At 35.2% G+C, this 72,089-nt stretch overlaps 2 protein-coding genes and 2 long non-coding RNA genes across 9 annotated transcripts; 3 read left to right on the top strand and 1 right to left on the bottom strand.

Annotated features, from left to right (window-relative positions):
• The first annotated feature begins 36,514 nt into the window (after window positions 1-36,514).
• LOC115986873 lies at window positions 36,515-38,386 on the top strand. The gene is made up of 2 exons (XR_004090921.1): window positions 36,515-36,828; window positions 38,286-38,386. It is a non-coding gene; the product is annotated as an uncharacterized LOC115986873 (long non-coding RNA).
• A 127-nt stretch (window positions 38,387-38,513) lies between these two features.
• On the top strand, window positions 38,514-44,165 carry LOC115986872. Of its 2 annotated transcripts, XR_004090920.1 has the most exons (7): window positions 38,514-40,283; window positions 40,422-40,567; window positions 40,755-40,871; window positions 41,994-42,151; window positions 42,426-42,489; window positions 43,388-43,459; window positions 43,614-44,165. It is a non-coding gene; the product is annotated as an uncharacterized LOC115986872 (long non-coding RNA). The 2 variants fall into 2 exon arrangements; XR_004090919.1 differs by having other exon boundaries at window positions 42,426-43,459.
• Window positions 44,166-51,881: 7,716 nt separating this feature from the next.
• On the bottom strand, window positions 51,882-59,753 carry LOC115986871. Of its 2 annotated transcripts, none has more exons than XM_031110229.1 (4): window positions 58,955-59,753; window positions 58,341-58,433; window positions 56,807-57,029; window positions 51,882-52,259 (listed from the first exon to the last, which is right to left on the bottom strand). In XM_031110229.1, the coding sequence occupies exons 2-4, from the start codon at window positions 58,422-58,424 to the stop codon at window positions 52,111-52,113; spliced, it is 456 nt and encodes a 151-aa protein (XP_030966089.1). In that variant the 5' UTR covers window positions 58,425-58,433; window positions 58,955-59,753; the 3' UTR covers window positions 51,882-52,110. The 2 variants fall into 2 exon arrangements, with proteins under 2 accessions (XP_030966089.1, XP_030966088.1); XM_031110228.1 differs by lacking the exon at window positions 58,955-59,753 and adding an exon at window positions 58,591-58,772.
• A 3,350-nt stretch (window positions 59,754-63,103) lies between these two features.
• LOC115986703 (splicing factor YJU2-like) lies at window positions 63,104-69,325 on the top strand. 4 transcript variants are annotated; one of them, XM_031109956.1, is made up of 6 exons: window positions 63,104-63,334; window positions 63,709-64,145; window positions 66,593-66,721; window positions 66,805-66,960; window positions 67,200-67,240; window positions 68,677-69,325. In XM_031109956.1, the coding sequence occupies exons 2-6, from the start codon at window positions 63,963-63,965 to the stop codon at window positions 68,696-68,698; spliced, it is 531 nt and encodes a 176-aa protein (XP_030965816.1). In that variant the 5' UTR covers window positions 63,104-63,334; window positions 63,709-63,962; the 3' UTR covers window positions 68,699-69,325. The 4 variants fall into 4 exon arrangements, with proteins under 4 accessions (XP_030965816.1, XP_030965815.1, XP_030965818.1 ...); XM_031109955.1 differs by having other exon boundaries at window positions 63,104-64,145; XM_031109958.1 differs by having other exon boundaries at window positions 63,104-64,145; window positions 67,175-67,240.
• Window positions 69,326-72,089: the final 2,764 nt, after the last annotated feature.

The following is a 72,089-nucleotide window of genomic DNA, read 5'->3' as shown; positions in this document are numbered from 1 at the left end:
GGGACCAAGGACAAACAAAAAATGTAAAGTTATGAAAAGTTTTTGTTAGTAGTGCTGTGCAGAATAAATTTAGAGTGTCAGTAGTGCTGTAGTAGGATTGGGTTAGATGATTGTATTAAGAAACAATAGTGGAGATGATTTTGAAGATTTGAAAGAGTATCGAGTTCCCTTTTCATAGATGATTGTATTAAGAAACAATGATTTTTGGGTATTTGTCTTGGTTGATAGTTTATTAATACTATATGGTTGCGTATTTAATTTTTTTTTTTTTTTTTTTTGCTTGTCTCTGGGCCCCCCAGCCTGAAATCTTGGGTCCGTCCCTGACTAGGATGATCCGCAGATGTAGACCGCCGCTTGTATCTTTTTGATGCAAGAGACCGTTACCGAGACCCACTAAGCTGCCAAGACCAGTGGTGGAAAATGCCCCCTTCGTGCTCCCTATCAACATTTGCTGCAACGCCTGCTCCCAAATATTTTACCAGGGCACCCATCTCGTTGTCTACAAGGAGGAGGTTCTTGATAAGGTACCGTATTTCTTTCTCTCTCTCTTGATCTTTTTGTTTCCTAGATCTATCTGCCTTCCTTTGTTATATCTTATTTTGGTGAGATTCATAATTTATTTTGATAGGTGTGAGATTCATAAAATTAAAAAGCTAAATTTCTCACTCTACCGCTAGACTTTATAATTATTTTTTGATAAGTAACGAAAATTTATTGATCCAAAATTTTCCTTAACTGAAAACTCAGAAGTTTTGGATTCAATGAAGAAAAACACAAATTCTCCCATTGAGGTTAGAAAAAAAAAAAAAAAAAAAAAAAAAAAAAAAAAAAAACCTCAATATCTATGGTGATTTGAGGGAATCACCCTTCTCTGATCAATGGTTTTACTCCTACTTGAACTAGACCAATGTGGAGGAATTTATGATCTTTTTCCCTGTGGGCTTTCACTGCTGCAGGGGATAACAAGTAGTATGTTTCATACTCCTTGTTGATGCTATAAACTTGTTCTATAGTCCTAACATGGTAGTCTGTTTTGAAAGTCTTTTTCAAGGACCACGATGATGACTTATAGACCTGGTTTGTGGGTACCTTTGGTATGTTCCAATCTCCTAACTTCTGATCTAAATCTAAAAGCTGGTACGACTCTGAGTTGATTGTTCCATCATCTTGAGGGATCTCAGGGAAGGTTGTACTGCTGGATCTAATGCTGGTGGATGAATCACTCCTTATGGCCCTTAAAGACACACGTCATCTTAGATTTTATGACAGCCTTTTAGGAACCATGGAATCCAGTTTGAGCGGCAGACCAATCCATTTTGATTGTTTCCCCAACCTTACTGTAGCACTTGACGACCCTCACATCTTGAAGGTCCTCACCCTCAATATTAAAACCCATGGAACTTTCTTGTTACATGGAACCAAACAGTTTTCCCTTATATACAGAGTGTATTATAAGTGCATGAGAACAAACATGTCTATTCAATCCATAGACAAGAGAAAGGCTGGTGAAACCACCCTTATCCAAACCTCAGATGTTAGATCCACAGTTCAGGTACCCAGAACCCTGAAATGGTCTGAAGTCACTTTTCCTGCACATTGGACTATAGATAATGAGAACCATCATCTATAGATCCAAAACCCAGTTAGGAACCTAGATTTTGTCCAACAGCTAGCCAATGGAACGGTTAGACTTAGCTTTGACCAATCTACGTATAGGTCACCCTTAGAGTATGATGAACCCAGGCCTAGATCTTCAGTAGATCTGTACCAGGAACCAATATCTAGATCCATAGATCTACGCGAACCCTTTAGGCAGCCAACTATCCACCTTAGAAATAGACCTACATCCCAGTGTAGTTCGTCTAGAACACGAGCACCCTTTCCCACATCTAGAAGAGACTTAGGTCCACAGTTTCAAGGTGTAAAAGACCACTCCCAAGTTAGTACCCCTTGTTACACAGCCAAGCAAGACTCAGTTGCTGATCAAGAAGAAGACAGCACTAGTTAAGACAGTCAAAAACCTCCTTCACCATCAAGAATTGATATGAGAAATCCTATTCAGCAAGAAACTGAATATGACTATCAGCTCTTAGTGTTAAGGAAGGAGTTCACCCCTGATATGGATGCTCTTGAAAAGGATTTCAACTTTGAAAGAAATAGAGCCAAAAGAGAAGCCTATAGAGCCAATCATACCAGAGAACAAAAAGAAGAGGTTTTGGAGAAATGGAAACTATTCATGAAAGAGGTATCAAGTGATTATCCTTTCTTTGAATACTTTGAAAAACATTTCAAATGGCATAAAAAGTCTTGTGTCATTTCCAAAACCAACTGGAAGTTACTCCCCAAAAAAGATACACCAAGTTCTAGCAAACCAGAAATTGTTAGATCCAGTCATCCTCCTCAAGAAGCCATATTCTTTAACCATCGCAGCAGCGATGTAGTTGCCTCTCCCTTTAAGTGTGCCACCCCAGAAAAAAAGGTTGTCAAAAAGGTGATAGAGCAAAACAACTATACCAACCAATGTCTAGGAGTCATAGGAAAATAGCTTGATAGGATAGAAGACAAGATTGACAATTTCAGCCAAGAGACCCTAACAAACCTATCCAAGTCCTAGAAAAGCCTCTAGTAAAGCTCCCCACAACTAGACAAGCTAGCCTCAAGCCTAAGGACCAAACAGCCTTACAAATAGTGGCCCAAAAGCTTGACGAACTTGTGAAGAAGGAACCAGTTAGCCCTTCACCAAATCCCACCACAACCAGTAAAGACCCTAGGTTAGAAACCTTACATGCCCATACAGCCTCTAGCAATTCTAGCAGAACCTCCTCAGAAACTGAAAAGGAGATAGAACACCTAGAAGACCAATTCCGAGGATTACAGGTAAACAGGCTTTACCAACCCAAGGTAAACCCAACCAGCCTTACCAAGAATTGGTATCCCAGACCAACACCCCCTGACCTCTAGTATTAGGAAAGGTCTACCCAGTTCACAGTATCCAGTGGTAAACTCTATGAATGGAACATAGATGGTTTATGCGAACAAGAAATCCTAAACAAGATCCAGCATATAACCATGGTAGCCAATAACTACCTCAATGATGGACTTCAGAACACAGAGGTTGTAGAGCTCATAGTTCTAGGATTTACAGGAAAACTATTAGTTTGGTGGAATAACTGTCTAACAGAGCGATCTAAAGAAGACATCAAGCATGCTATCCAAAAAGATGAGGAAGAGAACCCCATCTTTGACGAACGCATAGGAAGAGGTGTTCCTGATGGAGTCAATACCCTGATCTATACGATCATGAAACACTTTGTAGGAAAACCTTGCAATATCACATCTAGGATTTACGACCAGTTGAGTAACCTTAGATGCAAGAACCTTGGAGAATACCGGTGGTATGAAAATGTATTCACCACCCATGTCATGCATAAAAGCGATTGTAATTCTCCATTTTGGAATGAGAAGTTCATTAATGGCTTATCCACATTGTTTGGACAGAAGGTCAAAGAAACTCTTGCTAGCCCTTTAGGTGTCATAGATTATGATAACCTAACCTATGGAGACATCTCAAGGACAATCTGAAATGAAGGAATGAAGATGGGTAGAGATCTCAAAATCTAGAGTCAAGCCAACAAGAGCAAAGCCAAGTACGAAATAGGAAATTTTTGTACCCAATATGGCTTACCTTCAATCATCCCCAAAAGAAAATCCAAACACAGAGGAGAAGAACCATCTGAGAGATCCCATAGGAAGAAAATAGCCTCCAAGCATTATAGAAAATAGAAGTTCAAGACTGATGATTTCTATAAGAAAGGCAAATCCAAGTCCACAGAAAAATTCATACCTAAAACATCAAGAAAGTGTTTTACGTGTGGAAAGAAAGGTCATTTCCAGAAAGAGTGTAAAGCTAAGGTCAAAACCCTTATCAATACCCTCATTAATGACCAAACCAGTAAGGAAGAAATCTTCAAACTCTTAGAACTCGACCGCTCAGATAGTGAGTCCAGTGAAGAAGAGAAGCATCAGTTGTATAGGTCATCCTCTGAAACCTCTAGAGTATCTTCTAGTTCCTCTAGCGGTACAGATGAAATCATAGCTTGCCAAGATAGTTGTTGCAGAAACAAAACTATCAGTGTTCTTTCCAAGCAAGAAGAGTTGCTCTTAGATCTCATAGAACAGATCGAAGACCCGGTCACCAAAGCTCAGAGACTTAGTGAGTTCCACAAAACCCTAGTTAAGAAAGCTAGTACATCCAAACCTAGGATCCAGGAACCCAAAGTTGATTTGGAGAAAATCTACAATAGGTTTACCAAATCCAAGAAAGAAATAACCGTCCAAGATCTCCAGAAAGAGATTAAGGATACCAAATCAGAAGTGAGAAACCTTAAGCAACACCCAACCATCCTTAGGGTTGATCACAATCTCATGGACCAAAGAGTCAAGCAGTTAGAAAATATTTCTCATCAAGGCAATGAAGAAAGCACCTCACTACAGAACCCTTCTGATGAAGAAATAGATGAAACAGTTAACCCTACTACATATATGGGATAAGAACCAACCAATGGATCGTTCTTGCAAACCATCAGTAGAATTAACTTCCAGAAATGGCACTCCAAAGTCAGGATTGTCATCAGCAGAGATTTTCAATTTGAGGTAGTAGCCTTAATAGATTCAGGCGCTGATCTCAACTGCATTCAAGAAGGAATCATTCCCTCTAAATACTTCCGGAAAACCAAAGAAAGGTTAACTTCTGCAAGTGGAGGAAAAATGCAGATTGAATTCAAAATCCCAAAAGCACATGTTTGCCAAGACAATACGTGTTTTAAAACCACATTTGTTCTTGTCAAAAATATGATAAATAGGGTCATCTTAGGAAACCCATTCATGTGTATGTTGTATCCTTTCATCACAGATAGTGAAGGAATCACTACCCATCCTTTTGGCCAACAGTCAAGTTTAAGTTTCTTAGGAGCCCAGAGCCTAAAGATATCAACAGTCTCCAAGAAGTCTCTATCTCCAAGACCCTTAACCTTGTCAATACCAGAATTTCTCCAGAAAATCTAACTCAAGAAAAGAACCTTGATCACTCTGCCTTCAGAAATGATGATTCTTTGAACCTTAAACAGCTTCATAAATCCTCATCATATCTCATTTCATGCATCCAGCATAAAAGCATTTGCTCCATGACATCTCATGATTTTAACAAGAATGTTTTCAAAAATAACCATTTTGTTAATACATGGCAGGAAGAAAAGCAAATAACTCATTATACTTGCCCCACTAGTAAGTGGAAAATGGCTTCTTCAAGCAGGAACAAAGGAAAAGCTCCTATCCAGGGTTTTCCTTATCAAAGGCATGAAGGCGCTTCTTCTGGATCAGAACCCAGGGAAACAACATCCCTTCAAGAACTTGTTCCACTTAGAATAATATTTTCCAGTGGTAATGTGGCCATCACCTTACATGAAGTTTTATCCAGGAATTTCCAATTTGAAAATGGAGTGTACACTGACCTTCCACCCTCCATCAAAATTACCCTTGATAACCTTCAGAGAGCCTTTACCGCAACAATCGCCTTTTTCAAAAAACCCTCAGAGCACTAGAAATACACCTAGTAAATCTTGAGGCAGAAATTGAAATAAGTCGAATTTCTTTTAGTCAACTCTTTGGCAAAGAGGATATCCATTCAATGGATAAAACGACTATTATGGGTACTGATTATGCTAGGTTAAGTCTTAAGACTCAAAACCAGCTAAGAAGTGTTGTTGCCAACTTGCCAACCGACATACAAGTTCGTATTTTGGGAAGCAAGGCCATGTCTGAATCATGTGACCTATGGTTCAAGCATTTCAGAATATTGGTCACCACTCATTTCCCAGTTTATGGTGAAGATTCAGATGATATTGATAATGCCTTCATCCAGTCAACCTGGGAAGAATACTTTCGAAGCAGCCACAGGGTCTATGAAAAGAAACATCCCTTCCCCGGCCTAATAATCAATTATGAAGATTGGTCCGTTGAAGAAGATCCAAGCTAGCTTTCACAGATGTTTGAATATGGTTTCATCAGGCTCATCAAGCTAACAAGCCATGACCAGATCAACTAGTTTCCTTAGATCGTCCGACAGGTTGTCTCAAAAATCAATAGTCCTTTTGTCTCCATCAGATGCTGGAGTACTCTCCCACAATGGGACAGAAACAATTGGATGATTGTCCAACCTGCGCACCATCTTGTACTCATCAACGGGTACACCCATAATGGCCCCTAGTATGAAGGAGACTCTTATCTCTATTATGAAGACCCCGATGCCCTTGCAGATTGTTGGAGAGGTTACTTCAATAATGAGATTATAGATGTCACCAGCGAGCTATGGCAGAATTACCATTTTGTTGGAAATACTGGCAGAATTTCAGTGTTCACCACCAGGCCATACTCCACAGCCCTCCATACCAAAAGAATTGATTACATTGAGCCTAGGCAACTAGTAACACAGCAGGCAGATTATGAACCTATCCTGTACTGTGGATTTTGTAATCAGTATTCTAAGTATCATGAGCATAATTGTGATTATGATCCTCCATGGGATCCCTATGATGGATACCCATCTGGCCATGATACTGATTAAAGATCAAGAAGCTAAGAGTCAGAAGAAAAAAACTCTCCTGCCTCTTCAAAAATTCCAGAACAGCTCCCGGATGCTCCAGAACAGCTCCAGAAGCCCCAGAATAGCTCAAGAACCACCTTTGCAACCCAGTTACTATTCCAGGAACAGTACCCGCACCAGCAAAGTTGCCGATAAAGTACTATTCACTACACAGTACCAGAACACTGTGCAGAGTTACTATTTAGAAAAGCAAGGGGATAGAACACTGTTCATGAATAGTGACCGTTACTGTTCACTCAACAGTACCCTGACAGAATCATTGAAGTTACTATTTACTTTCAGTTGAAAAGATATTCACCTGATAGTAAAAGCATTTTCACCTTCCGTGATTCCTGCAATCTCCTGAACGGATCCAAGGCTTCCTCCAGCTATAAAAGGAACCCTTTGCTTCAGTCTTCAGCAGGTTCAGTTATAGGCTAAGTTCCATACTACCTCAAAGCTCCAGTTTTACTTTGTAATAGAAATACTTTGTAAACCAAATGGCTCTCTCCTCCTCTCCCCTAGTTTACACTTGTAATAGAAATACATCTGTAACCTATTTAAGCTTCTGCACCGAGACTACCCAGAACGACACTCTTCCCCTTTGTCTGTAACTTACCCCCCCCCCCTCTTTGGTATATATATATATATATATATATGACTGCCAGACTTTATAAATAAGCTGTCTTATTCTATAAAATGAATAGGTGGTACCTTATATTAAGAATTTTTTTTTGGTTATTGTTTCCTAGTTTTCCCCATGTTCTATCCCACTACTCTTTTCTTCATGCAAGATTTGAATATCCTATGTTTAGTGAACTGAATTTTTAATGGTTGGTTTCTCATTACAGAGGTATCTAGACTTTGAATGCTGCCTGATATGCCTCAAATGTACAAATTGCTCTGCTAAGATTTGGATTAGGTCAGACCCAGAAAACAGAGACTATTTTGTTGAGTCTGGCGCTACCAAAAAGCGTCCAGGAAAAATTTAGATTCCCTCCCTAATCTTGACATCACAATGGATTTGATTTCACTAGTAAATTAAAATTATTCCTTTTACCAGGCTACAGTGTCGAAAAAACCGAATTACCAGGTTGCAATGTCCAAAAAACAGAAAAGGGAAGCTGAAGAGGGTGGAGATGCACTGAAATCTTTAGAGAACACAACCTTGGGTTCTAAAATAGAGATTGCTGCACTGGATGAGATGAAATCCATGGAGGTACTTGCTTTAGTAATATAATTTAATTTTGATCATTTGGGTACAGATGGCATCTTAAGGGCTCAAATAGCCTTTGTAATTTGTCTTTTACACATGTTGCCTGAGATCATCATCACTGTATGCGCGTCACATTTTTCCTTAATGGGTAATTATGTATAAAGTAACACTTTAATGTGAACTAAAGTCATATAATTTTGATTCTAATGCCCCCCCCCCACCTTTTTTTTCCTTATGTTTTGCAATCCCAACATGCAGCTGTGAGTGCAGATGCTATGCTTGAGGACTTGCCAGCCAAAGCTGCCAAGAAGGTATGATTGATATGCTATGTGTATCTAGATTAGAATTTCATTTTTTCTTTACCGCACACACTTTTGTTTTGTGTTGTGAATTCATGTGGTGAGTGTTTGTCCTTTGCAATCAACTGGCCATGAGATCTAATTTCCACTTTGTTTCTTCAGTTGTGGTTAACTTGTCATTTGCTGCTTGGACTGAATCACTATTCCCTCCCTGATCTTCTTATCACCATAGATTCTGATTTCATTAGTGAATTAAAATTATTCCTTTCTCCAGATTTTAGCGTTGTGGGGTGCAGCGAAATATGTAGAGAACAGAACCTTGGATTCTAAAAGGGAGATTGCTGCGCTGGACGAGATGAAATCCCTGGAGGTACTTGCTTTAGTAATTTTATTTTATTTTGATTATTTGGGTACAGATGGCATCCTTAAGGGCTCAAACAGCCTCTGTAATTTGTCTTCTACACATGTTGCCTGAGATCATCATCACTGTATGAGCATCACATTTTCCTTTATGGGTAATTATCTATAAAGTAACACTTTAATGTGAACAAAAATCGTACAATATTGATACTAATGCCCCCCCTGCCCTTTTTTTCTTCTGTTTTGCAGTCCCAACATGCAACTGTGAGTGCAGATGCTACACTCGAGGACTGGCCGGCCAAAGTTGCCAAGAGGGTATGACTGATGTCCTATGTGTATCTAGATTAGAATTTCATTTTTTTTTTACCGCACACACTTTTATTGACCTCTTTTTATTGAACTTCATGCAAGCTTCGAGAGATTCATCAATGGAGGAATGTAAACACACTGAGAGAGAAATAGAACAATACGAAACTTGTGTGAAATGAATTAATTGAATCAGCTCACCATACTCTGCTCTTTATATAGTGAGAACAGAGTATCCAACTAACCAGTACAAAATGAACACGTGTACTGAACCTATAACTAACTTATTAAAACTATACACTATAAACGACAACCGTTTCATATGCTATGCTACTGCTATGCTATTGTAGTTTACTTCTATATACAAAACTACAAGTAACAGGTACGAGCACTGTACAATATAGTAACAGCTATATACAATCTATACAACCACTCAATACTCCCCCTCAAGATGAACCATAAATGTTGATTATGTTCATCTTGGATAAAAGGAAGTAAAATTGTTTGTATCCAAGTGCCTTCGTGAAGCAGTCAGCAATCTGGTGTCTAGTAGTCCATCTTGAAGCTTACTTCGAATAAAATGGCAGTCAACCTCTATGTGCTTTGTGCGCTCATGGAATACTGGATTTGCAACAATGTACAAGGCTGCCTTGCTATCACAGTACAGAGAGGCTGGCTGATTGTGATCTAAACCAAAGGTTTTAAGCAAGGCCAACAACCAAACAACTTCACTTGTGACAGTAGCCATTGCTCGATACTCTGATTCTGCAGATGATCTGGACACCACTTGCTGCTTTTTGCATTTCCAGGATATAAGGGAATCACCTAGGAAGACACAAAAGCCTAAAACTGACCTTCTAGTATCTGGACAAGCTGCCCAGTCAGCATCACAATAGGCTTTTAGTCTCAATTCAGAACTGGCTGAGAGAAATAAGCCTTGTCCTGGTGTCTTCTTAAGATACTTAAGTACCTTATATGCTGCTTGTAGATGTGGAATTTTAGGAGAACTCATAAACTGACTCAGTTTATGCACTGAGTAGTAGATATCCGGCCTAGTCAGAGTCAAATAAAGCAGTTTGCCTATAATTCTTCTATATAAAGATGGATCTGGAACATCTTCTCCCATTAAGCTTCTAAACTTAGCTGATTGATCCATGGGCACATTAGCAGGCTTACTTGCTAGTAGACCTGTATCAAAAAGTAGTTCTAAAACGAATTTCCTTTGACACAAGCTAATGCCCTTTTCAGTCCTTGCAATCTCAAGGCCCAAGAAATACTTCAAGGTACCAAGATCTTTGAGCTTGAACTTGTCATCTAGAAAAACCTTGAAAGTATTGACTGCTTCCACATTGTTGCTAGCTATTAGAATGTCATCCACATAGACTAGCAAGATGAGAATTGAACCCTTACTGACCTTAGTGAAGACAGAATAGTCTGACTTAGATTGGAGAAAACCATGATCAAGGAGAGTGGATGAGAGCTTGGCAAACCACTGCCTACTTGCTTGCTTCAAGCCATAAAGTGACTTGGTGAGTTTGCACACCTCCCCCTTGCTGCCAAATCCAGGAGGAGGAACCATATACACCTCCTCATTCAACTCCCCATGCAAAAAAGCATTATTTACATCCAACTGAGACAAATGCCAACCATACACAGCAGCCACAGCCAAGAGAGTTCTAACTGTTACAAACTTCACCACAGGAGAGAATGTTTCATAATAATCAACTCCCTCAGTTTGAGTAAAGCCTTTAGCAACCAGTCTAGCCTTGTACCTCTCTATAGAACCATCAGCTTTAAGCTTAATTTTGTATACCCACTTGCACCCAATAGGCACCTTACCAGGAGGCAGTTTGGTCATGACCCAAGTTTTATTAGCCTGAAGAGTATCAATTTCAGCCTTCATGGCAGCTTGCCACAAGGGATCAGGTAAAGCTTCAACATATAAAGTGGGTTCTTTGGCAATGGACAAGGCAACAAAAAAGGCTTTATGGGCAATAGACAATTTAGAATAAGAGAGAGTAGAGGAAAGTGGATAGAGAATACCTGGACTATCAATGGAATCATGGGAAGGTAAGAATGAAGTTGAAACCAAATTGCAGTGGTGATCAAGAATGGTAGTGGAAGCTAAATTGCAGTGATAATCATGAAGGTATGAGGGAGGTTTATGAGACCTAGTGGACCTTCTAACAATAGGTAAATCAAGGAAGGGAGCAGCAAGATTAGAGAGGTCAGGTGGAGCAGTAGGAACAGGTGGAGAAGTGTCTAAGTTAGGATGAACAAGGTCTGGAAATTCATCAGGAGGTACAGCAGTGTCAATAGGATTGAAAGGAAGAGAAAATTCAGCAGAAATAGAAGGGATGGATTCTGGAATTGAAGGTTGAGATGGAAACATTTTGTGAGAAATGGAAGAAGAGCTAGGAACAGATTTAGGCAGCCAATGTTTAAAGGGAAAAACAGATTCTTTGAAGATGACATCTCTAGAAAGAAAAACAGTTTTATTGGACAAATCATACAACTTATACCCTTTGGTTCCAAAAGGATATCTAAGAAAGATGCATGCCTTTGCTCTAGGATCAAACTTGGATCTATTCCTAGTTAAAGTAGAGGCATAACATAGGCAACCAAAGGATTTAAGATGCTGGTATGATGGAGGATGACCCAAAAGTTTTTGATAAGGAGTAAGATTACATAGAAGAGGACTAGGAAGTCTGTTGATAAGGTATGTGGCTGTAAGAACACAATCCCCCCAGAATTTTAAAGGTAAATTTGCATGAAATCTTAAGGCCCTAGCAACATTCAATAGATGCTGATGTTTTCTTTCAACAACAGCATTTTGTTGTGGTGTTTCAACACAAGACAGCTGATGTAAGATACCATTGGAAGCATAAAATGAAGAAAGAGCAAACTCAGGACCATTGTCACTCCTAATCACCTTAATGGACACCTTGAATTGGTTAAGGATCATTTGAAAAAAGGTTTGAATCAAGGATGAAGCTTCAGATTTAAGTTTCATTAAATAAACCCAAGTACATCTACTATGATCATCAACCAAAGTAAGAAAATATCTTGAGCCATTCAATGAAGGAAGAGAATAAGGTCCCCAAATATCAGCATGGATCAAATCAAAACAAGATAAAGAAACACTTGTGGACTTAGGAAAAGGCAATTTGTGTTGTTTAGCTAAAGGGCAGACAAAACAATCAAAGGAATTGTTATTATTGCAAGAAATTAGATCAGGTACAATATGTTTCAACAAAGCTAGTCTTTGTGAAGATGGGTGGCCTAATCTATAATGCCACAGTCTAACAACAGCATTTGAAGTATCAACAGATTGAGAAGAGTCAAGATTACATATGTTGACACTTTTATTACAAAGAAAAGAGGGTAATCTGGATAAAATCTTTGAAACAGAATCTGGTAAGGTGAATGAATCAGTGCACTACAAGGTATATAGTCCTCCATTTCTCTTACCCAACCCAGTCATCTTCCAATGCAGTAAGTCCTGAAGAAAACAATAATGAGAAAGGAAAATACAACAGCAAGAAGGGTTTTGGGTCAACTTACTGATAGAAATAAGGTTGAAAGAAAAACTAGGAATACAAAGGACATGTTCTAAAGTTAAAGTTGCTGAAACTTTAACAGTTCCAATATGAGTCACCTTAACCATATCACCATTAGGAAGTCTAACTGAAATCTGAACAGAAGAAGTAATAGAAGTGAAGAAATGAATGGAATGTATCATGTGGTCTGTTGCACCACTATCAAGAATCCAGTCATATGGACTGATATGAGATGTATTGACACTAGAAGAAAAGACTGAATGTTCAAGAGAAGGGGAAAAACAAATACCTGATATGGTTTGGGCTTGAACATCCAACAAAGGTTGAGTAATGATGGTGGCAGCTTGGTGAGCATTATCCAAACATGTCTCTGGTGGTGCTTGAGTGCCAAAGTGACATTGAGAATTCAACAATCCAATCAATTGCTGATATTGAACCTTGGTGAGTGTGACAGGTTCACTAGCATGATCTTCAGTGGCAATGACATTGTTTGCAAAAGGAGGCTGACCACCCTTGTTCTTGAACTTATACCCAGGTGGATATCCATGCAGCTTGTAACACCTATCAACTACATGCCCCATGGCTCCACAATGAGTACATTGTGGTCTGCCATTCTTGGACTTAATAAAATTCTTGGTGTTACCAGATTTGGACCCAAAGGCTGCTAAAGCTGCTGTATCAACCAAGACTTTCTTCCCAGCACCCACTTTTCTCTGCTTCTCATCTTGAAGTAAAAGAGAAAACACTTTGCTTAGGGGAGGCATAGGTTCCATAAGGAGAATTTGGCCTCTAACAGCTGCATATGTCTCATTCAGCCCCATCAGAAAAGACATAGTACAATCCTCAGCTTGATGACCACATGTACATGTCTTATAATTGGAGAATTCATCCCAAAGTCCCTTGAATTTTGCGTAGTATGCATTGATGGCTAAGTCTTCTTGTGTCAAAGAACTAATCTCTTTTCTTAAGTCAAAGATTGTAGGTCCATTTCCTTGGCCAAACCTATATTGTAAATCTAGCCATACATCTCTGGCAGTCTTGAAGTAGACTATACTTGATTGCAAATCTTTAGAAACAGAATTAAACAACCAGGCTAGGACAGTACTATTGCATTTACACCAAGCTCTATAGTATGGGTGATCAACAGATTGAGGCTTAGGGATAGAACCATCAACGAAACCCAATTTGGTTTTAGCATCCAAAGAGATGAGAATGGCCCTACTCCAAGTGTTATAGTTTTCTTCAGTGAGGGGTTGAATCACCAAAGAAACACCTAGATTATCTCCACTAGATAAGAAATAGGGACTGGATGTGTTTTCCCAAGGCTGGACAGTGGAGGCAGTAGCACTAGAGGTACTCTCAGTCATACTTAGTGCAATATTATCAAAGAAAATGATGAAGATACAAAGTTCCAAGCAAAAGAAAATCAAGAATTAATTTTCTCGAGAATCCTTCAAGAAACAAGAAACGGATTCTATGGGATGATGTGAAGGTAAAACAAGTCAAGATACAATTCACAATCTTGATGAAATTACAACAGAGAGTTGTAAATTGGGAATGAAAACAATCCTAGAATCGGAAAGAGAGAAAAGAAAATTGAAACCCTAAGATTGGAGATTTCAATTTCAATTATGAATCGGAAAATCAAGATCAAGATTTCAATATATTTAAAGAAATCAAGACCTAGAAAATGATGATCTTAATTCAAGAATCAACAGAAACACAATGAGGAATTGAACTAGGAAGAATCAAAGAATACCAGACTAGAATGATCTCTGAACTAGTTCAAGCTCTGATACCATATTGAACTTCATGCAAGCTCCGAGAGATTCATCAATGGAGGAATGTAAACACACTGAGAGAGAAATAGAACAATACGAAACTTGTGTGAAATGAATTAATTGAATCAGCTCACCATACTCTGTTCTTTATATAGTGAGAACAGAGTATCCAACTAACCAGTACAAAATGAACACGTGTACTGAACCTGTAACTAACTTATTAAAACTATACACTATAAACGACAACCGTTTCATATGCTATGCTACTGCTATGCTATTGTAGTTTACTTCTATATACAAAACTACAAGTAACAGGTTCGAGCACTGTACAATATAGTAACAGCTATATACAATCTATACAACCACTCAATACTTTTAGTGTTGTGAATTCATGCGTTACTTGTCGTGTAATTGGCGAGCATTTGTCCTTTGTAATCAACTGGCCATGGGATCTTATTTCCACTTTGTTTCTTTAGTTATGGTTAACTTTTCCTTTGCTGCTTGGACTGAATCACTATTCCCTCCCTGATCTTCTTGTCACCATAGATTCTGATTTCATTAGTAAATTAAAATTATTCCTTTTGCCAGATTTTAGCGTTGTGGGATGCATCGAACATAACCTTGGATTCGACGATAGATGGGCTGAAATATGTAGAGAACACAACCTTGGATTCTAAAAGAGAGAGTGCTGCGCTGGATGAGATGAAATCCATGGAGGTACTTGCTTTAGTAATTTTATTTTATTTTGATTATTTGGGTACAGATGGCATCCTTAAGGGCTCAAACAACCTCTGTAATTTGTCTTTTACACATGTTGCCTGAGATCATCATCACTGTATGAGCATCACATTTTCCTTTATGAGTAATTATGTATAAAGTTACACTTTAATGTGAACTAAAGTCGTATAATTTTGATACTAATGACCCCAACCCCCCCCCCCCACGTTTTTTTCTTCTGTTTTGCAGTCCCAACATGCAACTATGAGTGCAGATTCTACACTTGAGGAGTGACCAGCCAAAATTGCAAAGGAGGTATGATTGATGTGCTATGTGTATCTAGATTATAATTTCATTTTAACCGCACGCATTTTGTGTTGAGTTTCTTTCTTAAGATGCCGTACACCTTGCATTTTTCTCTCCTCTCCATCTTCTCCCTGTTTCAAGCAGATTATTTTTTGTGGTTCCAGAGGAAAACACTTGAGCCCCCAGTCTTTTCTTTCCCCAATTTCAACTGAACCAAACAAAGTGAAAGGTTTTAGAACCGCTGGCTACAATGCTTCTTTTTTAAGACGTAAATAAATAACATTAAAGAACCATAAAAGTGAGATGTTCAAGCTTTTTAAGGTCGGACCAGAGTTCAAGCAAGGTCAAATCTTGACAAAATAAAATATATTAGTTCAATTATATATAATAAATATAATAGTTTGTAACATAGAGACCCAAGAAGCTGACTTCTGTTAATGGTTAGCATGTCAAACACAAGTTCTTGCATGGGGGGCTTGGGTTTGAGTCCCTGCACGTGCCTCTAATTTAAATTTTTCCAAAAACACAACTTCCCTGAACTTCTTGCCAAAAAACCAGCTGGTCCGGTCTGGGCCAGTCTGATTATGAAAACTATGTGCAAGAGGCTATTTGGGTGGTTTTAGCCGTAGGTACCTTGATACTAGGAGTTTTGTTTGAACTGTCAGATTATAGGAACTTGTTAACTCCCCAATGTGAAAGTCTATAAGACAAGTTTGACAATTTTTTGTTCTCCAATCCTATTTTATCTATTTATTCATATGAGTCCTAGTGCTGAAATTGTTAAATATTAGCATAAAGATGTGTTATATCAAATTGTGTATGCTAGAATGGATGCGGAAAGGGGAAGCATAGAATAGGAACACTGAGAACACGAGGGTTACGTGGTTCAGCCTTGACGGCCTACATCCACGGAAGAATCCCTTAAGGGCTACATCTTTATTGTATGAGAGTGTAGTATAATAACCTCATGTGTTACAATGAACCCTAACATGAGTATATATAGGCGACTAAACCCTAAACTACTAGTACAAGCAGGAATGGGCTTGGGCCTATTACATTGGGCTAATATGTCTAATATATATCTCTAACACCCTCCCTCAAACTCAAGGCGGAAGCTCGATGAAGGCTTGAGGTTGGATAAGCATGAGAAGATCACTTGGAGATGCCTTGAAGAATGCCTTTGAAGAAACCACAATGAAGAATGTGCCAAATGTCCAATTTCGGAGCTTCAAATGAAGAAACGGAGGCCAAAATCGGAATCTACGCGAAAAACTGAGTAAGATAAGCCCTTTTGGAAATTTTACGCAAAAAGTCAAAGCCAACTGGTCCAGAGTCAAAGTCAACAGTCAAAGTGCTCACAGTTCAGATCCGGGTGGTCCGGGTCGAGTCGGTCCGGTCAACGGTCAGCTAGGTGACGTGGTGCTGACAAGACGACACTGCTGACGTGGCTGATGACGTGTCGCTGACGTGGACTAGGGCTGACGTGGACGTGCTTGCGTGGCTGTTGACGTGGATTAATGACGTCATCATATGACGTCAGATGACATCAGCAGCATTGTCGGCGCGTGGCAGGAGCGTGCACGGTTCCCCGGCGCGTGAAGGAGCAACCAGAAACCCAGTGGCGCGTGGTGGCGCGTGCTTCGTCGTATGACCACTAGATTCTCAGGCCAAGTAGATCGGTGGACGAGGAGGCCTTCATGGTGGCGCGTGTACCAAGAAAACGAAGTGAAAGTGATGAATCTGAGATAGCGCGTGGGAATTTTCTGGAGGCTTCTGCGACGCGTGGCAAGGCTTTGGGTGACCGGATTTCTGGGTTTTGGTCACGAGAGATCTTGGAACACGTCTGTGGTGTTGGTTTCGTCAGGCGAGGCTTGGATTTGCGCAGATCTGATATTGATGTCACGGGTTTGCTTGAGTGTATTGGATTTTGACATAGCACAGAGCCATGGTGGCTGCGAGATGCCGTGGAGTCTAGATCCAGCAGAGAAATATGTGTGACTTTAGATGGTGGTATGCACGTGTGAATCTTCTTTGCTGTGTAGAGATGTTTGTTTGATGCCAAGAACGAAGTTTGGCTCTGATACCATGTTAAATATTAGCATAAAGATGTGTTATATCAAATTGTGTATGCTAGAATGGATGCGGAAAGGGGAAGCATAGAATAGGAACACTGAGAACACGAGGGTTACGTGGTTTAGCCTTGACGGCCTACATCCACGGAGGAATCCCTTAAGGGCTACATCTTTATTGTATGAGAGTGTAGTACAATAACCTCCTATGTTACAATGAACCCTAACATGAGTATATAGGCGACTAAACCCTAGACTACTAGTACAAGCAGGAATGGGCTTGGGCCTATTACATTGGGCTAATATGTCTAATATATATCTCTAACATGACCATGCTGATTGTTTTAGGTGAAAAACCTGATGCTCACACACTGCAGTTCTACATCCTCAATTTGAGTTTAGAATGCTATTATATTTCCAAGTATATATAGCATTATTAAATAATGTGCAGAAAATATATGTTCCTATCTAGCATTATATGTCCAAGGTTTGCATCAAGATACAATAACTTCAGTTTATGTTTCCAGATATGCATTGTACTCTAGTTTATTAGTTTGTGTTCTGTTATATCTCACCTGCAGATTTTTTTTTTTTTTTTTTTTGGGTGTTACATCGTAATACATTCTTTATATTTTGGGGGGAGGAGTTTGGGGTGTTGGGTTGGTGCTGTTTTCTTATTCTAGGTTTGTTCTAGAAATTTGAGGTCGAGATTAGTGATGTGTTGTTTTTTCAAATTCCATATGGATTTCGCGATGGAAAATTTTTGCTTAGTGTGGGCTTAGGTTGTTGATGATGGTCATTCATGTGGGTTGCTAACACAATGATTAAAAAAAAAATGTATTTTTAAAAATATACGACGGGAGATAAGTTTTTGGGTACTTGGTGTATTGTCATTTCGGAATTTAGTGTTGTGAATTTATGCAAATGTTGTTTCAGGCACATGAGTATGTAGTATTACCTCTTATACTACATTATTTTGATTTTGTCATGCTGACGGATAACAAAAAAATTCTAGCAGTTCCCACTGAAGTTGTATCTGTTCTTGCTGTGGGGTTGCGTAGAAAGCTTTGGTTAGAAAGTTTTTTCAACGGAGATGGTCACTAGATAAGGTTTATGTAATCTTTTTTTTTTTTTTTCATTCTCATTTTATTTATTGAAGTGATATTACTTATAAAAAAAATACTAAAAAAACGTATTATGGATATGTATTATGGAATGATGTAGTGTTCTGGATGTTTTTGTATTAAAACCTGGAAGGTAGTAGTATTATGGTTGTGTTATGGAGCAATGTCAAGTATTTTGAATGGTTAGGTGTTAGGTGTTATGTGTTACGAATGCTTATGTTTAATCATGATAATGTAATACGTGGAAGTATATGATTGTTTTTCTCTGTTTGGTTATGAATGCTAATGTAACATACTTTGAGATTATTTTTTGGGTTTTGTTTTATTGATTTGAGTATTTTTCAAACTAGTAACTAACCCGTAAAATAAAAATTACATATATTTATCTAATTGATGGTGAAAATTCGGACTTAAATGTTTCAATGCTCAAACCATCAGTTCTATAGTTCCTCATAATTCCAAAACAGTCAAAGAAAAGAAAAGGCAAGCATTCATCACAAAATAACAAATAGACAACTCAAATTTAGGTTAAATTATGCCAACCCTTTTACATATTACAAAATAACTCTCTCATACGTTTTAAGAAATGACACTTCTCGTGAGATTTGAATAAATGTAATCTTTCATTTTTTACAAATGGAATATTTTATTAAAGAAAATTCTTATTAATTTTTACATACCTATGGGGGAATATCAATCATTCACAAATCTAAAGGGAGGAGAGTATCATTTTTAGTAAGGTAAGTTTTTATTTTTATTTTAAAAGGAATATGCTTTTAATGAAGTAAAAAGTTTGAGAGGATTTATGTCAAGAGGGTATGGACCTTTTTTTTTTTCCCCCTTTGAGGGGAAAGAGGGTATAGACTTAAACATTACATTTATGCAAAGCTCAAAGGGGAGTGTAACTTCATGAAACATTTGCGGGGAGTAATTTCATAAAACCTCGGGAGGGTGTAATTTACCCAAAAATTTAACATAAATACGTATCTAACTAACAGTTTTGTAGGATAAATTATCAAGCCCACCATTATATGGTATTCCAGTTGCATAACAACCTAGAGAAGCAACCCAACATCACAATAAGGAGTCCCTCAAATTTTATTTTAAATATAAGTACTAATTTTAGCAATTTTGTTCTATAAAATTACATTTTGCCACTTTTAACAATATCATTGATTTTTTTAATAGTAATGATACAACCACAAACTTTCATACAACAATTTTACAAACTGTTGAGATAGAAAATATCTATATATATATATATATATATATTTCTAATTCTATTTGTTCTAATTGACTTATTTGGATAAAGTAACAATAAGTATTGTTTCAATTTTTTTATAAAGTAACAATTTTACTTTTAGCTTAATTTAAACTTTAATTTTTTTTATTTTTTTGGTGTGGATAAAGTATTAAATGATATCTAATATGTATTAATATTAACGTAAACCTAATTAAAAAAAAATCTAATTTAGATAAGATCAACACAAAAAAAAAAAGGATAAAGTAACCCAAATTTTTTATTTTTTAATAATGATGAATTTTGCAAAAAACTAAATTACAAATTCAAATCCATGCAAGTTTGAAGAAAAGCATACAAATTTTGTTTCATGATATTGACAAAAAAATAATATACAAAAAAAAAAAAAAGAATAAATCATCTTATGAATTCTGAAAACAAACATATTTATTGCACTCTTTTAATAAGTTATTACTATATATATAAATATATATATATATATATATGCATTTCATAATACCTTAGTTTCACACAATATGAATTTATTATATAACTTAAAAGTAAAATATTTATTTATTTTTATTATCTATTCTATTATCTAATTTTAAATAAATTAATTATAAAAAAAAATTATTTACATATTAATTTTGATTAAGCCGTGCATCGCATAGGCATAATGCTAGTATGTGTGTGTGTGTGGGTATATATATGTATATATGTATGGATGTATGTATGTATGTATATCCCACACTTTTACACATCAACATTATTAAAAAAACTAGCTTCATCACACGTGCTTCGCACGTGCGATAAGGGTTTTTTTAGTGTCATAATTTTTCATTCATTCCAATTTGAGGTTTGGATATTTTCTTATTAATATTATGCATTTAGAACTACTAATACAACTAGGAGTGTCATGAGTTTTTTTTTTTTTTTTTTTTGAGAAACAAACATATACACACACAAAGGAGAGGAAAAGGAGTTTTAACACAAAGGCACACTACAACTCTACTCAAAAGCCATGGTGAGTGACATGAGTCTTAGTGGTCCTATTTTGTAGCCAAAAAAATCTGTTTTTATTTTTATATATAATTTTTGTTTTGAAAATTTAATTTATAAGTGGATAAAGTAATTTGAATATCAACAGAGAGTGACCTTATTTTTTAGGTCATGTTTTAGTGAAAGTTAGAGTTGTATTTTTACTATATTCTCCTTTAGTTTTATCTCTACTTAAATATAAGGGTGTAGAGACATTTTTGAACTAAAAAAAAATAAGGAATCCAAACCCCTTAAATAATAGTATAGAAAATAAATATTTTTAACCCAAAAATTTCAGCTAAAAATACTCTTTTTCTTTCCCAAAAACACCCGAAGTCTTTCGGAGAAAATTGGCATATAACACCAATTTTCAAACATATTTGTTAGTTAGCACGTTTCCAAACTTATTAACAAACTAACATCTCGAGGCTCTTAAACTCAAGTTTATTGTAGCAACTTAAGTCTTGGAAACTCGATTTCCATGTGTTGGCAAGTGGAAATCGAGTAGGAAAAACTCGAGTTCCTCAAAACAAAACTAAAAGAACAAAATTCATGAACAATTTCAGCTCCTCACGCATGAGCTTCGGGTCTCACTCTTGCCTTTAATATCTCTAGGACTGTATAGCATCCTTCTAGCTCTCACCTTCAAATCCTTCACATGTCTTCACCAGTAAGACCAAATCCAAACCCAACAAACGCACAAATCGAAACCTGCAAAACTGAACCCAACAAACACGCCAATCAGAACCTGTAAAACCAAACCCATCAAATGCACCACCACCTCATCCCAATCTCGGTCGCTACCTAGGTTCGCCACTTGGAGCTTGGGTTTGTTGCTTCATGTTACTGTTTAGATCTCACTGGGTTTGTCGCTTTGTGATTCTATTTTTGATCTTTCTAGGTGTTATGGTTTATGTTTCGATCTTCGTGTTTTTGTTATAGGGAAATCAAGTGTTAAAGAGTTGAGTTCACATGGAACTCAAGTTTGTGAGACTCAAGTTGCAACAGTGAAATCAAGTCTAAGAAACTCAAGATGTTAATTTGCTAATTAGTTTGAAAACAATGCTAAGTAACGAATATGTTTGAAAATGGGTGTTATATGCCAATTTTCTCCTGGAGGATATGGAGGAGAGAGAACCATGTAGGTAAGGAAAGAGGGCCACCTGGTAGTTTGGAGAAAGCCAATTGGTGTTTCATATTGTCAGGGGCGTTTTTTGTGCACGTAGCCACGTGCCTTTGGAGGTGTGACTTTGCTAGGCCCGGATTTGTTTTGGGGAGGTCAACCCGGAACTCGACATTGGGCTGCATAGACCAATGGCTATCGGTGTATTTTTAAGCCTACAAAATAGATAAAACTCAAAGTCTTAGAATCATGATAATGGTTGAAATAAATAAATAATATGCTTAGCATGATAGCTTTGATTGAATGGTGAGTTGATATGTTATTATTATGTATATTGGATGATGTCCAATATTAGAAAATAATTAATTAGATGTCAAATGTCTGACAATGGGATAAGTCCAATAGACCATGTCTAGTTGCAGTTCATGGTTCATGTTCATCATAATAAGGTATGCCTAGCAATGGTCCATGTCCAAATAATATATGTCCAAGGGTGGTCTATGTCCAAATGATACAAGTCCAACAATGGTTTATGTCCAAGTAATATATATCCATTGGTGGTATATCAATTTATTAATAGGTATGTTTATTATTAGTGAGACCATGTTTATTAAATGGTGAGATAATGGTAAAATGATAATGAGTTAACATATACTCAATAATGTAATTTCAAAGATGGAGAAAATATTGACTTATCTTTTATGTTTCTGACTCCAGCCATGTAGTATCACTTTGTTCTTCATGTGACTTGTGGCTCCAGTCATATAATGTTGGTGAGCTTCATAGTTTGTGGCTCAAGCCTTATAGTGTTAATGAGCTAATAAGATTCCAGCAGTATAATGACATTAGTTGGGTGGTATAATAATAATGAACAAAATATACTTGATAATATAAGTTTGAAGGTAAAATATAGTGACTTATCTTCATAGTTTGGGGCTCCAGCTGTAGGACAACAGTGGACTTAGACATTTCAGTAGCGTGATAGAATGAGTCTAGCGGTATAATATGATATTATGAGTCCTTCCATGGCGACTTCATGATTGAAGGGGAAAAATGGGTGCAACTAGAGGGAGAGAGAGTATGTCCAACCATGTGCATAGGTTGGTTAAGTTTATCCCCTTTCATCATACACTTAAATGACTTTCCTTATGTAATACTCTTTTAGTTTTTAGTCAAATATAAATGATATTGCCTTCCATAAGAAGGGCTTCTGATTTTATAAGTTTTTACCTTTCATAAGAAAGGGTATAAGAAAGGGCTTTTAGTAATAAGTTCTTGGAAGAGTGTTTGATATATTTTAAGATATGTGGAGATAGTAAGAAATATGTATATATTGTGAGATATGGTGTTTGTAATATGTATGAGAATTATTTATAGATACTTTGTTGGACATGGATCTTGTATATGTATACTTTGTGAAACATGGAGTTTAGAGATATATGAGAAGTATGTATGGGTATTTTGTGAGGACTGTGTTTTGTAAAATAAATGAAAGTATAAGATAGATAAATGAAGGTTAAATGTAGTAAAGGCTACTGCTGAGATTGTTTTTTGTATTATGACATTGGTTATGTTGCTTTCTAAGTAGGAAGATTTTGTATGAGAAATAAAGAATGAGATAGAGATGTGTTTTGGGCAGCAAAAATGATGAAGTTTCAGAATAATGGAGTGTGGAAAGATAGGTAATGGGTAATGGTGTTGTAATATGCGTGTTGTATTGTTATCTATGAAGAGAGATTATGTAAGAGGGGTGAAGAAAGATATGGAGGTCTTTTAGAGATATGGCAGCAAGATGAATGGAGTTTTAGAATATTGAAGATGAGAGAGGGCTAATGTGTAATGGTGTGCTCTAAGAAGAGATATTTTTGTAAGAGAGATGGAGAAGTGTAAAAATGTGTATTTTGCAACAAAATGAGTGAAGTTTCTACATAAGAGGGTGAGATGGATCAGAGAGCGCAGAGATCAAAGAAAGAGAGTAGAGAGAGAGAGGGACCAGAGAGAGCAAAAGGCAGCCCGAGAGCCCCTTAGTGTGTAGCTTGGTCCTCTTTATATAGAGCCAAGCTATGTAACTAGATCAGAACTAGTTGAAGGGAAACTTAGCAAATCAGAACTAGTAGTCTTTTGTTTTTTGGCCAAAAGAAGAAAGTTTGAGACTTAATGGCTGAAATTATAGCTGTAACAGCTGTCAATCACAGCTGTTACAGTTGGATGATGTCATCCAAATGACATCATTTGCTTGGAGGAAAATATATTGCATTAAATTCATGATTTGACTAAAAATGGTGAGATAAGCTTTATGAGATTTTTTTGGTACCACAGCTAGAGTTACTGCAGAATGTGTTGAAACTGTTTCAGCTTCTACAGAAGGTGTTTCTGTTTTTACTGGAGCTATCTGCAGCTTAGTTGGAGCTATTACAGCTTCCGCAAAAGATGTTTTGCAGCTTCCGCAGAAGCTGTTGCAGCTTCCGCTGGAGCCGTTTTTGGTGTTTTCGGCTAAGTTTTCTCTTTAGGAAAATATACTTGATGAAGTTTTAGAGATGTAATTATGGTCCTTTTGTATCTTAACCAAATCTTGGAAAGGAGAGCATTTTAATGCTAGATATGAGATATTAATATATATTTAGCCATGTGCTTGGAATTGATTTAGATGATAATAATACAATTGATATGAAATACTTATATTATATGATGAACATTAATTTTTATATAAAGTGCATGGGGCGTTTTATCATTTTAAGTGTTATGTGATATGAGAGGCTTACCCAAATGTTACCTATTGCACACTGACCCATCAGAGTTCAGGGAATTGGGGAAGACACGCCAAGCAACATGCTTTCCTTTATCGACTTTGAACCACTAGAGTTTTACTGAACATGCTTCTTGGCCCTCCAAACCACGACTCTCAAAATTCCCCCGATGAGACTCATGAGCTTGGATCATGAGCCAAAAATGAGATGATGTGCCATTAGCTTGAACCATGGGCTTTGACGCCTTTTTGTGTAAATATGGGCTCTTTTGGGCTTTAAAAGAGGTTTTTCCAAAATCCATGATAATGTTGACGTGGTGCGGGTTGCCAATGAAATGAAGCCATGTGATGTGAAAAATTTGTCCTCAACACATATCTAATAAACGAGTGACACGTCCCAAAAAAGCCAGCTCAACTTACTCCACTAAACCAAACCAAAAGACAATTTCTCTATAAAAAAGCGCGAATGCCCTTTTGGTTTGTTCAATTAGCACTATAACTATAGTGCCTACATTTTTTTTTTTTTTTTCTCTCCTTCTCTTCAGTCTTCGGTTTGTGCTTTTTTTTTCCTTTTAAATATTTATATATGCTGGCATATATATTGTTATACAAACACAACAAATTTCAAAATATTGTGAATGCACAAATGCCCAATAGCTACAATGTCCTTTTGGTTTGTTCAATTGGCATTGTAGCTACAATGCCTACAGTTTTTTTTCCCTTTCTCTTTAGTCATCGGTTTGTACTTTTTTTTCCTTTTAAATATTTATATGAGCTGGCATATATATTGTTATATTGACAAAACAAATTTCACAATATTTTGACAATTATTGAGGTGTCAATTTTTTATAAGTCGAAATAAAATAATAAAATATGAGATTTTGACCAACCACAACTGAAAATAAATGTTTTGTGAATATGTTGTAACACTTGTTGTTGTCACAATATTTTCACAATTGTTGAGATCTTAGTTTCTTATGGATTAAATAAAAAAATGCTAAGTCCGAAACATTTTCACATTAATTTCATAACAAATCATAGGTAAGCCACTATCGATGGATAAGAAAGTTATATCAGTTGTGGGTCTATTTTAAAATCAGAAACAACTTGTCATCTAAAATTTGTTATGAAAATATTATGGAGATAGCATTTCTATAAAATAAACAATAATATATTAGACCGAAACTTACCCCGGCTGAAAATAAAGGTAATGTGAAAATATTGTGACATTTTGTTGTGTTCCTAGATTTCTATTTTGGTTTAGTCAAATTTGATGAGCAAAAATTCACTATTTCATGCACAATTTTCTTCTGTTGGTTTTTTGTTTATTGTTTTTTTTTTTTAATGCATAGTTTGAAGTGGTTGTCCCAATTAAAAAATAATGAAATTTATCACCTAAGATTTATTATGAAAATGTTGTGAATGTAGTATTACTCTAAAAGAAAATTATAAAATATCATACCATGGCCCATCATAGCTAAAATAAAGGTATTGAAAAAATATCGTGACATTTATTGTGTTCCTGACTTTTTTTTTTTTTTTTTTTTTTTTTTGGTTTAGCCAATTTGTTGAGCCAAAATTCATAGTTTTACGGATAGTTTTCTTGGGTTGAATTTTTTTTTAACACTTTTTTTTTAAAGTAAAAAACTCAGTTTTACCAACAAAAAAGAATAATGGAAAAAAGTAATTTCCCCCTTTATATTTGGGGTAGTTTTATCCTCCCAACTTTAAAGTTGAATAATTTCCACCTTTATATTTTGTAGAAAAGTATATAGTTCATGTTATTACTCTCTTAGTTAAACCCTAACAAAATCTTATGATTTCTAGAATATTACATTATGCAATATCTAAAATGCCTCACTAAATCTATTTGTTTACCTAGAAAACACTAATTTATTAGTGATTTAAATCTTTTAGATTTATAATTTTATCTAATAGAAACTTCAATGACATATGTCTTTCGTTATTTTGTTTTTTTGTTTTTTTTCTCTCTCTCTCTCTCTCTCTCTCTTAAATATGTGTTCATTAAAAATTAAGTAAGTTAAGTATCAAAGTTAGGCTCATAAAATGAAATGATAAAGAAGGAAGTAGGTTAGTTATTTTTTGCTGACATGTCTTATACTTGTTGGATTTTGATACTGCTGACATAGTATCATTTGATACCAAATACCTTCTCCTAAGAAATTATCATACTAAATAGATAACCATATATTAAATAACTATTCTAAATTTAAATACATGGTTTGATACTACTTCAAAAAACAAATCTATCTTAAATTTTCTCACTCAAAGAGCAGCACATGCAACCCTTACTAGTATATATAAAAGGGCAAATAGGTTTTCAATAGTAACATTTTGGTTTGTTCAATCATTAAGGCAAAACCACAAAACTTACCGTTTGACACTTTTGTTTTGTTTTGGCTCTTTTTTTTTCTTTGGTCTTTTTAAATGCCCAATTTTGACACTTTTTCTCTGCTTCTTATTATTTTTTGTCTTTTTAAATTTCCAGGTTTGGTTTGAAACTTTGACTTTGCCTTTTATTTACCATGGTAGTTTTTTTAATTTTAAAATAATAAAATATTGACATAATAAATTGTCACAATATTTTCTCAACTTTTTAGGTGTAAGTTCCTTATTATAGGTCAAAATAAAATAATAAAAATATCATACTAGAATAAACTACAGGAAAAAATAAAAGGTCGTGTGAAAATGTTGTGGCATTTTTTTTGTATTTCTATATTTTTTTTTTCAATTTTAATGAGCTAAAATTCACTATTTCACACATAATTTTCTTGGGTTAACTTTTCGTATTTTTGCTTCTTCTTTTTTTAATATGCCGTTTTAAGTAATAAAAATAAATAAATAAAAAACAAAGATTTTTTACAAAAAAAAAAAAAAAAACTAACTAACTAACTTTAGGGAAAAACCATTTTCAATATTTTATGTTTGGGATAGTTCACCATTTCCACCCCCACCCCCCTACACTTTAAAATCAAGCAATTTTTCCCTTAATGTTTTGGAAACAAGCAAATACCTCATACTTTGCTCTCTCAGTTAAACCCTATTGAAAATTTATGATTCATAAAATATTCCATTGTATAATGTCTAAAATACAACCATGATAAATTTTAATATCCCAAAAAATTTCTTCAAATATTTTGAGTTTAAGGTGGTAATAATGTTTGGAAAGTTGGAATTGTGATATAGGATGTTTTATCTATTATCTAAAGAATATTGATTTTTTAGATTTAAATCTTCTAGACATATGATTTTCTCTAATGGAAAATTTGATGACATTGCCTTTGTTTATATAAATATATATATATATATATATATATATATTATTGCTTTTATTGCTTAAAATGCGTGTTCATTGAAAACTAAGTAAGCTAAACATCACACCAATGCTCATAAAATGTAAAGATAAACAAGGGAGTATGAATATAACAAAATTTTTATTGTGGATGATTGCAGGTATTGGATAAAGGGCTTCAATTGTAGCATATAACCTCATTCATTGCAAAAAATTAAATATTGTGACAATATTTAAACAAAACTTAGTTGATTTCTATTGGAAGATAATGATATTCGTCATCATTTTTAAAAGTTATTAGTAAGTGGATATTGCCTTTAGCAATTAGGTACGAAGAAACTTTTATAGCAAAATAGATATTTATATGTGAAATAACTATCCTAACTTTATGAAATCAAAATTCTTATACGAATAAGATTAACATTATGACATACATATTTTATTTATGGATATTGCCTTTACATGGTTTCATACTTCTTCAAATAAAACTCTATCTTAATTTTCTCACTTAAGAGGCACGTGCCTTGCATGTGTCCCCCATGCTAGTTGTCATGAAAATTTTCGAACGACGCCCCTCTCGCCTTCCCCCCCTTCCAAATCTTATCTTTGATTCTTACAAAAAACCCTTGCTAAACCTTTTCTTCTCTTTTCATTCCTTCCACTGGCTTCTATTTCCATTGCCGCACCTCTGTCCTCCCTTTTCCGACTCCAACCACCGCAAAACAATGCCCCACCTCTCCCTTCCTCCGATTTTGACCAACTCTAGGTATTTTCTCTCTGGGTAATTTTCTTTCCCCAAAATAAACCTACTCTCCTCTCTCACCCACACAGGTTCTGACCACCTCGAATGTTATGATAAAATTTTCAAGGACAAAATTGTCTTTTGGCATAGCTTAAGCTGACCTTTTTTCAGGGAGGTGTGGCTTAAGAGTTCACAAATCTGAAGAACGTGTTTGGGTTCAACGAAAGTCTTCGAGTAGGGAGTTAAATCGTTGAACCCAAACATGTTCTTCAAATCTATGAACTCTTGAAACATCTAGTGAGTTTCTTTTCTGTGTTTTTGTTTATGGTTTCTTGTGTTTGACAAAAGCAAGCAAAAAGCAATAACTCTTTTGCCAAATTGGTTGAGATAAGATCTTTGTTGGGTTTTTGGTTAGGTTATTTTCTTAAGTTGCTGCTACTTGTTTGGTTGAGTTACTCGTGTTATTGTTCTTGGGTTTTTGGATTTTGTTGGTTTTTTATGTGGCTTAATGGGTTTTCTAGGAGGATAAGCTATGAAGCATAGGTGCGGATGCGGGTACGGGACTCAGCAATTTTTGAAAAAGTAGGGTGCGAGTGCAGCGTGATACATTTAATATTAAATTATTCAATATATTTTTATTTACAAATTATTAAATATATATTCATATAATGGTAAACATATACCAATTTAAGAGCAATAATAACTACAAATAATTCAATAATTTCAATTTAAGTTGTTTAACGTACAAATAATTTGACAAATATATAATAAGTTAATAACTAAATAAGAAATCAACTCAAGTTTTTATTTTATTTTACTCTTTTAACATGTGTTTCGGCCAATTTCGGTCGCAGTCAACGCGACTCAGCCTAAATTGACGCGACTCGACATGAATCGTCGCGAATCAACGCGACTCGGCCTAAATCGGCACAAATCGACCCAAATTGGTGCAAATTGAGAAACCAAAAAAAAAAAAAAAAATGCAAATCAGCGTGTCTAGTGCGAATTGGCGTGTTGCCGAGTGTTTGGTGCGGGTGTGGTGACCCCAGAGCCACACCTATGCTTTCTAGCTCATAAACAAGAAACAAATTGTGCTGGCCTTCAGAAAATCCAATTAGCAAGACCAAGTTTGGGTGGTGAAGCATTCCCAAATACAAATTTTCAGCTTGACATTAAAAGCAAAACAAAGCAAGCAAAAAAACATAAATGAGAAACTTGAAGAAAAAAGAAAGAAAATGAAAGCCGGCCCAAAATGGTAAAAAATAGCTCTTTTTTGCTACCTCATATAGTTGGACATCCCGAGTGTTCTTAAAGTGTGACCTCTTCATAGCCACATTCTGCATAGGTAGATTTTATGAGGGTTGTTCTCTAGAATCATTCCACGAAAAGTGCTTCCAAACCCGCCTCTCTGACCAAGTTGATTTGCAAAGTCATTAGTGTATTGGGCGAGTTCTTCAACACTAAAATGGACGAGCTCTGCATTTTGATTCATTGTGGTGTTATGTGATTGTGATTTTTGGATAGGACGGTAGAAAAAGAAAGAGAGTTTTCTTTGTTTTCTTTCTTCCTTGCTCTACAGACTATGGGAACGTTGTAAGCCTTACTTGGCGAAATTCCGCCATTAGTGGTTCGATCCTCTGTGGAATCCTACCAATTCATATCGTACAACCATAGAATGGTATTAGTTCTATGTTTGTTACTTGGTCAGAATAGTCATTTTACACCTTACTTGATACAATCATGTGTATACAACTCATAGTACACACTTCTCTATCTTTAGACCTATTCACATACTATCATTTGCCTTAATTATTATTTTTTTTTTTTTTTTTTTGAGAAAAGCCTTAATTTAATTAATATTTTTTTATTGGATACAAGATAGAATTTCTACTCTAGCCGAATCTCAATAATTTCAATTTAAGTTGTTTAACGTACAAATAATTTGACAAATATATAATAAGTTAATAACTAAATAAGAAATCAACTCAAGTTTTTATTTTATTTTATTTTATTTTCTTAACATGTATTTCGGCCAGTTTCTCGGCCAATTTCAGCCGTACTTGGCGCGACTCGACCTAAATCGGCGTTGAACTGGCGCGACTCGACCTGAATCGGGCGCGAATCAGCCTTAACTGGCTTGACTCGGCACGAATCGGGCCAAACTAGAGTGAATAAAAAATAAAATAAAATAAAAAAACGCGAATCTGTGTGTTGTCGAGTGTCTAGTGCGGGTGCGGCAACCCTGGAGTCGCACTCATGCTTTCTAGAGGATAAGTTGGTGGCATTAGAAGAAACTGTTCAATCAAAAATGGTTGAGCCATTGGAGATGATTTGGCCTACATTGGTTGAGCCATTGGAGAGGATTTTTTGCCGCTTGAATGTGGTTTGGGGTATTGTAGAGCACCTAAAGTTTGTAAAGGAAACGCCTAACCTCCGGTCTGTGTTTGAAGAAGTTCAGGTACCATATGTTTCTCTAAGTTTATGGCATTTTATGTTGGGTGCAAGTTCTTAATTATATGGCTAGGAGTAGAATTTAGTGTTTTGCTTTTGTATAGATGTCACTGTTATGCTAGATATGAAGAGAAAACAGAGTATCACAGCACAACTATTTCATTGTTCTTTTTCCAGATGTTACATACTTCATTTTACAACTCACATCTATATATAAATGTGTTAGGAGTTTAGGATGACTACAAGCTTCAAGAATACTTCAAAAGTTTGCTTGATTTCTCTTTAATTGACACTTGTCCATGAGGTGTCCACTTGCATGCTTATTCAATTTTGCTGCTGTTGGATTCTTCATTTGTTGACACCTAGATTTCAATTGCTTCTTTCTTTGACACTTAGAAAGCCACTTGTCAATTACAAATTACATTTTAACACCCCCGCTTAATTTGTAATTCCCACATTTATCTTAAACTCTTCCAATTTTTCTGAAGTACCAACTTTTGTAAAAACATCTGCTAGTTACTCATTTGTGTTGACAAACTTGAGTTGTAGTTCTTTCTTGCACCAATTTTCTGATGAAGTGATGGTGGAGTTCAATGTGCTTTGTTCTACTGTGAAACACTGGATTTTTGGTTATAGCAATAACTGACATGTTGTCACAGTGGATGATGGTTGTCGTCTCTTCACTCTGTTGCATGTCTAGAAGAATTCTTCTTAGCCATACTGCTTCACATGCTGCATCTGTTGCTGCTATGTATTCGGCTTCGGCTGATGATAATGCAACGGTTTTCTGCTTCTTTGAGGACCAAGAAATTAGTTTTGTACCTAGGCAGAATAAGTAACCAGAAGAGCTCTTGCAGTCATCAATTGAACCTGCCCAGTCACTATCTGTATATCCCACCAACTTGCTGTCTTTTTCTTTCACATATTTGATGCCAAGGTTTTTGTGCCTTTTAGGTAGTGTAGAATTCTTTTTGCTATTGTGAGGTGGATTTTGCTTGGTTCATTCATGAATTTGGAAATAAGATTGACTGGATGCACAATATCTAGCCTTGCGTTTGTTAAATAAATTAAGCTTCCTACCAAACTTCGATAATTTCTTGCATCAACTTTTTCCGCGCCATCGTCTAAGTACAATTTCTCATTGAATGCCATTGGGGTGGATACTAATTTGCAGTTGTTCATTTGGAACCTTTTGAATAGATCTTCAAAATATTTTTCTTAAGAAATAAATATTTCTCCTTTGCATTGACATACTTGGATCCCTAGAAAATATTTCATGGGACCTAAGTTTGTCATTTCATATTCTTTCATAATTGCTTCTTTAAATTCTGCAACCATCTCTGGGTTTTTACATGCATAAATAAGATCATCAACATATAAACAAACTAAAAGAAAATCTTTTATACCTTTTTTCTTGACATTAGTGATGGTTCACTTGGACTTCTTTGGAATCCATTTTGCTAAAAATATGAGTCAATTTTGCTATTCCATGCTCATGGTGCTTGCTTTAGTCTATATAAGGCATTCTTGAGATGATAAACTTTGTCTTCTTTTCCTTTCTACACATAGCCTGGTGTTGTTCGATATATACCTCTTCTTCAAGTTCTCCATTTAAGAATGCTACTTTTACATCAAGCTAGAAAACTTGTAGCTCCATTTGGGCTGCCATGGCTAGGATAGTTCTGATAGTTTCCATGTGAGTAACTAGTGTAAAAGTTTCATTGAAATCCACACCTAGTTGTTGTGAGTAACATTTTGCCACTAATCATGCCTTGTGCTTTTGAATTGAACCATCTTCTTTGTACTTGGTCTTATGGACCCATTTTAGCCTGTTTACTTCTTTCTTTTCATGCTGATCAACAAGTTCCCTTGTGTTGTTCTTTTCAATAGTTGCAATTTCATCATTGCTTTTATCTAGACTTCTTCTTTAGTTGCTTCTTCAAAATTTTGAGGCTCGCATGCAAAAAATGCTACATTAGATGATTCATAAATTTCTTTGAGAGAAAGTACTCTTCTTGGTAGAGTTTCAAACTTTGAAGATGTTCCAATTGATGGACTTGCTCTTGCTTATGGGCAGTGGCTTGAACTTGCACTTGGAGTTGATTGAGAACTTTAACCTTCTTGATTTGTCATTGGTTCAATAATCTCTAACCTAAATTACACTGACACGAACACGGGTACGGATATGAGGGTACGACAATTTTTGAAAAATAAGGGTACAACATGACGTGAGTACGACAATTAAATTTTATATTTAAGCATATTTTTAAATATTTTTAGACATAAAATACGTTTATGTCTAGAATTTAAATTATGTAAGAACTACAAATAAGTAAACTAACACCCAAAGTAGTATAATAATACACAAAATATTTAGATTACAAACCAAAAGTTAAATAGGATTCTTTAAGAGAGATGCTACGTCCACAACATTTTTATAACATTTTCACAAAAAATCACAGGTGGTTAGTTATTATTAGTTCAAATTTAAACCTAACATTAAGATTACTTTTTTGTCCAACAATAATAACCAGTAACAACCTACCATTTAAAATTTGTTGTAAAAATATTATAGATATATCATTTCTCTTCTTCAAAAATGATATCCCTGACCCTTCGGTCCACGCAAACAAAAAATACAGGGCCATTAACATTTTGCTTTTGGGCCCATTTTCTTACCTCATGGGCAGCCCTATTGGCCTCTCCATTCATCTTTATACTTTAGGCACCCAATTTGAAAGGACCAATTTAAAAAGGGTTTGGCATTGTTACTAACAGACACAAGCCCATAGTCCATCAAATAAAATTTTTTAAAAAAAAATTGACAGCCTCAAAATTTTCAAACTCAGCAAAGACAAAGTTAGATTAAGATTAGTGCAGTACAGTTGTACAACACGCAATGGTACAAAAGAAGAATAAAAAGCCAAAACTAGGGGGTGGGTGATTGGATTTCAAGTTTTCCATCACCCATTAATCTGTTTTCATCATACATAACTCAAAATTAGTGGGTTCTATGGTAGAAAGGTGTGTTTGGATTTATTTTTAATTTTTGTTTCCATCACTCAATTCTATGATTTTTGAGTGATGAATTAACAAAACTGAAAACACATTTTAGGTGTTTTCAAGTTATGAAAATTGAGGGGCTGTTTGGTATGGCATTTTAAGCAACAGTTTTTAGTTTTTAAATAATATTATACGTATTTTCACACACTTTTTCACTCACACGTATTTTCAAAAAATACAAACAACGTTACCAAACGAGCCTGAGTTTCTATGGCGTTTTGGTAAATAAACACACATTTTTGAGACCCACCGTCAGAGAGAAGTCCTACTAGGCGCAACTTTTGATGGCAGAAGCAATGGCTCTCTTCATCATGTTTCAACAAGATCACTCCAACTTCATACCATCATAGCTCCAAACACAAAGAACCCTCTGCCTTGTCCTCACCTCCTCACGCACGCACTCATCGATCCCACCTTAGCCAACCCACGCCGCCCCGACCTCAGAGTGTTCTTCACGGCGCCACTGCACCGTGATTCCCCATCGTCGACCTCTTTCGCAATTTTTTCACCAATCCGAAGGTATTTAATACATTTGATTTGTTGGTAATAGGGTGGTATTTTGCATCTCTTAGATCTATTTCAACCCGTGGTGATTGATGGTTGGGTAGGGGTGTGCAAAAAACTGACGAACTGAAAAATCGATTGAAATTGTCTGAATCGTTGCCAAAATTTCGGTTTGGTTTGGTTTCGATTTTTAATTTTTAAAAACTAAAAATTTTGGTTTGGTTTCAATTTCAGGTTTGAATACACCGAACCAAACATATTATAATATATTTTTCATAAAATTTTAATATAAAGTCTATATATATTTGCAATTTGGGCCTCCGTTGTTATTATTATTATTATTTTTAAAAGTGGGCCTCTAGTTTGTACATTAGTTGGGGCTCCAACCCTTTCATTTTATTTTAAAACATTAGGCCCATTTGGGCATTTATATATATATATATATATATATATATATTGTTATCAGATCAGATCAAATCCGGCCTCTTCATTCTATGATTCTTTTAATTTCTTTCTATTTAAATATTGTTATTTAAAAGTTAAAACCCATTAGATTAACTAATTATGATTAAAAAGTAAATTTCTATTAAACTAATTAAACTATAAAAATAAAAGTTAGAAAACCCTACCCAGCCACACTTTTCACTAACTCTCACTCTCACTCTCTCTGTTCTCTGTAGAGGTTCCTCTGTTTTTTAACATGCTTCTCACCTTGCTAGCCACCTCGGCTCTCGCTCAGGCTCCAGGATCCGCACCAGCCTCACCACCAACCAAGTCTCCATCTCCGACTTCTTCTCCATCGTCTCATCACTCTCATGCTCTTGCTCCCACCTCAAAGCCACCGACTCCCTCTTTGGCTCCAACTCCATCTGCCACTCCTCTGTCGCCTTCCTCCACTCCGTCAACCTCGCCTTCGGCTCCTCCCCCACCGATCGCCCCAACCCCCTCCAATGCGCCTACTGGTACTCCCTCTCACAGCAGGTAGAACACTCCACTCTCCAGTCCCTTTTTCTCACGGTCTCTGCCTCTACCGCCGGCCTCTCCACAGTCCCTCTTGTTTGGATGGTTAGAAAATTTATCAAAAAAACACATAGACTATCACGCTGCTTTAGTGCTTCTTCTCTTCTTCTTCTTCTTTTTTTTTTTTTTTTTTTTTTTTTTTTTTTTTTTTTTTTTTATGTGTTTGCTACTTGCTAGGTACTTGGTGTTTGGGTGGTGAGAAAATGTGGGAAAGCAAAGGAAATATATATATTTTCTTATTTTGGTATGTTTTCTAATTGTCTACATGATTTTGAGTTTTTTTTTTTTTTTTTTGTTTGTTTGTTTGCTTGGTATTTGGGTGCTGAGAAAATGTGGGAAAGTAAAGAGAAATAGGTTTTTTTTTTTTTTTTTCTCTGATCTGTTTGGTTCCTCCCTTTCGGTTCGGTGTCGGTACCAAATTTGGTAAAACCGAAAATTTCGGTTCGGAGGGAAAATCGCACTTCAAACCGACCGAACTGAACCGATTACACCCCTAGTTGTAGGGGTGTGCAAAAAACCGATGAACCGAACATACCGGCCGAAACCGACCGAATCGTTGTCAAATTTTCTGTTCAGTTTCGGTTTTGAATTTTTAAAACCGAAAATATTCTGTTTGGTTTTCAATTGCAAGTTTGATACACCGAACCGACCGAACTGGACTGAATCATATTTATAATATATTTTATATATAATATAAATTTTATAAATATTTGGGCCGGCTTTTCATTTTGTTTAAAAACGTTTGGGCCTTTCTTTTTTAAAATGATCCGGCCTTTACATTTCATGTTTTCAATTTTCATTTCATCATTAGATTAAGTAATTATAATTAAACTAATTACTAATTAGATATCTAATTAAACTATAAAAACAAAAAAAAAAAACCCTACAGCCCACACGTTCTCTTCTCACCTTCAGTCTCAGCCTCCATTCCAGTCCCTCTCAGCTCTCACAGCCTCCACTCCACGCCGGCTTCCACGAAAATCTGCCTCTGTGCCGCCTCCGCACGCCGGCTTCCAAGCAAATCTGCCTCTGCGCCGCCTCGATCTGCCGATCTGCCGCCGCCTTCACACGCTGGCCTCCACATGAATCTGCCTTTGCCGCGACCTCGATCTACCTCTGCCACCGCCTCCACACGAATCGGCCTCTGTCGCCACCTCCACACGCCGGCCTCCCCACGCCGGCTTGGTCTTTTCATTCTCAGTTTCTCACGGTGACATTTCTCGATAACCCTCTCTCTTTTCTGTATTTTGGGTTTTGTTTAATAGTGAATCAATGCTATTTTCTGTGAATCTGTGATTGTGATTTTGAGTTTTTATTTTCTTATTGAAAAATCGATAATCCCATGTGATGTTGAGTTGTTTTTTTTTTTTTTTTTTTTGTGATTGTGAATCTGTGATGTAGACTGAAACCGAAAACCAACCGATTACACCCCTACCTAGTTGGGTGTTTGCTTCTTCTCTTTTTTTTTTTCTTTTTTTTTTTGGGTTTTCTTTTCTTAGGGTTGAGGGTTTTGAGAAGTTCTTGAGGGCTTCGTGATTGCTGGTGTTTGTGAATGGATTGGTTTTTTGCTTCTCCATCCTTCCTGACTCCACCGTTGGCACCATCATCAGACCCATTAATCTCCAAAATCAAGAAACAAACTTTTCAAACAGAACAATACCCACAAAAAATCTTTACAAATTTTACCGATAAAACTTAAGGGATCTATGAAAAATCAAGCCTTGGGGTTTTTGAGTAAAGAAATAAAAAAGACATTAACTTAGACAATATACTCACATGGGCTTCACTGTAGTTGACCACATTAGCTAAACACAGCAGCAATATGAGAGAGAGAGTGACCCCATAAGCAGACATGATGGTTCTTGAAATGGGTCTCGTTGGGTTTGTGTTTTGATTAAAACAGTATATGAGAATTGCAGGAAGAGTGTGAGAGATGGGTCTTGTTGGCAAATTGCTTTTTGGCTTGTTGGAATTTTTATTGATGAGAGTTTTTGTTGTTTGTACTTCTTGGGTTGCACTTTGGCACTGTGACTGTGGTTGTGGTGGTGGTGGTGAAGAGTCTTAACTTAAACTTGAGGGGATGTAGGACCTTCTAATCAGTTTGTGTGACTGTCACATTATGTGAAGCCACTATGCATTGTAAGGGCAAGGCTACTGTTCACAGCCTCTTGCAGTGTTAGCTTAAGGTGCGTTGATAAGAGAGGGTTTTTGTGGTTCTACACTAGGGTTGTCCACACTAAGTCTCCACCGAACTCTCACATTTGGGTCGGGTATGTGTATTCACATGGTTTAAATTTCTGACCTTATGATATGGAGGCCCAGCCCCATAATGTTTTTATTCATTCATTTGTTATCTGATTCTCATATATATCTTTGAAATTTTAAAAAACTTTGCTCTTACTCTTACATGATAAAACAACTTTGAATCAAGGACCTATTTTATTACATATTTACATTGACAAAAAGTCTGTAGTTTGATTATTCATTGATAACCAACTTTGAATGGATTGGTGTTTTTCTTCTTGATAATTTTCCTGATCCTTTATACATGGAGTAGCGGTTTTAGTTTGATTATTCATTGATAACCTTGATTACTTAAAAAACTGAAGAGGATTTGCTAGTTGTAGCATTAAATACTAAACAGTGAGAGAAACTTACATGTACTAGTGGCGGTGGTTGCTAGCTTGGACTAGAGTTGGAGCCAGAGCCGGAGCTGGAGCTTGGAATGGAGCAGAAGACCGCGAACTCACAATGATGGTGACATAACACTACTTTGATCAAAAACCCTTACTGTCCAAGTATCATCCTCTTTTTGGGGTGGTCGAGCATATGGATCCACAAAGAAGTATGCAATAAGATTACATGAAGAATCAAAGACACCGTAGAATTGTGTGCCAAACCTAAAACTAACAGCCGTATATTAATAGGATATGATAGTAAATAGAGCACAACACGATGCAACAACCTTTTTTTAGTATGAGGTAAATAAAATACCAGAGCGACATCCTTAGCTAGCTTAATATCTATTACAAACAATGTCTTTGAAAGGTTGAAAAGACCCTTCCCAACATTTGGCGAGGAGAAATATTTGAATGCCTCTTCTTGTAGAATACAAAATCAATAAACACATAATATATCATGTTGGAGTTTTTAAAAGAACATAATGAAATGGAGTGGATAGATAATAAAAGAATGGAAAGGAATAGAATAAAATAGTGAGCTTTCTCTAGTGTGTGCTTTCAGGTTTATAAAAGAAAAAATGTAAAGGAAAAAAATGTATTTTACATTTACACCCTTCAAGAAGAAATAAACAAAAGGATTGTCGTCTGTAGTTCTTCAAAGGGCTGCACAAATAGCAAGTCTAAGGTTATCTGTGTTGAAACTTTTGGTTATTTAATAATTGTTTTGGTCTTCAAGTTTGGGGCAACTTACTTTTATCTTAATTTATGTGTTTCTAATCTATTTCACTAGGGTTATATAAATGCTACTGTTGATAATGTGCCTTGGATGATAACATTGGATGCTTCAATTTTTGATGATGTTATCAACAATTTTGAAAACTGGAATTTGCGTAATGAATTGACTCGTGCTCGTTTAAGTCTTGCCTCTGGCGGAGATCATAATAATATTCCAATAATTTACCAAATTTTAAAGCTTAGGTTTGATAAGGCTAAGCATTAAAATTTGGTTAATTATTGGAATATTATTATGATCTCCGTCAGAGGCAATACTTAAACGAGCACGAGTCAATTCATTACGCAAATTTCGGTTTTCAGAATTGTTGATAACATCATCAAAAATTGTAGCATCCAACATTATCATCCAAGGCCCATTATCAACAGTAGCATTTATATATAACCCTAGTGAAATAGATTAGAAATAAAAAATAAGATAAAAGTAAGTTGCCCCAAACTTGAAGACGAAAACAATTATTAAATAACCAAAAGTTTCAACACAGATTACCTTAGACTTTGCTATTTGTGCAGCCCTTTGAAGAACTACAGAAGACAATCCTTTTGTTTATTTCTTGAAGGGTGTAAATGTAAAATACATTTTTTCCTTTCCATTTTTTCTTTTATAAACCTGAAAGCACACACTAGAGAAAGCTCACTATTTTATTCTATTCCTTTCCATTCTTTTATTATCTATCCATTTCATTATATTCTTTTAAAAACTCCAACATGGTATTATGTGTTTCTTGATTTTGTATTCTACAGGAAGAGGCATTCAAATATTTCTCTTGGCCAAATGTTCGGAAGGGTCTTTTCAACCTTTCAAAGATTTTGTTTGAAATAGATATTAAGCTAGCTAAGGATGTTGCTCTGGTATTTTATTTTAGTTACCTCATACTTAATAAAAGGTTGTTGCATCGTGTTGTGCTCTATTTACTATCATATCCCATTAATATATGGCTGTTATTTTTAGGTTTGGCACACTCAAGTTGAATTCTACGGTGTCTTTGATTCTTCATGTAATCTTATTGCATACTTTTCTGTGGATCTATATGCTTGACCACCCCAAAAAGAGGATGGTGCTTGGACAGTAGGGGTTTTTGATTGAAGTAGTGTGATGGATGCTTTGCTAGGTTGCCAATTGCTCACGTGGTGTACAATCTAATACCACCAATGGGGAATATACCATCCCTACTTACATTTGAGGAAGTTGGTAAACCCAATTACATTAGCTTTTAGTTGTGGTACAATAATTTCTAAGATTGTAAAAATAATGGAAAAATTTGGATTGTTGGGGTTTTGAAGTTTTAAATATTATTTGTCGTCAGATTCATTAATGAATTTTTGGCAGGTGGTGATTGTGTTCCATGAATTCAGTCATGCACTTCAATGTATGCTGACCAAGCAAGATGAGGGTTTAGTTTCTGGTGTACAGGGGATAGAGTGGGACGCTGTTGAATTATCTTCTCTGTTCATGGAAAAATGGTGTTATCACAAGTAAATTTGTCTTCATAGATTCTTAGCTTTGGGGAATTAAATTTCCATTAACTTTTCATTTACACACTGTATATAATAGGAACTTTGATTCATAATGAGAAAAGGATTTTCCTATATAATGCTTAACTAAGCTATCATGTTGCATACTAGCTTTTCGTTGTCTAATTTTTTCTAATGGATTCTTTAGAGATACTCTCACGAGCACTGGAAAGCATTATAATACCAAGAAGAGAATCCCTGAATCACTTGTACGGATTTGCTTAAAAATGTGGAGCTCTTCAGAGGCTTAGTCGGTCTTCACCAAGTGAGTGTATTTGGTTGGTGTTATTTTTTTCTTCCTTTTTTTTTTTGCCATGTATTTGTCCTATATCCTTTGGTACTTCTAATGTGATTTTAGTTTTGGGTTTCATTTCAACTCATGATCCATGTTAAGTGGCATATGATGTTCCAGTTCCCATTTTGCATATCTAAACAATATACACTTTTGGTAGGTTGGGGGAAGATTTTATTGTCTTAACTGAGTGTAATTTGCATCTAAGTTTTATAGAGTTGCAGGTTAAAGCTATTAGATATCTCTAGAATGTGCTCTTAGAGATAGAGGGCGCTGCCACATAATTTGTGAGCTTGGCATTTTTATACAAGCATGATGTCTATCAGCTTGACTATAGCACAAGGAAGTTTTCCTTTATCACTTTGATTAATGCGTCTTTTTAATTTTATGGATTGGGGAATACCTGAAAATAGAAGCTTAACAATAAGATTGCTAGAGCGTGGATATTAACATTGATTCTATATTAGCGTATTTCATGAAAGACAGGGGAAGCCAAATAATTATATATTTTTTATGGGTCTGGTGGTGTTTCAAGGTGCTCTATTGTTGTGATCACCTCCTTTTCTGTCTTTGATTGTAAGATACAAGTGAACCTTTATTTTAGTAGGATACAAATGAACCTAGTGAGGTTTGAATCCATGATCTGACCCTCTCTATCTCATTCTTATAGGAAAAGTATGATTTGAGCTAGAGCTCATTGCCAATGTCATAGGACTAATTGGGAAATTGCTTATTTGTGCTTTTGGTAGGCTTAGGGATTGGTGGATTTGTGTTTATATCCATAGGTTGATTATACCCACAAAGGCGGGTACAATTTTTCTGAGTGGAAATATTTAAAGTTGGACTCCATCCCTTATTTTGATTATTGTCATATTTCTTTTCTTTCCTGACATTTTCTTTCCCAAAATTTTCTACTTTGAACAAGACTCAGATTATTTTTTGTCTTGATTTTAATGTTGCATTTTTGTGATGGTCACAATTATAAACCTGTGTTACTTGGTTATGGGATTATGGAAACAATAAATTGAAATTTCTATGATGTTTGTATGTATGACTGACTTTGTAAATTTCTTTGCATTTATTATAATTTTACAGGTAAGAAGGGGATTTTAGATTTGCAGTTGCATGCAATGTACATTCCTGATGGGCCAAAAACTGCCCTCGATTAAGTAAGAGTGTTTATGAAATCACATCCGTGTACCCTATGCTACAAGAAGATGGGTATCTTTGTAGCATCTCTCATATATTTACAGGTTTGTTTTCCCTCTCAAATTGACTTCTTTCTAAAATCATTTTTATTTCTTCGACTCCAGCCTAACCTATTGCTAGTTTCCTTTTTCATGAATGTGCAGCTGGATATTATGGCTGCCAAGTTTTTTTTTTATTCCTATATTATTCATAATTGTCTGTTGCATTCTATATGATTCTTTCGTGAATTGTGGGCAAGTTTTCTATTGTTGTTTGTATACCCTTTGTACTTTATTCCTCTTAAATTTACTTTTGACACCATATTTCTGCATTTGGCAGTGGTCTGAGATGATGGCAGTAGACGGTCTCTGCATTTGAGGCTGCTGGACTGAATAACAAGGAGGTAAGTCCAAACGAGCTGTCTAGAAAGATGCCATAGTCTTGCCACTTGCCATAGAATATGGTTTCTAAATGGAGCACATCATCTCCATATTGCACCTGATTGATCTTTATATTTGTAGTGTCTTGTTTAAAAGATGACGCATTGAGGAGCCTCATTGAAGATTTAGTCACAATGTCCGTTGCATTGCATTTTTGGATGCATAAATTTGTCACCTACTGCAGTTCATCTCCATTTTTAGCGAAGTTATATGATAAAAGAGATATTAAGTTATGATAAATAGCAAAAAATCATTGTAATAGCCTTGTAGCCCAATTGGTTTGCATCTCGTTGTTTTCAACGGAAACATTTTGGATTCAAATCCCCCTACCCCCAACTATCGAATTATCCAAAAAAATAATAAAAAAGATTTATGGATCGTAGACCATGGCGATAGGGAGGCTGTCTATCTATGGAACATGGGTTATCCACTAAGGACTTGTAGTTAAAAAAAAATAAAATAAAAAAAAAAAAAAAAAAAAAAAAAAAAAAAAAGAAAAGAAAAAAAAAGGAACGACTTGAGAGTTAAGACAAACATCCCAAATTGAAGTTTCATTTTAGGGTCATCAACATTTTGCATACAAATGTTCTTACACTTCAGTTTAGTTCTGGTGTGATATATGTTGACGTAAATCTAGAGACTAAAATCTGCCCCAAAGGTTTTTGAAGGCTTGTTATTTGGTGCATCTTTCATGGGTTTTCTTTTAACTACTAGTAGTCAAAGCTCCGTAACATTTAGAAAAGGCTGCTTCTATATTTTATATATATATATATATATACATATAGGTATTGATGAGAAATTACTACATTTTATATTGGGAGTGATTTTTATGCCTTGCAACATGATGAGATTGTGAAATAGGCTATGAAAGAAATGGGGCACAAATTCTGAGAGACGATCCTTGCTCTTGGAGGTGGCAATGCGGCAAAAGAGGTTAAAACGTAACTTCTTTTTTTGGTTTTCTATTGGAATAAGAATTGGATGGCTTTATCATAATTAGTTGCGGTTTTACTTGGTGACTCTTGTGGAATCTTTTTTTTCTAGATTTCTCTTATTTGATGTTCATAATGACATATGTTGCATCCAGGTATTAAAAAATTCAAGGGAAAAGAACATTCATTGAAGGAACTGTTGAAGCAAATTAGAAAATCTGTACCAGAGGAACTGCTCAAGCTGTCGTCCTGTTCACAGGAACAGAAACAGAGGAAGAAGTCTTCATGTGAACAGAAACGGAGGAAGAAGTCATAATTAGCTTTTTGAAAACTTTTGATTTTAAAGATGAAAGCCCTTCTTTTTTGTTTTCTTGTTTCTCATTTAACTTTTTTTCCCGTATTGAAAGTAAAACTATCCCAATTTTTTAAGGATATGGGATTTCCTAAGATAAGGGTCTTGTAATTTATTGTACCCCAATTAGTTTAGACTTTCTAACACAACATCAAAACATTTTATACACTGTCAAGTATAGTCATGCATGCTTTTTACTAGGTGGAGTGTTAAAGTGGTTGAATTTGTGTGGAATTCCTAAGGTTTACGTGCCACAGGATGTAGTTGTTTGTTGTTATGGTTTGTCCAGGTAAAAATCCCATCCACCATGGATGGGTAGCCATGCTATCTTTGAATTGAAAGTTTGGTATGCTAATCTTTGAGTTGATAATTTGATTGAATTGCATAGTGTACAGCCCGTCGCAAGTAAGGCCCTCACCCTTGGGTTTAAAGGATTAACCCCACTCAAGGTGGGTAGCCAATCTTTGATACCCAATATATATATATATATATATATATATGCGCGTGTGTGTATATATATATATAGTTATACATTTTTTAAACAATTGGATATAAGTAAATTTAATGGTAAAAAAAAAGACTAGTTAATGCTAATATTGTAATTGATATAATTTACTATTCTTTATTTAATATGTTCCAGACTTATTTTTAAATCCAAAAAATTTATAATGCAACTATTGCTTTTAATGTCTACATATAGACAAAAATGTATATATACACACTACTATTTAAGGAGGTTTTTTGTTGGGATTCTTATTTTTGTATACCCAAAATATCCCACATTCTACTCACTAATAGGTTTTAAACTAAGGAGGATAAAACACTAATAGGTTTTAAACTAAGGAGGATAAAAATGTAAAATAAAATCCCAAACCTTTAACCATCCATTAACCCCACGTTTGTTGTAGCAAAAAAACCAGATTCAAGTCCTGTATAGGATTCATTTATTTTGTTGAAATTGAAAATTTTTTGTTGTAAGTATAATAAAGGTAAAAGTTAGTTGAAATAATATAGTGGAACTCATGAATAGTATTAAAAAATGTAGTGTGACCTATGAATAGTAGAAAAAAATAAGTTGAATAGTAAAATAAGCTGACTTTTTAATTTGAAGCCAAACGTATACTCAATTTCGTTTCTCCATCCTCCCCCTCCTCCTTTTAGGCAAAAGCAAAAAGAAGGCGGGATGATTATCTCAATCTATGCCAATCTGATTGCTCCTCTTCCAAGATCTTACATTTTCCACCGTTTCTTATCTTACTAATAATTATCACTTCTTTACTTTACTCTTTCATATTTTAGGAGCTAAACAATGCAAATGCACGGGCCAATTTGTGGTAAATAAAATCTATTTTTGATTTTTCCTTCAAATTCTGAGTTTAACTAAATGCTAATTGAATTTTTATTTTGGGTAGAGAGTTGTTCCTTTATGGATATTAGCTTTAGGAAAAAAGCATTCCCCTAGAAATGCAAGGTATTTACATATATGTCCACTTTTATCTAATCTTGGCCTTATTTAAGTTTTAACTTTGAAGTGAATTTTTGTTTCATATTAATAATCAAATTCTACATTGATTTGTTCATTTATGTGTTGGTATTTTTATGTTATATGCAAAGCAGAAACTGATACTTGGATGTAATTATGGACACACCAAGTGCACACAAATCGTTTGTTCTTACTAAAACAACAACATCAACCAAGCATTAGTCCCAAAATTTTGGGGTCAACTATAGACTAAGAAATATGGAAATGGACCACGTGGTGATATGTCGATTCTTAAAAGAAATTAAAATATGATACGGTGGGGATATGGTAATTAAATCAATTAATATATTTAGGTGTATTTTATCTTTATTTTAAGTATGGGGATTTTGGAGTGTTTGTGCTTCTTAGGCTATAGATCTTTAGAGGGTCGGCCATGTATTATTTTCTACCATTCTAAATTGTTTGTCTTAATTTTTTTTTTCTACTTTTGAATTGATGCCATGTGTTGTAGTGATGCAAGGCTTAGGGTTTTTTTTTTTTTTTTTTTTTTAATACAAGATAGAATTTCTACTTTAATCTAATCTAAGTGTATATGTGTGTGAAGCTCCCTTCTGGAGACTTGAACCCCGGCCCTTACCCCTCACATCCAATAAGAACTTATACTTACGAAGTGACCATCGCACAAAGGGCTTAGGTTAATGATGAAGATACAGCAATGATGAACATTATTAGGTATAATGATTGGGTACACTCTGAAACATGATTTGGTTAGGTCACCATTAAAACTGTAAAGTAGACAATGATGGTGAATCCCTTATCCACATCTCTCATTGTTTAAGTTTTTCTTATTCACTTTCAATTTTAAATAGATTTTTACTTAAAACTTCGAATAAACATTTAATGCAATTTTCTAAACTTTGAAGAAACATGCAATGCTTTTTGCAACAGGAATCAATTGTGCTGATATGACGAATCAGCTTTGGCGTCATCGGCTCCATCTAAAGAATCAGTAACTAGCGGCTTTAGAAAGAAGAAGTCCAAGTGATCATATTGCCATGTTCATGCAATACCAAAACACCATTGTTTTTGCCAGAAAGGGTATGATCAATTTGAAAATTTTACCTGCTTTTAATACTATTGGAATCATGGACAGTGATTTAGGCTTGAGTTATGTTTATGAGAAATTCTATTTACATCATGTATAGAAAGTAATTTGTTCAAGGAAAAGTTATTAAGTAAATGCCAAATATATTCCTAAGGTAATTGCAAAGAACAAAGTCGGGCGTGATATTAGGAGGCAATTTGTCATGCTTTATCTGTGGTAAATTAGCTCCTTAATTTAAGCATTGAGGCTGAGAATTTGGCATTTTTTTTTGCATATTGGAATTGAGGCATGGGCTGCAAGTGTGCTTCATTACATAATATACATTTTTCTTCTTCTAATTTATTTGTGATATTTGAATTACCAATTATGTTGCTCCTTATATGTTTTTGAAGTGACGTGGTTATATATATATACATATATATATATATATATATATATCTTTTATAGGATTAAATTAATTTTGATCTTATTGATGCCCTTTAGACTTCACTGTGAAGCTTAGAAAGATTAATGGGTTTGAGACTTTCTGTCAAATTTCTTTACTCTTATTGTGACTTGAAATGTGTGAAGATCATTAGTATGATAGAATAACTTACACAAAAAAACCAACAAGAGAGTAGACCAATTATACAAAAAATCAACAATTTACTAACTTCCTCCCTTCCCTGCCTATTTTTTTGTGTGAATATTTATCTTTCAAGTGGTTTGTTCTTTAAAATGGAATTAAAAATTCAATGATTGAAGCATGTGTAAGGGCCAATCTCACTTGATTATTTAGCAAAAAAAGAATGTGGGTCTTAACTTTATTCAATGTGAGTTTAATCTTTGTGCAATTAGGGTCAAGGACTTATCATCTGTGCAAAATGAACAATGTTGTATGTTGAATCATCGAGATGAAAAATATAGCATTTTTATTTTTGTTCAAAATTGTCTAGCATTTTTATTTTTGTTCAATATTGTCTAATAGTTGCTTCTTCTTTTCTCTGGTAATGATTTAAACAATAATTCACTAAGTGGGGGCATAGCTAAGTAAACGGAGAGTAAGAGATTTTATTAATCATTCAATTTCTTATTGGGGTGTACCTCTCCATTGCTGCCTTTGGAAGGAGAAGCAAACATTTTTTTATTGATCATAATTATATTTGAGAAGATGTCTAATAGAATGTTGTCTTTATGTAGTGCTTTTGGAAGGAGAGAAATGCTAGGAAATAGAGTGTGCGACAACGTTGAAACAGATGAAAATTTTTCCTATTCGCAGGCAAATCATAGTCCTAATGGAAGCTTCAAAGTCTAAGAAAGGCAAAGGGATTGGTGTCTCAATTCAATGTAAGAATTTGAAGAAGTTGCAATATGTTCATGGGCTGTCAAAGTTGAAAAGTGCTTAGGAAGACTGCTGCTATATTGTTATTTTTGAGGGTTCTCCCTATCAAAGTCATGAGACGGGATAGTATTATAGTTATGACAACTAGCAAAGAGGTAGCCAATCCAACTCAAGAGACTAAACCAAGATGGCAAGACAAGGTGGTGCAAAAGCTCAAAATATGGAAGAATAACCTATCAAGCTTTTTTGGCCATTTCCTATCTAATAGAGGAAGAGAGAGAATTTGCAGAGCAGGCTTCTTTATTTTTTATTCTATATATTTTTTTTTGGACTTAGGTTTTGTGTAAGGTATTTATTTTGTCTGATAGATGTTTGTTGTACTCCCCTTGGCATATTTTTAAATTGGTACAAACTATTGAAACATAAACTATAAAGGACCTATATTACGTTTCAAAGTTGCTGTGTAAGGCCTTAGACCTTCACTTGGTATCAATTTGGTGGGCAGCAGGTGTTTGTTGAAAATTGTGAGCATTGGCACTTGGCAGCTAAGTGGTTTGTAGATGTTGTAAGTGGAACCTAAGTTTAATCAAGCACCATGGTCTTCTCTTTTGGTTCTTTGGGCGTCTCTTCAAGTCTTAATCCTTTGTTGACACACTCTTGCACTTTTGTTCTTAAGAGTTGGTTTGTCTCTGCTTCTCTTTCTATATTGCATTCTGTAGGAATTTTGTTTCATTTCTGATTTCTCCGTCTCCATGTAAATGATTTTTAATTTTGATATATGGCTCAAATGGTTATGATTGGTAGGAATAATTGTATCTGGTGAGTGAGTGATTAGCTTCTTAGATCTTATTGTCAAATTAGATGCATTTACATTTTACAGTGATGACCTTAGTTTTTCATTTTGAGTTTTGATGCCAGGAGTCATGTGGGTAAAACAAAGTACTTGAAGTAGTTGAGGTCTCAAAGGATTTACCATGATTTTAAAGAGAATTTACCATCTATCAATTTCAATGTCAAGATTCTAAACTGCAAGTATAGGTGCACAATCCAAACTCCGTATGAATTTGTAACAATGATTGTAGTTTGTAAACCAAATATGTCGTGAGAGATTGTAATGGATCTTGAAATTTCACTTTAACTTTTAATTACAATTGCATTTTTGGTCCATTTATTGGTTTATATATATATATATATATATTTAAACTATATCTATTTTTACTATTATACTCAATTCATCTTTATTTAATTGTCCTATTGTTTGAGACTTCCTGTTATAGAAAGCACACAAATTTGAAATTCATACTTAAATTTAAGACCCTTGATAGGGAAAAAATTCTATTGGTTTAATTAATCACTAGCCTCTTAATTTTTTTTGGTAAAGATTAAAAATTTACATCCATTATAATTTAAGATTACTACATTTTTCAATCACAAAAATACCTAGGTAAGTGATAAAAAAATTATTTCACCCACAAATGCACGTTTGTGGGTGTGATGTGTTTTTGTTGGTGAAATAATTTTTTCATCACACGACCATGTATTTTTGTGATTGGAAAATGTAGTAATCCTAAATTATAATAGATGTAAAAATTCTTAATCTTTACCCAAAAAAAAATAAAAGAGCCTCTGAGCACACGCGTGAACGCGTGCTCAGAGGCTAGTATATATTAAGTATTAAAAAACTCTAAATAAAAAAATTAATGAAGCTATTTCTACTCTATATGAAATTATATTTCCAAAGTTACAAGAAATTCAAATTACTATTTTGATTATATTCTATTTTTATAAGTTAATATTTTTTTAAAAAGAAATTAAATTTCATTATTTATTTAGCTATTTTATTATCCTACGGTCCTACCATATATATATATATATATATATTTTGTTTTGATAAAACAATCTATAACTTAAATAATATTTTATATTTTATCATTCAATTTCGATGATATTTATAATATTTTGTTTACATTACATATGACTTTTAATTAGTCTATTGCACAAGCAAACTTCCAGCATCGATAAGAAGTCGCCATCCTTATGAAGCTACCTAAGGAAGGGAATTATGTTTCTTTCCTTTGGCCAAATATATATATATATATATATATATATATATATATATATTAATGTTTTTTAATGTTGGCTAAACCTCAAACTACATCCCCACGGTTTGGGAGCCTTTAAATTTTACACCATGAAGTTTCATAATTTGGATTTTACCCCTTCAAATTATATTTCATTTATATTTATATCCCCTCGTCTATATTTTCCATTAAGTGCCATATAAACTTATCACTCATATATAGTTTGTCCAATAAAATAATGTGATGTCATTTTTATATTAATTATTTTAATTATTTTTTTTTCACAAAAATTATGTGGCATCATTTTATTTGACAAACTAATTAACACACATGACTTAACGAAAAATATATAGATAGGACTACTAATGCAAACGAAATATAACTACATAAGATAAAATCTATGTTTTGAAATTTCAAGGTTTAAAATTTAAAAACCCTCAAACTTAGAAATTTAAAAGCGTAAAATCTAAACACTCTCGAAGTTTAGCATTTTATATTTGGGCCAATCTTTGACTACAACTAACACCAAGAATAGCCTGCCACCCACTTACAACACAAGTTCCCTTTGGGTTACTATCTTACTAGCTGGAATCACACCATTAGGGGATGGTATGTTTCCCTTGTTGATATCAATTTGTCTATCTATGTTCCTTTAATGTTATGGGGCTCTCTAAACATTGAGGGGTAAGCTTCAGTCTAGTGGGTCATGTGCACTAACAGAATATGAGGCCGACATCTTGGCAATTGTAAGACGTGTTGTTCCTGTGGAACTGTCTTTTGCACAAAAATATTGGATGCAAACTAAATCCTGCGTTGACTTATTAGAATAAATAAGTGACATTAATGATGAGCTCAAATGAGAACCAGTAAGAACTGACTATATCAACAATTTGTAAAAATACTATAAAATAATTTGTGGCTGTAACATTATTCATATATAATATGCCTCGATTCCATAGATGGTGTATAGGACAAAACTTATGTACAATATTTAGGTATTGTTCCTTAGAATTATCTTCTTAAGATTCAGGCATGTGATTTTTTTCCCCATGGAATGGAAGTGTATTTTTAGTTAAATACTGCTACATAACTGAATCTTAAGAGCAGAACATAAAGAACAACACCTAATTACTGTAACTAAGAATAATAACAAGCTTATTGTGCAAAGTGCAGATTGACATAGGCCATCTACAAATCTTGTATTAAGGGTGTATTTGTGTAAGTTGTTGCAAAATAGTGTTTTGGGTTTAAAATGACGTTTGTAAGAAAACTATGAGAGATTGTTGTTGCAAAATGGAATTTTGAGTTTTCAAAACTCACTTTTAGGCTCCCAAAATGCCTAACCAAACGGACCCTAAAATTGCTTTTCTTGCTATCTATAGGCACATCAATTATTAATAGCAATAAAACTTAACAGTAAAAGAGGGTAAAACAAAGTGGTAAGAAAAGGAGAGACAGAAGGGGAAGTGTCCCATCAGCTAGCTAATCAGACCCAGTACAAACCTTTGTTAAGGGACCACAGAGCAAGAACACGAGAGCAATATGTGCAAACCCTTTGTTCAGTCCCCACGAAACCTCCACACTTCTAGGAAAAAGTATAAAACTATAAGGTCCCTCAACTGGACACCAAACTCTTCTTTTTAACACTTCATTTGAGTAGAAGACAAAAGCTAGAGGTCTTAGACTCATCATGTATTATTAGATACTAGCTAGTCTTAACTATAAACATGGGAACATGGTTCCATGTATTATGCCATAGAACATTAAAGAAGCATTCATCATGGTGTGCACACATGTAAAGGAAATGGAGATCTTATCTTTGATGGCCACATTTGGACCATCATATTATTTTGTATAACTTGACTTGTATCATCTACAATAGGTAATGATACACTGTCTTTTTCTGCGCATTTCAGGAACAAGGCTGGTACATTCAAGTGTGTGTCATAAAATTACTGTTACCAGGTGTGTATGATATGCTGATCACTGACAAGCGTAAGTGTTCTGAACAAAAGTGTAACCGCAAAGTAGGACCCAAAAAAGAAGTATAACCATGAAGATTAAAGAAGATCAAACAAACATTAACTTCTAAATTTTCTATCATTACTAACGTGGAGTCAAATGTTGCAATTAGCAACCCTCATGAGCAGCATTAGGAGAAAACATTCAAAACTAGTCTATACATAATTTTATACCAGGTAAATGAGAATGTTACAATTGTGAGATGGAGAAGAAATGAGTGTAATTTCCACAGGGGGACTAGAGGTGTGGTTATTGCCATGACGTAGACTATATTTCCAAAATCACCACTTACTTTGGTTTGTCTGAGAGGGTTATGAGAGATTTGAGTACACCTGGACTGATCCTGTCACCAATGGTACCTCTTTCTGAAATCAAAATGGACTTCTCTTTCATATAGCTCTGTAGTCTTTTTGCTTCAAAGTCAAGTTGTGCTTGATCTACATTACAAGGACAAGGCCTAGATTATCCACAATATTAATTATCTTTTATATATATAAAGTAAAGAAACATTTTTCTTGACAATAATGACTATCAAGATCAAAACACTATCAGCAGCATCGAGTAACTTAAGCAATAACATAAAACATTAGATAGAAAAAAAAAATTATTTTCTACGAAGCAACCACTTGTAAGATTATAAATGAAGAAAAAAAAGTATGTGGATAATTTATAATTTTTTTAATTAGAAAGTTGGGTCTTGAACCCATTACCTCACCTTCAGCCTTGCTCTTACATGGAAGGAGGTTCCATTTGAGAATAAGGAGAATTAATTATCTCAACAACTCTTGATTCTTGAAGAGTCTGTCCTTTATCCCTTCTCATGGGCCACCTGGATGACTAGTATACTGCCAAACTGAAAACAGTTTTTAGCTGCCCAGTTTGTAAGCAAATGCAGCTAAATGTTATCGAAGAATCCTAAGAATCCTTTCCTGTGCAACTTCACAACATTGTTCCACTACCTTGAATCCACTCCTTTCAGGTGGAATTCTTTTCCTATAACGGAGCTATATTAGCAGCATATCCAAGATACTGATACTATTTGGTCACCCATGAAACCCATCCAATAATTCTTAAAAATATCATATATTTGGGCAGGAAAATAATTTTAAAGAAATAATTCATATTTGATGGTCCCCAGATACTTGTATACATGTATCAACACATCTTGAACCTCAAAGCAGTGCAGTCACATGCGAGCTAGGCACTCGCCTAGATGATCAGGCGAGGTGAGGTGCTACCATAGCACCATTGAAGCCTAAGAGGTGCCTTTAGTAAAGTGCTTGCCTCAGAGCCTAGTTGAGCACCTTAAATAAGTCTGTAAGGTGCTTGAGGTGAGAGCCTCACGAAAATTCAGCAGAAAAAAAAAAAAAAAGGTGGTTTTGTAATTTGGCAAAAAATGTTAGTCCTATTCTTGAAATAATTCAAGTAAGGGGTTACTCTTGCTCTTGCTTTCTTCTCTCACCTCTCTTTCCCCACATAGAAATATTGTCTTCTGGAGGGTTGTGCCTCACTGTGTTATGTGGTGCCTTTGGCAAGAACAGAATGTGAGGTGCTTTGAGGGAAATGAACGGTCTATATTTGAGATTAAATCCCTCCTTCATTCTTTGCTGGATTGGAGTACTGCTTAAATTTCTCATCCTTGTTCTAATTTATTTGATTTAATTTTTGTAATTTGCGAGTTTGCTGTACTGCTACTCAGGAACACCTCTAGTGTACCTGGGTATTCTCTTTTTTGATTGATGAACTTTTGTTACTTAAAATAATAATAATAATAATAATGCTAAGAGTTGTGTTAATATCAATGACATACACATTTGGTCCAATTAGCTTTAGCACCTTAAATGTTCCAGCACTGCAAGCTTGCAATTTCCGAACTATTCCTAAAGGAAACTTTGCTCAGGCTTAATTATGAACCATGACATAATCTGATATTTTAAATTCTAAATGTCGATGATGAGAATCAACCTAAATTTTATATTGTTTATTACTTGCTTGAATACATTTGTTGATTTCATGATGCAAGTCATGGACATGCCATCCAAAAGCTTTGGTTGACTCGGACACTCAAACATGAGGGGACGTGGGGATGAGACCTAAAGGTTTCCTAGCCTTCTAACCATGCACAACCTCAAACGAACTCGTACCTATGATTCTATTGATAGAGCATTGCATGCAAATCAGGCCGTAGGGAGAATAGAATACAAGTTCATAGCATTTTCACCTACAAGACACCTTAAAATGTTCCCAAGGTTCTTATTAACAACCTCAGTCTGACCATATGTTGCAAGATGGTAAGCCATAAAGAATTTCAACTTTTTTCTTTCTATGAGCCAAAAAGCTTTCTAAAAATAATTCATTAACCCGATGTCTCTATCAGACACTATGTTTTTGGGGAGGCAATATAGTTTGACAATTTCGTCGAAATAAAGTTTGGCAACCTTGGAGGCATTAGAGGTCTCAGAATAGGGAATTATTGGGCCATTTTGGATAACTTATCCATAGTCACAAGAGCAAAGTGATGCTTCCTAAGGGTGCAAGAGAGACCTAGCACAAAATCCATGCTTACATCCTACCTAGGGCAATCTAGCACCAGTAAAGGGGTGTAAAGGCCAACATTTTACTTAGAGTGTTTAGCCAGTTGACATTGGCAACTCTAGCCAATTATCTTGGTGACATCTCACTTAAGGCTTGGCTAATAGAATTGTGCTCTAGCTCCTCAATGGTCTTATTGCACCCAAATATCCTTGCAAGCCCATCCATGTGCACTTCCCTCACTAGGAAATCTCTCACCTATGTGCACAAAATACAGAGCTTGCTGGCCTTAATTAAATAGCCGTCATCATAGTGATAGCTCAATCACATTGAATCCATCAAGCCCTTCTCCAACTTCTCAATCCAAGCCACACAAGTCTCTTGAATTCCCTACTCCGTGGCCCAAGCCCATCACCAACTCCTCCTTAGCTGAACTGCCTTATCCATTGTCAAAACTTACACATTTACAATTCAAATCTAATCCCTTTGGTTTCTGATGTTGAGAAAACAATATCATTGCTTAAAAACGTGAAGAGACCAGTAATCTTATTTGGAAAAGGTGCGGCATTTTTAACTAGATGACTTCTTAGCAAATGGGGATTGACAATGATAAAGATTAGTTGCAACTTAGGGAAAGTGAGATTGGAGAGAGAACTGAAAAAAAAAAAAAAAAAAATTATAGGCTTAACAGGCAATCATTGTTAAGTCTTAAAAAAAAAAAAAAATCATGTGATTCTAACCTATCAAATAAAAAATCATGTGATTCTCATAAGACCCAATGTCAGGTGGCTTATTTTAAAAAATGCCAGCTAGTAATTTGGTGGAAAAATCTTGCCTCATAAAACTAACCATAACTTGCAAAATAGAAACCCAAGTTAAAAATTGTTTTAAGCCTAGAATTCTTATAACTATATCTTTAAAATCACACGAATCTTGCTTCAATCAGACTTCGATAAACTACTGCTAGTCCCAAAAGTTTAACCAAAAAAGAAATAAGTGAATTTAGTCACATAATCATTATTCTAATACAATCCCTAATGTACAGACTCAATTTCTCCCTCAATAAGTGAGTACCCATGGAATTTTTAATTTTTAAAGGGGAGGTGGAGCCTTAATAAATGATAAACTATCACTAGTCCCCAAAACTTAAACTAATAAGAAAGAGGTAAATTAAATCACTTAACCATTATTCTAACGAACTTCACACATTTTCCCATAAAAATAAAATAAATCTTGGATAAAAAAATTGCGAAGCAGTGACAAATTAATCTTCCATCACCACATCATAAATATTAGATGTTACAATGACACAAGGAGATTCATCTAGAGATCAGTTTGTAATAGGACAGAACAAAATCTTGATTTTGTGATCCAACTGTTATAAACTCAATCCGACCTTGCATCCAAGATCGTATGGCATGCATATAGGGAGAGGCACAATGCTTTTTCTAGCACAAATTGCAAACCGGGCATTGTAAGTTGTTAAGAACTGCTATAAGACCAACAAAACAATAGCCTTGACAACAATCACCATTTTTTTTGGATATGTAATTGACAACAATCCCCATGATTGAAATCAGGGATAAAAACCAATATATCAAGCCAATAATACAATGACATGATCATGGAATGTTTGATACTTGAACATATAAAACATCTAGCTATTCCTTTATTTGTAACTAGTTTTTTATTGGTAAGCCACACATGCACCCAATATATATATACATATATATATATATATATATATATTGTAACTAACTTCAGATATCAACTTATCATTAGAAAAATTTAGTTGAGCATGTGGATTATCAAAACAGGGTTCTCAGTTCCAAGTATGGGTTCAAAATCCAAAACAATCAATCTAATACCTATTAGTCTCAAGCTTGCCATTGCTTCTTAATTGGTCTTATTCTATATATTTACAAGTATCTCTAACAAATTAAAATTTTAAGCCTTCTCTATTGCATTTCTCAAATGAATCCAAAATGTTATTGTTTACTAGGGGAACAAACAATGCAGAGAGATTAAATTAAAAAACTCCTGGATGGAGGAATTCAAAATTTAATTTGGTTAGATTACCAGGAGAGTTGGAACAGAGCTATTGTTTGACTTGAGTTAATATTTATAGAAAGAGGCTTACTTACAGTAGTATGCGAGTAATATTTGAGTAACAGAGCACAAATTCTAGAAAGAACGCAAATTCTAGAAAGAACAAAAGTTTCATTTCTGATGTATGTTAATTTTGTATTTCTTCAACAACTCAACATACTCAAAAACTTAGTAAGCCTAGGAACTCCTTACTAAATCACCTCATTTGGTATGTGATGAGTGTGTGTATATCTATAACTGCCATATTAAAAAGCAACTTAAACACGTAATTGCAATAAAATAAGATAGGTTTGAGAAAAACTTGTCTCCAAGATGGTATGAGCAGCATGAAATGGAATCCTACCAATAAGATCAGTCCTGGGGAACATCATCCATGTCCGCTCATTAGAGTCATGGTAGCCACAGGTGGTACATACCTCCACCAAGGGCCTGGATTCGGGATCCCCAATATCTCTCATTATTGACTCAAAAGGAGATGGAACGCTAGTTTTTGTAGCCTGAGCCCTCTTCCTCAATGCAGTAAGTGCCTCCCTATTCCCATTCCTCACTCTGTCATTTTCAACTAGCTACATTTTCATCAAAGGAATCAGTAACCCTTCATGTCCTCACAAAGAAAGTAAGATTTATCCATCACACATACACATGCACAAAAAGAAAGAAAGAAAAAAATAAAAAGCTATATTACCTCCTTTAAAGTAAAAAGAAGAAATAATTTTTATTTTTATTTTTAGGTGTTGAAGACATTGAGTTAATGTTAATGTAAAATGGTCAAGAGGCCTATTATATTGTAAGCCCATGTAGGGCTAACCCTAGCTCTTATACATGCCCTACTATGGTTCATTGTAATCAACACTTGAGAATACAGTAAAGATGTAGCTGCCATGGCTTTATCCCGTGAATATAGGCTGTTGGCCAAACCACGTAATCCCTTGTGTTTTCTCTTTGTTTTGGTACCACTTTTCTATATTATTTTATTCTCATCTTTAACAATAGATAATAATAATTTATTAAAAAGAGGCTACTTCATGTAAAATGAACACGAAGAGCCTAAAGAATTACAAGAAATGAAAAAATTATCTACAAAAGGCAGTGTATCTAAAAACACAACAATAGAATCCCTTTTCATAAAACCACATGCCTTGAGACCAACCAAATAAGGAACTAGAAAAAATACAAGCAACTTATTTCCTGTGTGCTTCTCATCCTTGAATGTATGCCTATTGCGTTCTCTCCATATAGTCCACATCAAACTCAAAGGAACCATTTTCCATGTCTGATGAATGTTTATCACCCATTTTCTCCAACCAAGCAATAAATCAATTACCTTCTCTGCTAAACCCTATGCATCCCAAAAGATCGGAAAACAAAACTCCAGAAGTCATAGCCCACCTTGCAACCAATTTTTCTCTCCAAATCTCATCTATTTCGAAGAGAAATTTTTTGTTTACTTCCAAGGAAGAATTTTGAATTATTTTCTTCTCTAATTCCTTTCCTTTCCCTTCCCCTTTCTTTAGGTAAACATAATTTTAATCAAAGGGGGAAAAAAAAAACCAAACAACAATAACAACAAATTAAAATTTTTTCTTCAAGTAAATAAAAAATAGGTTATTAACTCAACCGAGCCAAACAACTTGTATTGGACTTAGTTGAGCTTTGCAATTTTGTTTCTTAGTTCCCTAATAACAGCAAAAATTTATCAGTTTGTGTTCTTAAGCATTAATGTTTCAATTTTGAGTTCTAAATTACAGTCTTGTCTTAAAATAGTGAATAGAAATTGTCCTCAAGCTTCGAATGGCAAATGTCTTTGTATTTTCCCACACTTTCTTAGCAACATAACAAAATGTTCCAAAACAAAGCAGTGAGTTTAAGAAAAATACCTGATGGTGAGCTAAAAGAAGATGCTCAGCTTCAGTTTCAAGCTCAATTAAGCCCTCTTGGAATTGCTTCATAGTCTCATCCATTTTTAAATTCTAAAAAGAGAAACACACACATACAAAGAATAGACAACAAAAAATTAAAAAATAAAAAGAAAAATGAGAAACAAAAAGACATAATTTTTATTAGGGTTTTTTAGTTTTACTCAAAAAAGAAAAAGAAAAAAAAATTGCAATTAGATGTAATTAGAACCTTGAATGCCTGATCATCAACCATAATAATTAATACATGCTTTGGTTTGGTGAAGCTAAAACTTGAGCTCAGGGCTTGTCAAAGTATAGAGAGTAAAATAAATAACTTCTTGTATTTTATGTTGCATGGACAGGCCTATTTTGACCAAGTACCTGTGTCCGACACGGTATTGGTAAGACACTTCCCAAATCTGTACCTAACGCGAACCAGGAATTTTTTTTTTTTAATTTTAAAAATCTGGGTATAGCCCGGACACGGTCGCGACACGGTTGCAACACGCCGGTACGTCCCAGATATGGTAAATCTAAATAAAAAAATAAAAAAATAAGAAAGCAAGATTTTGACAATTGGACAAACCACTCACCGTTGATCCTGGTTTGAGCGTAACAATCAACTAGAAGCCCTAAAAGACATCTGCCTCTCAGTTCTTCCTTCTCTTGCACCGAAGCCCCTCAGCGCCTCTCTTTGCTTTGTTCTTGCCTTGTCGATGTTGAGCGAGTCACTCCACCGTAGATCGGCGACAAAAGAACCCCCGCCAGCGACCCTTAAGCTCCCTCTCTTTCCCTCCGTCATAGAACGAAGTTTCTCTTGCCTTTAGGTTTCGAGAGGTAATTTGCAAGCTAGCATAATTTTGGGAGAGAATATCATTAGTTAGCAAGGTTTTGATACTATTTAGGAAACTAGTATCTTGAATCTGTGAAACTCGAGTTCGGTGACAAAATCGAGCCTCAAGGACTCAAGTTCTAGTGTTGAGGTGGAACTGGAGTTTCTCAAACTCGAGTTCTATAGAAGTATCTGAAGAACGACGATGAAGATGAAGACGATCTGAAGAACCGATCTGGAAAATGCATGAAGATTCGAAGACGATCCAAAGAACCGATCTGGAAAAAGCATGAAGATGAAGACGATTTGAAGAATTGAAGAACCAGATCCGAAGGAAGAAGAAGAACGATCTACAGAAGATTTGAAGAATCGATTTGGAAAACGCATGAAGATGAAGACAATTTGAAGAACCGAACAACCAGATCTAAAGGAAGAAGAAGAACGATTTGGAAAACTCGAGATGCTATTTTTCTATATTGTTTTGCAAACATAACCACTAACAAAATTGTTAAAAATTTAAGGCAAAATGGAAAAAAAATTCCAGGTTTCGATCTCTCTCTCTCTCTCTCAGTCTTTCTTTCTCGGCCAAAATGGAAAATTAACCTTGATTTTCAAATATTATAATTAGTAAGCCACATTTTCAAACTATATTTTTTACTAGCATCTCAAGACTAAGAAGCTCGATTTTGGACTATAAATCAAGTCTTTGAGAGTCGGTTTTTATGTTCTGATCAGGTTTGAGTTGGCACTTTTTCCACGTGATGTTCACCTGTAAATCGAGTCTCTAAGACTCGATACTCGATTTACATCTGCAACATTTATAGTACAAATATTTTCAAGTGTTTAGAGACCCAGATCCAGTTCTTCTCCCACTCTCCTTTCTCAAACTTCCAAAGTCCCAAAAAATCCAAGAACAAAATCAAATCAAACTAACCTAAGCCGTGCGGCCTGGGTCGACGAGCTTAGACAATGGGCGGCGCTGGGCGAGGTTGTTGCGGACCGATTCGGTTATGTTGCTAAGGAAGTTGCGAAAAGCTGGGGTGGCGATTGGTGGTGGTGGTGGTAGCGGTGGTGTTTAAGATTGGGAGAATTGGGGGAGATGTGGTGGAGGACATGGTTGTTGACTTTGTGTTTGTTTGTTGGACTTGGGAATTTGGGAATTGGAAAACAGAGAAAGAGAGAGGAAGAGAAGGTGGGTGTGCTTATAAAACATTATACTTGTTTTTTAAAGGGTGCTTATAAATCAAGTTTTAGAGACTGGATTTCTAGGTGGTCGCCACGTGAAAAAGATGCCACATCAGACATGATCAACCCATGAAAATCGAGTCCTTGAGACTCGATTTATAAACCCTAAATCAAGTCTCTAATACTCGAGATGCTAGTAAAAAATATAATTTGAAAACAGTGCTTATTAATTATATTATTTGGCAAACAGGGTTAATTTCCCACCATCTTTCTCAGTTCTTTTCTCTTCTTTTTATGGTTGGGTTTTATCATTTTTGCAATTTTGCCTTAAACTTTTTATTTTTTTATTTTTTATTTTTGTTGATAAGTAATAAGTTTTATTGATATCAAAAAAGGTCAAGTACACAAGAAGTGTACAAGGGGTCAACAAATCAAGTACAATTCCTTACACGTTTTCTTTTATTGGTTTTACTGCTTTAGCCTTCTACATTTTCTATTATAGGTTTAGTAATTTAACTATTTGTTTTGTTAACATTGTTGTTTAGTAATTGACTATTTCTAATTTTATGGGTTTTTCTATATGGGTTTAGTAAATGACTAATTGTTTTGTTGTTTTGTATTTGCTATTTTATGAGTGATATTGTACTTCTTTGCTGTTCTTATTTAATTTAAATTCTAAAATAAATATAAATTATATCTAAAAAAAAATTTAAAAAATACCTAAATATAAATATTAATTAATTAAGTAATCATCATACCCTAGACATGTCATACCCTTGTTTTTAAAAAATTGCTGTACACCGTATCCGTGTCGGTGTTCGTGCAGCCTAGCTTGTATTATCAATGTGTGTAAATTACATCAAAGCACTCTTATATGGCCTAAGAAAATATCACTAACAAACTAACTAATTCGGTAATTCCAAACTAATTAAAAAAATCACATTTGGAAAATATGAAAAATGTGTAGACTAAAGTAGAAGGTACAAAATACAAAGACAAATCCACAATACAAATTCTAATAGGCCCCCTCAAGAGTCAAGATCGAGTGTACACACATGAACCTAGATGAAGAACAAGAAATCCTGCATAGCAGAGTAAAAGACTCAATGTGGGCTCCAAGATGCCATGATCAAGTGCAACAGGAAGGTGCCAGTGAGGCGCCACTGATCGCAGACAAAAGATGCCAAAAAAGGGCAATGATGGAAACCGGAATGACAGCTGCAAAGACACCAACACTGGCTGGAGAACAATAGACCCAACAAAGTATTGCCGGCAAACACCAACACATCAATGGAGAACAACAAAACCGGAAACAAATCCGTAAGCAACGCAGAACTTGCTGCAGAAACCGGAAACAATGCAGAACTTTCTACTAAGATCAGAATGATGCAGAACTTTCTGCGTAAAGGTGAGCCCCACTGCTCCAAAAATATGATGAGCAACAGGGCTCTAAAATAGACAAGCACCATAGCTCCTAAACAGAGTAGAGTGCCTAGAGTACTAGACATGGATTGACAGAACCTTTCAAATGCAGTGAGGTAGCAAACCATAAGTCTAAAATCTGGCATCAAATTCTAAGAAGGCATGCCAATACCAATGGCAACAGAAACCAATGAAACCCAGCTGCAAACGGAGTAAACCACCATAGCAAAAACAAAGTGCAACATCCACATTTGCAGAAAGAGAAGTAGGCGTCCCAACAACCAAGCAACCACCGGCCCCTGTGAACCTCACAACAGATGCAGTAAGTGCAGGAAAATGCACAGCGAAAAGATGAGAATCTCTTTCCAAATCTGTAGCACCATACCAATGTGGAGGGCAGCTTGATGTCGCAATCTCATAAAACTGACCACAAGAGCCAAGCCAAAAGAATTGAAGCTCCGAACCATGTTGTGATCAAGACCCGTTATAGATTAGAAATGAGTTAAAAACCAAAGGGGCATGCTTCAAATCTCAGGAAAAACAAACTCACATACTTTTCTCCACACTAGGACCTTCAAGCATCAATAACATGCTGGCCCAAAATCACATAAGTTCAGGTCATAGTTTGCTGAGTGGAGAAACAGCACCAAGCATTCTCTTTGGCAATTTATCAAAAGAATGATCTTCAAAATGGCTAACATCCAATCTCCAAGGAAGGTTAAAGTAAAATAAGAGGAAGACGAAGCAAAACCTGTTCTTTGAATAGTCAGAAAACTCACAGACCATAAATCTTCCACAATCAGTCCAACGATTGAAGAACTCCTCCAAGCCCTAGATCGAATATCAACCATTGGTTGAAGATGGAGAATATGATAACGGTCTAGTAGAGACTCGAATGAAGGAGATTCCACAATAAATGTACAAAAAATACAAAGACTATTATACAATACAATTTCTAATAGGGCCTTTTACCTTGCAATGCCGAGAACAGAGGAGACGAGACCTTTTGCTTTTGTTCCTTCATATCAGTGAGCAAGGAAAAGTTCTCTCTAATCTTGTGTTTGGTTGCCGCCAGGAAAAGATGGCGATTTCTTTTAGAGAAAACATTGGTGTTTTACGCCGGCCAATAGCCTTTTGCCACGTCACCTATCACGTAAAAACAGAACGATTTCAAAAAAGAGAAAACATCGGGTAAGGCTGTGGCGTAAAACACTTGTTTTACGCCATCCAATAGTCTTTTACCACGTCATCCATCACTTAAAAACAGAACAATTTCAAAATGATAATAATAATGATAATCACGCTGATCTCCTTTCCTCTTTCTCTAGACTGTTCCCATCTCTCTCTCTCGCTCTCTCTGTGTGCAAGCCATCCATGGCGTCCGATCTGGAAATTAAGGCCAAGGAAGCCTACATCGACGACCACTTCGAGCTAGCAGCTGAGCTCTACTTCCAGGCCATCGAGCAAAACCCTGAAAGCATTGAGCTCTTCGCTGAACGCGCCCAAGCCAACATCAAACTCAACTGCTTCACTGGTTTTTTAGCCTTCCTTTCCTACCCTTTTTGAGTTTTTCTCTTTCTTTTCTCTTTTGGGTACTGAAAAAAATTGTGGGTCTTTATTGATTTGTTGACTGTCTCTTTTTTTTTTTTTTTTTGTTTGGTTGCTGAGAAAACGTGAGGAAAAGAAAATCGAAGATGTGGGTGGGAAATAAGTGAAGAATTTTAAGTCTGTTGTGTTGAATTGTTGTGTTTTTTTAGTATTATTATTGTTGTTGTTGTTGGGTTTTACCCCATCCTCTTGAGTAAAACTAGAAAGAGATGGGGTTTCTTCTTCTTTTTCTTTTTCGTTTTTGTTTTTTCAGTTTCTTGGCAACCAAACATACTTTAGAGTGTTTCGTGGTCACGACAGGGGATACGGCATGGTGAAGCAGAGGAAAGCAGCAAGAGCTTTTTTTTGGGAAATCATTTTGTTTCTCGTTCTCTGTTAGGGATTTAAGTGATTGGTGACATGGCAAAGGGCTATTAGATGGCATAAAACCAGTGGTTTACGCCACAGCCTGACCTAATGTTTTCACATAAGAAGATGTATTGCCAAACGGCTTAACCTGTGAGTTTCTTCATTCGGAAAAAAACGTTCTGTTTGGCTTCTCCTCTAGAACCAGGATGGTCAGATGTAGACCGCCGCTTAGATGCAAGAGACCGTTACCGAGGCCCACTAAGCTGCCAAGACCAGTGGTGGAAAATGCCCCCTTCGTGCTCCCTATCAACATTCGCTGCAACGCCTGCTACCAATATATTTACCAGGGCACCAATCTCTTTGTCCGCAAGGAGGAGGTTCTTGATGCGGTACCGTATTTCTTTCTCTCTCTCTCTCTCTCTCGATCTTTTGGTTTCCTAGATCTATCTGCCTTCCTTCACTTATATCTTAGTTTGGTGAGGTTCATAAAATTAAAAAGCTAAGTTTCTCACTCTACCGCTAGACTTTATAATTATTTTTTGATAAGTAATCCAAAATTTTCCTTAACTGAAAACTCAAAAGTTTTGGATTCAACGAAGAAAAACGCAGATCCTCCCATTGAGGTTAGAAGAATAGCAGGAAACATAAAAAAAATAAAAAATAAAAAAAAATAAAAAAAACTATGAAAAAACTCAATATCTATGGCTGATTTGAGGGAGTCATATATATATATATGACTGCTGCCACTATCAGAAATTCCTTCGAGCCAAATTTCCTTTCAAAGAATGGCATGAAATTGAAGTCCAATCTTGACCTATGGATATCAAAGAAAACTTCAAAGCACCTCTTGAATGTTGGGGTTATTCCTTTCTCATACCTAGCCTCCATCCACATTTGGGCATAATTAATAGGTTTAGATTTCCCATAATCTGTAATAATTGGAGCTAAGATAGGGAAACATGCATAAGCCCAAATCTGGAGGAACCAAAGAGGACCACCAATAGACTTTGAAAGGTTTTCTCCGGTTAGAGAATAAAGAGCTCGATATAGATTGGCCACAAAATATGGGGCCAAGGCTAATTTCTTCCTTTTAGCAAGCGCAACAGCTAGTGGCACAAATTGTTGAAGAATACGTTTTGATGGATTGCAAACGAGAAATTTGCAAATCCAATAGAGATAGAAAGAACACTCCTGTTGGAAAGTGATCTTGTCATCATATCTCACCTCTCTCTTCAAAAGTGCTTGATATCCTAATTCACTTCCTTTAGTAGGGCAATGATATGACTCAACACCTAGAGGAGCATAGCCGGGTAAGGAACATCCCCAATTGCTGATAATCCCAGCATACTAACCACATCAGCAATAGTGATGGTCATAAACCCCTCTGGAAAGTGAAAAGTATTGGTCACGGGAGACCAAAATAACAACAAAGCCGCAATTAGGGGCTGATTAAGAGGCATTTCAAATTGAGAGCTGCAAATTGCCTCACAAATACCCAAATCAACCCACTTGTCTTTCAAAATGGCATGCATCCTAGAAACCCAGGCAGACCAGGTCTGATCACAATGATACCATGAAGCAATCGAGATTATGTTGTTCCAGATGCCCCAGTCAAAATATGTTGTTTGATACATTGGTGATCCATTCTTACAAGAAGGAAAATATTGCAGGAATTTGTTAGGTGCAGGACCTACAAAAGCTGGACCTAATGTATAATGTTTAGAAGGTTCACCTGAGCTCAACGAAGACTCACCAACTTCTTTAGTGAAGGTGATAGGGATAAGAGCAAGAAATCCATAAGAAATTAAAGATTGTACAAAAAAAGTTCCGACCTTTTCACTTCCTATTTCCTTCTTGGCAAGCGCAGTTAATAAGGAAGATATAATGAAGTAAAGGAAATAGCTGAAAAGGGTCGGTGGGTTTGAGTAAATTCAAGTGCTAAAGGAGGAAAGGAAGTAGACTTGTTTCAAACGCGCTCTGTTTTTGCTTATATGCAATCTTTATGTAGTGTAAGTAGTAACATAGGAAAAAAGGCTAGGAAAAAAGTAAGAGAGTACTTTGATAATGGCGGCGACTGAGACCTATATTCCTATAGTATAGGTTGGGCTGAGGAGGTAGAAGAAAAGTTTGAGAGAGAGAGGGACAGTGAGAATGGAGAGCAGAGTGCGTTTAAAGAAGTTTCTCTTATCAGAGAGAGAGAGAGGAGAGGTCAGTGAAGACTGGACACAGTTGATTTCCTTTTACCTTGGTTTTTAGTTTTCACTTCGTTTTCTTTTTTCTTTTTTCTTATAGAGAGAGAGAGAGAGAGAGAGGTTTTTACTTTCTATTTTCATTGGTAAATATACTCATACTCTTCTTTCTCAAAATAATAATAATAATAATACTCATACACTTCATGGTATAAAGAATCGCCACATCTCGGTTATCACCCACTGCTGCCACTATCCATACTTAAAAGGAAAGTGGAGGTTCCATTTAGGTTGTAGACTATTGGCAAGAATCCAAGTTTTTTTTTTTTTTTTTAAGAGAAAAATTCAAAACTAACTTGATGTAATGTTAAAGTTCTAGTTAGCTCAACTGATAAAGTTTCTAATAGACGAATAGGAGATCAGAGGTTCAGTTTTTGCTTGCACAAAAAACCGATTAATATCTTGATTTGATAAATAAGCTGTCTTATTCTATAAAATGAACAGGTGGTACCTTATATTATGAATTTTTTTTAGTTATTGTTTCCTAGTTTTCCCCATGTTCTATCCCACTACTCTTTTCTTCATGCAAGATTTGAATATCCTATGTTTAGTGAACTGAATTTTTAATGGTTGGTTTCTCATTGTAGAGGTATCTAGACTTTGAATGCTGCCTGATATGCCTCAAATGTACAAATTGCTCTGCTGAGATTTGGATTAGGTCAGACCCAGTAAACAGAGACTATTTTGTTGAGTCTGGCGCTACCAAAAAGCGTCAGGTAAAAATTTAGATTCCCTCCCTAATCTTGACATCACAATGGATTTGATTTCGTCAGTAAATTAAAATTATTGCTTTTACCAGGCTGCAGTGTCGAAAAAACCGAATTACCAAGTTGCATTGTCCAAAAAACGGAAAAGGGAAGCTGAAGAGGGTGGAGATGCACTGAAATCTTTAGAGAACACAACCTTGGGTTCTAAAATAGAGATTGCTGCGCTGGATGAGATGAAATCCATGGAGGTACTTGCTTTAGTAATATAATATAATTTTGATTATTTGGGTACAGATGGCATCTTACGGGCTCAAACAGCCTCTGTAATTTGTCATTTACACATGTTGCCTCCTGAGATCATCATCATCATTAATGTGAACTAAAGTCGTATAATTTTGATACTAATAACAACTCCCCCCCCCCCCCCCCCCCCGGGGGCATTTTTTTCCTTCTGTTTTGCGGTCCCAACATGCAACTGTGAGTGCAGATTCTACGCTTAAGGAGTGACCAGCCAAAATTGCCAAGAAGGTATGATTGATGTGCTGTGTATCTAGATTAGAATTTCATTTTAACCGCACACACTTTTGTATTGAGTTTCTTTCTTAAGATGCAGTACACCTTGCATTTTTCTCTCCTCTCCATCTTCTCCCTGTTTCAGGCAGATTATTTTTTGTGGTTCCAGAGGAAAACACTTGAGCCCCCAGTCTTTTCTTTACCCCATTTCAACCAAACCAAACAAAGTGCAAGGTTTTAGAACCGCTGGCTACAATGCTTCTTTTTTAAGACATAAATAAATAACATTAAAGAACCATGAAAGTGAGAGGTTCAAGCTTTTTAAGGTCGGACCAGGGTTCAACCAAGGTCAAATCTTGACAAAATAAAATATATTAGTTCAATTATATATAATAAATATAATAGTTTGTAACATAAAGACCCAAGAAGCTGACTTGCGTTAATGGTTAGCATGTCAAACACAAGTTCTTGCATATGGGGGGCTTGGGTTTGAGTCCCTGCACGTGCCTCTAATTTAAATTTTTCCAGAAACACAACTTCCCCGAACTTCTTGCCAAAAAACCAGCTGGTCCGGTCTGGGCCAGTCTGATTATGAAAACTATGTGCAAGAGGCTATTTGGGTGGTTTTAGCCGTAGGTACCTTGATACTAGGACTTTTGTTTGAACTGTCAGATTATAGGAACTTGTTGACTCCCCAATGTGAAAGTCTATAAGACAAGTTTGACAATTTTTTTTCTCCAATCCTTTTTTATCTATTTGTTCATATGAGTCCTAGTGCTGAAATGACCATGCTGATTGTTTTGGGTGAAAAACCTGATGCTCACACACTGCAGTTCTACATCCTCAATTTGAGTTTAGAATGCTATTATATTTCCAAGTATATGTAGCATTATTAAATAATGTGCAGAAAATATATGTTCCTATCTAGCATTATATGTCCAAGGTTTGCATCAAGATACAATAACTTCAGTTTATGTTTCCAGATATGCATTGTACTCTGGTTTATCAGTTTGTGTTCTGTTATATCTCACCTGCAGATTATTATTTTTTATTTATTTTTGGGTGTTACATCGTAATACATTCTTTATATTTTGGGGGGAGGAGTTTGGGTTGTTGGGTTGGTGCTGTTTTCTTATTCTAGGTTTGTTCAAGAAATTTGAGGTCGAGATTAGTGATGTGTTGTTTTTTCAAATTCCATATGGATTTCACGATGGAAAATTTTTGCTTTGTGTGGGCTTAGGTTGTTGATGATGGTCATTCATGTGGGTTGCTAACACAATGATTAAAAAAAAATTGCGCTTTTAAAAATATACGACGGGAGATAAGTTGTTGGGTACTTGGTGTATTGTCATTTCGGAATTTAGTGTTGTGAATTGATGCAAATGTTGTTTCAGGCACATGAGTATGTAGTATTACCTCATATACTCCATTATTTTGATTTTGTTATGCAGACGGATAACAAAAAAATTCTAGCAGTTCCCGCTGAAGTTGTTTCTGTTCTTGCGTAGAAAGCTTTGGTTGGAAAAATTTTTCAACAGAGATGGTCACTAGATAAGGTTTATGTAATCTTTTTTTCTTTTTTTGTTTGTTTGTTTTTTTTTTTTTCCATACTTATTTTATTTATTGAAGTTTTATTACTAAATAAATAAAAAAAGTATTATGGATATTTACTATGGAATGATGTAGTGTTCTGGATGTTTTTGTATTTTTTTTTTTTTTTGGTAAATAAAAATGGGGGGATTTATGGTTATATTACACCCCCGGGCAGAGTGTCAGGCCAATGCCGGACTTTCACCATGGAGGCCTGTGTGGGATTTTAACCCCACTAAGGATGCCCACCAACGGACTCCTGCAGGCAGCGGGACTTGAATCTAGGTGTGGTGCACGAAACGCTCGAGCCTTACCCACTCAGCCAAGCCCTCGTTGGCTGGATGTTTTTGTATTAAAACCTGGAAGGTAGTAGTATTATGGTTGTGTTATGGAACAATGTCAAGTATTTTGTACTACGAATGGTTAGGTGTTAGGTGTTATGTGTTACAAATGCCTATGTTTAATCATGATAATGTAATACGTGGAAGCATATGAGTGTTTTTCTCTGTTTGGTTATGAATGCTAATGTAACGTACTTTGAGATTATTTTTTGGGTTTTGTTTAATTGATTTGAGTATTTTTCAAACTAGTAACTAACCCATAAAATAAAAATTACGTATATTTATCTAATTGATGGTGAAAATTCGGGCTTAACTGTTTCAATGCTCAAACCATAAGTTCTATAGTTCCTCATAATTCCTAAACAGTAAAAGAAAAGAAAAGGCAAGCATTCATCACAAAATAACAAATAGACAACTCAAATTTAGGTTAAATTACGCCAACCTTTTTACATATTACAAAATGACTCTCTCATACGTTTTAGGAAATGACACTTTTCGTCAGATTTGAATAAATGTAATCATCCATTTTTTACAAATGGAATATTATATTAAAGACAATTCTTATTAATTTTTACATACCTACGGGGGAATATCATTCGTTCACAAATCTAAAGGGAGGAGAGTATCATTCTTAGTAAGGTAAGTTTTTGTTTTTATTCTGAACGGAATATGCTTTTAATGAAATAAAAAGTTTGAGAGGATTTATTTCTAGGGGGTATGGACTTTTTTTTTTTTTTTTTTGGTGGTATGGACTTAAACATTACATTTATGCAAACCTCGAAGGGGAGCGTAACTTCACGAAACATTTGCAGGGAGTAATTTCATAAAACCTTGGGGGGTGTAATTTACCCAAAAATTCAACATAAGTACGTATTTGACTAACAGTTTTGTAGGATAAACTATCGAGCCCACCATTATATGGTATTCCAATTGCATAACAACCTAGAGAAGCAACCCAACATCACAATAAGGAGCCCCTCAAAAGTAATTTTGTTCTATAAAATTACATTTTGTCACTCTTAACAATATCATTGATTCTTTTAATAATAATGCTCAACCACAAACTTTCATACAACAGTTTTACAAACTGTTGAGGTAGAAAAAAAAAAATATATATATATATATATATATATATTTCTAATTCTATTTGTTCTTATCGACTTATTTGGATAAAGTAACAATAAGTATTGTTTCAATTTTTTTATAAAGTAACAATTTTACTTTTAGCTTAATTTAAACTTTTTTTTTTGTGTGTGGATAAAGTATTAAATGATAGCTAATATGTATTAACATTAACGTAAACTTAATTAAAAAAAAAATCTAATTTAGATAAGATCAACACAAAAAAAAAGAAAAAGGATAAAGTAACCCAAAAAATATATATATATATATTTTTTTTAATAATGACAAATTTTGCAAAAAAATAAATGACAAATTCAAATCCATGCAAGTTTGAAGAAAAACATATAAATTTTGTTTCATGATATTGACAAAAAATAATATACAAAAAAAAAAAAAAAAAAAAATAAATCATCTTATGAGTTCTGTAAACAAACATATTTATTGCACTCTTTTAATAAGTTATTACTATATATATATATATATATATGCATTTCATAATACCTCGGTTTCACACAATATGAATTTACTAAATAATGCTAGTGTGTGTGTGTGTGTGTTTCCCATATTTTTACACATCAACATTATTAAAAAACTAACCTCATCACACACACTTCACGCATGCAATAAGGTTTTTTTTTAGTGTCATAATTTTTCATTCATTCCAATTTGAGGTTTAGACGTTTTCTCATTAATATTACGCATTTAGAACTACTAATACAACTAGGAGTGTCATGAGTCTTTTTATTTTATTTTATTAGAAACAAACATACACACACACAAAGGAGAGGAAAAGGAGTTCTAATACAAAGACACACCACAACTCCACTCAAAAGCCATGGTGAGTGACATGAGTCTTAGTGGTCCTATTTTGTAGCCAAAAAAAAAAATCCGTTTTGATTTTTATATATAATTTTTATTTTGAAAATTTAATTTATAAGTGGATAAAGTAATTTGAATATCAACAGAGAGTGATCCTATTTTTTAGGTCATGTTTTAGTGGAAGTTAGAGTTATATTTTTACTATATTGTCCTTTAGTTTTTTCTTTACTTAAATATAAGGGTGTAGGGACATTTTTGAACTAAAAAATTAAGGAATCCAAACCTCTTAAATAATAGTATAGAAAATAAATATTTTTAACCCAAAAATTTCAGCCAAAAAAATACTCTTTTTCTCTCCCAAAAACACCCAATGTCTTTCGGAAAAAATTGGCATATAACACCAATTTTCAAACATATTTGTTAGTTAGCATGTTTCCAAACTTATTAGCAAAATAACATCTCGAGGCTCTTAAACTCAAGTTTACTATAACAACTTGAGTCTTGGAAACTCAATTTCCATGTGTTGGCAAGTGGAAATCGAGTAGGAAAAACTTGAGTTCCTCAAAACAAAACTAAAAAAACAAAATTCATGAACAATTTCAACTCCTCAGGTGTGAGCTTTGAGTCTCACTCTCGCCTTTAATATCTCACAGGACTGTGTAGCATCCTTCTAGGTCTCACCTTCAAATCCTTCACATGTCTTCACTAGCAAGACCAAACCCAAACCCAACAAACGCATAAATCGGAACCTACAAAACCGAACCCAACAAACACGCCAATCGAAACCTGGAAAACCAAACCCATCAAATGCACCACCACCTCATCCCGATCCCCGTCACTGCTTGGAGCCTAGGTTTGTTGCTTCATGTTACTGTTTTGATCTCACTGGGTTTGTTGCTTTGTGATTCTATTTTTGATCTTTCTAGGTGTTGTGGTTTCTGTTTTGATCTTTGTGTTTTTGTTTTTGTTATAGGGAAATCGAGTGTTAAAGA

Source organism: Quercus lobata, chromosome 4 (assembly GCF_001633185.2).
Source record: "Quercus lobata isolate SW786 chromosome 4, ValleyOak3.0 Primary Assembly, whole genome shotgun sequence".
Classification (NCBI taxonomy): Eukaryota; Viridiplantae; Streptophyta; class Magnoliopsida; order Fagales; family Fagaceae; genus Quercus; species Quercus lobata.
The sequence above is the reverse complement of the archived record's forward strand: the minus strand, read 5'-3'. Positions and strand labels throughout refer to the sequence as shown.

What these genes read in the sequence shown, in the direction of transcription:
- LOC115986871 (XM_031110228.1), bottom strand. Translation starts at nt 58,614, where the DNA reads ATGGTTGATGATCAGGCATTCAAG. An exon ending in TTGATGATCAGGCATTCAAG is followed by an intron (nt 58,434 to 58,590) that starts GTTCTAATTACA and finishes TTCTCTTTTTAG; the next exon opens with AATTTAAAAATGGATGAGAC. An exon ending in TTCTTTTAGCTCACCATCAG is followed by an intron (nt 57,030 to 58,340) that starts GTATTTTTCTTA and finishes ATGAAAATGTAG; the next exon opens with CTAGTTGAAAATGACAGAGT.
- LOC115986703 (XM_031109956.1), top strand. Translation starts at nt 63,963, where the DNA reads ATGGTCAGATGTAGACCGCCGCTTAGATGCAAGAGACCGTTACCGAGG. An exon ending in GCGCTACCAAAAAGCGTCAG is followed by an intron (nt 66,722 to 66,804) that starts GTAAAAATTTAG and finishes TGCTTTTACCAG; the next exon opens with GCTGCAGTGTCGAAAAAACC. An exon ending in ATGAGATGAAATCCATGGAG is followed by an intron (nt 66,961 to 67,199) that starts GTACTTGCTTTA and finishes CTGTGAGTGCAG; the next exon opens with ATTCTACGCTTAAGGAGTGA.